The 72,089-nt window shown below is 36.9% G+C and overlaps 7 protein-coding genes across 7 annotated transcripts; 3 read left to right on the plus strand and 4 right to left on the minus strand.

The window, feature by feature from the left end:
- The first annotated feature begins 4,668 nt into the window (after nucleotides 1-4,668).
- Nucleotides 4,669-14,904, plus strand: LOC124505502 (olfactory receptor 52E4-like). The gene is made up of 2 exons (XM_047071467.1): nucleotides 4,669-5,577; nucleotides 14,875-14,904. Exons 1-2 carry the CDS (start codon nucleotides 4,669-4,671, stop codon nucleotides 14,902-14,904), a joined length of 939 nt encoding a protein of 312 aa, XP_046927423.1.
- A 538-nt stretch (nucleotides 14,905-15,442) lies between these two features.
- Nucleotides 15,443-16,384, minus strand: LOC124505534 (olfactory receptor 52E8-like). The gene has a single exon (XM_047071499.1). It carries the CDS (start codon nucleotides 16,382-16,384, stop codon nucleotides 15,443-15,445), a length of 942 nt encoding a protein of 313 aa, XP_046927455.1.
- Nucleotides 16,385-25,115: 8,731 nt separating this feature from the next.
- Nucleotides 25,116-26,084, minus strand: LOC124505540 (olfactory receptor 52E8). Its single transcript, XM_047071505.1, has one exon. The coding sequence runs from the start codon at nucleotides 26,079-26,081 to the stop codon at nucleotides 25,116-25,118; it is 966 nt and encodes a 321-aa protein (XP_046927461.1). The 5' UTR covers nucleotides 26,082-26,084.
- An 11,720-nt stretch (nucleotides 26,085-37,804) lies between these two features.
- Nucleotides 37,805-38,785, minus strand: LOC124505510 (olfactory receptor 52E8-like). Its single transcript, XM_047071476.1, has one exon. The coding sequence runs from the start codon at nucleotides 38,783-38,785 to the stop codon at nucleotides 37,805-37,807; it is 981 nt and encodes a 326-aa protein (XP_046927432.1).
- Nucleotides 38,786-44,935: 6,150 nt separating this feature from the next.
- On the minus strand, nucleotides 44,936-45,898 carry LOC124505444 (olfactory receptor 52E4). The gene has a single exon (XM_047071398.1). It carries the CDS (start codon nucleotides 45,887-45,889, stop codon nucleotides 44,936-44,938), a length of 954 nt encoding a protein of 317 aa, XP_046927354.1. The 5' UTR covers nucleotides 45,890-45,898.
- A 3,945-nt stretch (nucleotides 45,899-49,843) lies between these two features.
- Nucleotides 49,844-50,740, plus strand: LOC124505647 (olfactory receptor 52E8-like). Its single transcript, XM_047071649.1, has one exon. It carries the CDS (start codon nucleotides 49,844-49,846, stop codon nucleotides 50,738-50,740), a length of 897 nt encoding a protein of 298 aa, XP_046927605.1.
- Nucleotides 50,741-61,634: 10,894 nt separating this feature from the next.
- LOC124505449 (olfactory receptor 52E4) lies at nucleotides 61,635-62,597 on the plus strand. Its single transcript, XM_047071402.1, has one exon. The coding sequence runs from the start codon at nucleotides 61,644-61,646 to the stop codon at nucleotides 62,595-62,597; it is 954 nt and encodes a 317-aa protein (XP_046927358.1). The 5' UTR covers nucleotides 61,635-61,643.
- The last annotated feature ends 9,492 nt before the right edge of the window (nucleotides 62,598-72,089 follow it).

Consider the following 72,089-nt stretch of genomic DNA (forward strand, 5'->3'; position numbering starts at 1 on the left):
CACTAAACCAAGGAAACATAAACTAATTAAAAAGAAATCCTCACAGAGGAGTTTATAAAGTAACTTCCTATCACTGATTTCCATTCTCCAGATCTCTTCCCAGAAAAAATATCTGATACCAGTTTCTTGTGATTCCTTCCAGAGCCAATTTATGCATGTCTCCTCATTTCTTTTGAAAGCTACATAGCATCACATTGTATTGATGTACAGTAATTAAATGTAAATCGTTCTTTGTTAGTAATCATCTATATTGTTTCTAATCTTTACAGTAAAAATGAAAAATATGAATACATTAATGTTCAAGAGGTTAGCTTCTTATCAAAAAAACACAGAAAAATAAAAATCTTTTGAGCACAGACACTTTAGCACAGTACAAGAAAGTATAGAAATAACTAAAGAGAAAGAAAATCATGATAATAACATGATTTTGTTCACCAGAACAATTCTTGGAACATATCAAGTGCTAAATAAATATTGGTTGGAACAATGGACAGTTGGATGCACAACTGCTAGTCTATAAAATGGGAGTTCTTTCACCAGCTGGAAAATCAAATAGATATTGAAAGAAGTTCTAGAAGAATTTGTCTGTATCATAGATAATACGGATAGAGTGGGATACTAAGGACGTTTGAGATCTAAAATCAAATGGAGTTACAAGTTAGGTTTAATTGAAGGATTCTCTCCATGGATGCCCTCCAGAAATATAGTTGGCTCCTAAAACGTTCCATGGAAAACAGTCACTGTTCAAGCTTGTTAATATTGGTAGTATCCTAAGCTGCAGATCAGGGCACTTGTCAGCCATGTTATAATCAGTTACCACAAGGCTTGGCTGCAAGCCGTTGGGTGATCCTGAAGGGTTTGATTCTCATCCCCTGATACTGAGTGTCAGAAAGTGGTGAGTGGTCAAGTCTCCCAAGTGACATACTGTTTAATCAGCATTATTTGGACCCATCCCCACCTCCACCCCCTGCAAGCTCCCTAATCACTCTAGTTATTATTTCCCCATTTAATGAATGTGAGCTGGTAGAATAAACATAGAAGCCAATTTTCTAGCCCATCGTATTATCTTGGATCCTGGTATCTGCTTATCCCAGGCAAGGGATTGGTAATTTAATATAATTTAAGAACCCACAGCCTAAGGGTCAGTGTTCTTTTCCTAGAGTCTGACATCTGGCCCCACAAAGTATCTGCATACTACTCCAGAATAAATCAAAGAGCCACTTTAGAGGTAGGAACAGTCAAAGTGACAGTAACAAAGTTAAGGAACGGAATGGGGAGGAAGGTCACCAAATATTTATGGTGACTTGTTTTCCCATATGTGCAATTTCGCAGTGGTGAATATCTCATAAACAGAAGCAATATTCTAAAGTTTTTTTTAATGGCTCAGAAGGGCCTTAACCAAGATGTCATAGATTTATTGAAGGACAAGGTAAGCTAGCGTCTAGATGTGGAGGAAGGAGGAACTCCAGTGTGCAGAAGAAAATACAATTTAGAAATCCAAATGTAGAAGAGACTGGTGATGAAATTCACTTGAATCTATAGGTCATAACAAAATGAAAGAGACAAGTGAATTCCCTGAGTCTCATCCTGAGACTGAGAGCATCACTCAGATAGCACACCATAGCGGGGCTGCTATTTGTCCTCATTAAATGGGAACAAGAAGAGAGGTTTACTGTGTATGGTACATGTATGGTACTATGATTTCCCTTCTTCTTCCCCTCATTGTGTACTTGATAATTTGCAAGGCGAAACCAAGTGAGTTCATTGAGCTAACAAGTGACTTTCCCTGATTAAAGTGACAATTGAGATTTATTATATTCACAACTCTGTTTTATGGCAAAATCACTGGGTTTTAAGGGGTCTCTTCATGATTGTCAAAGCTCATGTACTCAGTGATCACTAAACTCACAGCATCTGGAAGATAAGGGTAATAAGAATTACAAAATTGCACTTCACCCTTAAGAGATTAGAATTGTCAAACAGTTATTCCACAGACGTGACCCTGGGAGAATCACATGCCAAATTTCCTCCTGGGACCCTGGATTTACCTGATGACTTGAATGACAAATCAGAGACACTGACTTCCAACTATAGACTCTACTGCATACTAGTTTAAGCACTGCAAAGATAATTCACTAGCATCAGAATATCAAAACCTTATCTAATTTTTATACCATGCTTTATATCTTCAACAGGTCTGGGAGCAAGAGACCACTGGAAAGGCTGATACAAAGACAAATTGTATTTGCCTAGTGCCTGCTTCTCCTGAAGAATTAAATGAATGTTATTCATCATGACATAAACACATTGAATAAACTCATTCCTTATAAACTGAACCTTGGTGGTGTTCATGAGTATATTTGTCACCATCCACCAGTGTCATCTTCAATGTGTCAGTGAGGAGACTCTCTTGTATTATGGATTTAAATGGCCTGGGTTTCTGATGGAATTGGATAGGACAAATAGAAGCCACTCCTTGGAATAAGTGGTTAGATTTGAACAAAAAGGACATAAAGCTTAGACAGCATGAGAAGGAATGTCTTACTCTGAATTCTGACTTGGCAGAATAGGGCTGTTTCTTTCACATCACAGTGATGTTGGATCCCATGGGAGGGATACTGGATCTCTGTGTATGAATCCAAAATGCAATATGTAACAGAGGACCTAAAAACCCACTACTGCTCCAATTTCTGTCATTGGATTACACAATTCTAAAAGATTTGGCATGGACACTGTCTAGCCACCTTCCTTAATTTAAACCAGAGTAGGAATAACTCAGAAGGCCTTGGGGCCTCCTCCTCACTGCTATTCATTACAACTTTGACGCCATGACATTAGCATTATTTTTATATTTATTATTTCTCCAGGCTGTGTGATACATTTCCAATTATATTACCTTTATTCTGTTATTGTAAGTCAAAGTCAACACCTTTTAAAAGTTTAATTCTATTAGGCCAGAGGTGAAACTGGGGGATAGAGTCTGTGGCGATGGTCAGAGTAGAGACTAATAATGGAAGGTAACAACCATAGATCCCATAGTTCAGAAATAGAGCCACTGGGGGATTACTATCTTTTTTTCAGGAAGAGGAACCTTCCAGACCCTAGGGATTAAGGGCTCTGTGGGAGATGGGCTGGGGTTTGGAAGTCTGTTGCAGCGCAAGTATAAACGTTCTTTTGTAGGCATGACAAATGCAATGAAGTCAGAAAGGGAGATATTGCTGTAGGCTGATCCTAAAAGAACCATAGTCATGGCTAAGACAGGTGGTGCTGCTCAAGGCTGTGTTCTGGGATCCAGACACTGTAAATAAGGGATAGAAGTCTGAGAACTAGTTGCAAACAAGAAACCCCTGAAATAGGGTTAGGGCTGAGGAACAGAAGAGCATAAGGTAGGTATTGTTTAAATATTTTTGGTAGGAGTAAAGTCTCTTACATGGTTCTTCTTAATTTCAGGTGTTTTTTTTTTAAGTATAGGTCAACCAGGGTATTTTTTAAGTGTATTTTGTTTTTGTTTTTGTTTCTGCTATCCAGAATTTTTAGAGTAAATTTCTATAGAAATTGCAATAGAAAACTTGAGAAAGCTCTTGGAAATAAATACTTCCTTGATCTATCTTACCTGAGTTTCACTGAGCTGAGGGGCTTGGGGAAACCTTCCAAGCAGCAGTACCTCACTCCAGCTTACCACACCAACTAAATACCAGAGAAAAAGAAGAAAATAAGAAGGAAGAGTTCAATTTCCTTCTTTACTCTTCACAAACTTGCTACCTGATCCCCTAGAGAGAGTCACCAGCTTTCCTAGAGGCCTTATTACATATACAGCCTTATCAAAGAAAAGCAATTATTATTCCTTCTGATTCATGTACCACAGGCCCAATAGAGTATCCTTTCCAGAATTCAAATCCAAGTGTCATTCCATGTATTAAACATATTTAAGGGAGGAGTGTGGGAGGAGGATGGACAAAATGGGTGAAGGGGAGTGGGAGATACAGGCTTCCAATTACGGAATAAATAAGTCACAGGAATAAAAGACACAACAAAAGGAATTTGGCTAATGATATTGTAGTAGGGGTGAAATGAGGGCAGATGGTAGCTACACTTGTGAATATAGAAGTTGTGCACTTAAAACTAATGTAACATTGTTTGTCAACTATACTCAAAAAACAAAAACTATTTAATGATCATTATTAACTTTACACTAAATTAGCCCCATATTGCATTCATTTATCTGCTTAAAGCGAACTTCTTTCATGATAAATTTAAAGTGACACCAGCTTCATTATTATCCAACCATCATGTTTTGTTTTTCTTTAAGTCACTTATATCTCTTAATATATACCTGATATGTATGTGAATATATACATATATGACACCTATACATATTATGTATACCCACACACACTTATTTTTTGCTTATTTGGATACTGTCTCATTCCCAGAATAATAATATTATAAAATCAGATTTTCTTCGATTTGTTTGCTACACTTAGCAGAATTGTTAGTATTTTTTAATGTCTGAATGAATCTATACTTTCAAGGCTAGCATGAAATCTCTTTCACAATTTCCCGCTGATCACCACTCCAAATTTATTGTATTCTTTTATGGGATATAGTATGACTTTTTAGATGTTTGATAATTTGTTTTCTCTGTGATTCCAAAAGAACGGAGAGAAGATGTCCCCCTCGAATGATACCAAGCTCCACCCCTCCTATTTCCTCCTGCTGGGAGTTCCAGGTCTTGAACAGATGCACATCTGGATTGGGTTTCCTTTTTGTTCTGTGTATTTGATTGCCCTTGTGGGGAACATCACTATCCTGTTTGTGATCAAGACTGAACGCAGCCTTCATCAACCTATGTTTTACTTCTTGGCTATGTTAGCCTCCATTGATCTGGGCCTGTCCACATCCACTATCCCCAAAATGTTAGGCATATTCTGGTTTAATTTAAAGGAGATTAGCTTTGAGGGCTGTGTCGCCCAGATGTTCTTTATTCATATATTCACTGCCATGGAGACTGTCGTGTTGGTGGCCATGGCCTTTGATCGCCATGTTGCTGTCTGCAACCCTCTGCGATACAGCCTGATTCTCACTAACAGAACGATTGGTCTCATCCTTGTTGTTGTATTTGGTGTCAATTTCATTTTGGTTATCCCTCTGGTGTTTCTCATCTTCAGACTCCCCTTTTGTGGACACCATGTAATCCCCCACACATACTGTGAGCACATGGGAATTGCTCGCCTAGCCTGTGCCAATATAAAGGTCAACATGATATTTGGATTAATTCTTATATCACTGGTGTTTGTTGACGTGGTTCTGATCGTCATCTCCTATGTGAGAATACTCCGAGCTGTCTTCTGCCTTCCTTCCCAGGATGCCAGACTCAAAGCACTTAATACATGTGGCTCCCATATCTGTGTTATCCTAGCCTTCTTTACTCCAGCTTTTTTCTCCTTCATGACTCACCGGTTTGGCAGGAACGTTCCCATATACATTCACATTCTCCTTGCCAATCTATATGTGGTTGTTCCACCTGCCCTCAATCCTGTCATCTACGGAGTGAGGACCAAGCAAATTCGAGAAAGGGTTTCAAGCATCTTTTTGAAAAGAGGCTGACATAAACTGTCTCAGATATTCATTTTAATCTAGGTAAAAGAGATTGTGTTTCTCAACTACAGAATCTTGCAACAGAAAAAAAAGACTCTAAACTTAGTATTATTTCATTAATAATATCCCTAAATATCCCATCTAGAGCATATAATGGGATTAATGTCCAAACAATCACTGTGAAAATTTATGGAATACCTAAAGCTTTGGACAACTTAGTTACAAAATTTTATTACTTTCCTGTATAACCTCTACAGAGCAGATCTTATGGACATGACTATGTGGAATAAAATGCTTCTTTTTATTTGCAAACAGTTAACTCTGTTGGCCACATTACCAAATATATATATATATATATATATATATATATATATATATATATATAAATCAAGGACTATAGGCATTAAGTAGTTGTGACAGATTCTTTCCTTACTTTCTTAATTGCTTATTTGTTTTTATCCATAGTTTTATTGATACTTTATTATATGCCAGAAACTTATAAGTCATAGAAGTATAAAAATAAAAATATAAATGGTGTTTCAAGTTCTCATAGGAAAAAGAATTAGGAGAAATTTTCCCCATGATTGACTCTGTGTGGAATCTTCCCAGATTCATCATATCTATGCAGATCTCCCATAAGTGTCTTACTGTTCAAAGTGAACTAGTCTGTCTGTAGATGCGTGTATATGCAATACTGCAAAACTTATAGAAATATAAATGTATTTATATTTCTATCAATCTCTATCAGTGAAGGGGGACTTCACAGAAGTATCAGTATGGTAAGGAATTTAAGATGCTCACGAATAATACCTCTAAATGGGTGAATTCCTATACATCTCAATTATATTCTCAAAGATCGAATCTAATGCCATAGATAGTAATTATTCTCAGATTCACGAACTTTAGATATTCATTCATTCATTATTAAGCACTTTGGCACTTTTTAATTTTCACTTATTCCTCATGGCTTATCAGGTAAGCCTCAGTATCCTATGCTCATTTTATAGTTTTTGATCAATGATATGTATTTGGCCAATGTTTACTTCATGGTATCTTGCTGCTCACATCTTAGGTGCTTAACAATTTTTTTCTTTAAAAAATTCATCTTCCAAAGAAGACAGAGAGATGGCCAACAGGTGCATGAAAGGTGCTTAGCATTACTAATAATCACATAAATGCACATCAAAACTACAGTGAGATATCACTTCATACCTGTTAGAATGACTATTCTCAAAAGACAAGAAATAACAAATGTTAGTGAAGATGTGGAGGAAAGGGAACCTTTTTGCTCTGTTCGTAGGCATGTAAATTGGTGCAGCCATCATGGAAAACACTACGGTGGTTCCTTAAGAAATTAAAAATAAAAATTATTCATCATGATCAAGTGGGATTCATTCCTGAGCTGCAGGGCTGGTTCAACATTCACAAATCAGTCAATCAATGTGATACGTCACATTAATAAAAGAAAAGATAAGAAGCATATGATCCTGTCAATCAATGCAGAAAAAGCATTTGACAAAATACAACATCCTTTCTTAATAAAAACCCTCAAGAAAGTCAGTATAGAAGGAATATACTTAAACATCATAAAAGCTATATGAAAAGCCCACAGAATATCATCCTCAATGGGGAAAAACTGAGAGCTCTCCTCCTGAGATTAGGAACACGGCAGGGATGTCCACTCTCACCACTGTTGTTTAACATAGTGTTAGAAGTCCTAGCCTCAGCATCAGACAACAAAATAAAATAAAAGCCATAAAAATTGGCAAAGAAGAACCCAAACTTTCACTTTTTGCAGACATGATACTCTACCTGGAAAACCCGAAAGAGTCCACCAAAAGACTCCTAGAACTGTTAAATGAATTCAGCAAAGTTGCAGGGTACAAAATCAATGTAAAGAAATCAGTTGCATTTTTATACACCAATAATGAAGCAACATAAAGAGAAATCAAGAAACTGGTCCAATTTATAATTTCACCAAGAACCACAAAATACCTAGGAATAAATCTAACCAAAGACGTAAAAGACCTGTATGCTGAAAACTATAGAAAGCTTATGAGGGAAATTGAAGAAGACACAAATAAATGGAAAAACATTCCATGCTCATGGATTGGAAGAATAAATATTGTTAAAATGTCAATACTGCCCCCCAAAGCAATTTACACATTCAATGCAATCTCAGTTAAAATTGCACTGGCATTCTTCTCAAAGCTAGAACAAACAATCATAAAATTTGTATGGAACCACTAAAGACCCCGAATAGCCAAAGTAATATTGAAGAAGAAAACCAAAGTGGGAGGCATCACAACCCTAGACTTTAGCCTCTACTACAAAGCTATAATCATCAAAACAGTATGGTATTGGCACAAAAACAGACACATAGACCAATGGAATAGAATAGAGACTCCAGAATTAGACCCACAAATGTTTGGCTAACTAATCTTTGACAAAGCAGGAAAGAATATCCAATGGAAAAAAGATAGTCTCTTTAACAAATGGTGCTGGGAGAACTGGACAGCAACATGCAGAATAATGAAACTAGACCACTTTCTTACACCATTCACAAAGATAAACTTAAAATGGATTAAAGACCTAATTTTGATACAGGAAACCATCAAAACCCTAGAGGAGAAAGCAGGCAACAACCTCTTTGTGTCAGTTATATCGCAATAAAAATATTAGAAGATATTAACAAAAAATTTTCAAGTACAACATACACATAGTAAAATTAAAGAATCTTACACATACAACTTGATGGACTTTTTATGAACATATAAAATATATAGGGTCCTGAACTTTGGAATACCATTCTTTAAAGTGTCTAAGTCCCTTTCCGGTGGCTGGGACTAGTTACTCTTTCCCAAGCTCAAAGTATCCCTCTCAGGCTCCTTCCCTGTTTCTCCACTTTAGGACACTCCTTTTTGGGACACCCCTAACCCAATAATCTGCATTCATTGAACTCTGCATTCATTCATTTGAACAGATGTCCAGAGAGTTCCAGGGGAAATGCCTATAGAGTTTCCCAAGGCTTTTTGAATAGTCCCAACTCTAGGGTGGTATCCTGGAAAGCAGATTGCTCCACTGGGTGGTGCAATATTTATTTCACGGGATTGCTAAAGGCTGATCTACCAGAATGGTACTGGCATGCTGATTTAGAGTGATTCAAATTGTATATGTGGTCAGAGTCCCTACAAAAATGTTTTCTGAGTGCCTACACACCTTGTAGGTAACCCAGAACATATGTCACCACTGCCTAGAATAAAATATGTGGCACTACTAACAACCCAGAATACTTCATGCCCTTTATCAGTCGATTACTTCCAGAGTTCATCATTTTTTGTATCTACGACTATAGATTGTATACTTTATGATTTTAATAGTAATTAAATCATATAGGTCTTTTGTGATGGCTTATTTCACTAAAAATTATGTTTGTGAGATTAATTCATGTGATTGCATTTAACTGTAGCTTGTTACTTTTAATTGTTGTATAGTATTCCATTTTATAAATGTACCAAATTTACTTAATAATTCTGGATGGACGTTTGAGTTTTATCTCATTTTTTACTATTTTGAATATGGTTCTTATTAATATTTCTCTACATGTTGTTTGACAGACATTTGCAATCAGTAATAATTCCTGTGTATGATTGCTAAGTGATTGGGAGGGTATGTTTTTATCTTTATTAGAAAGCTCCAACAGTTTTTCATATTTATATATATATATATGATATTACACTTTCACCTGTTACATATAAGCCAATTGCTGCACATCCTTATCAGCACTCTTGGTTTTGTATATGTGTTTATGCGGGGGTAGGTATGTATGTTTATTTGCTTCCATTATTTGTTAGCATCATGTAATGCTATTGGATGTGGTTTTAATATACATTTCCTTACCACTAATAATGTTGTAAAAACTATAGCTATTGTCTACTTGGATGTCCTCTGTAGTGGAACATCATTTTATTTAAAGTCTGTGTCCATTTCTTTAGAAATGTGTTATATTTTTCTTAGGAAGCTGTAAAAGTCTATGTATGAATCCTTTCTTAGATATATCCCCTGAAAATATCTGCTTCCACTATATGAATTGACTTTCTACTCTTCATATGGAAATTTTGAGGAATACAAGTTTTCATGTTCAATGAAGTTGAATTCATTAATATTTTCAGTTAAAGTTTTTGTTCTTTGTGTCCTGTTGAAGAAATCTTTGTTGAACTCAATAACATGATAATATTCTTTCAAGTTAGTGTCAATATCATTTTTAAAATTTTTAAAAAATTCTAGTTAATATACAGTGTAACATTATTTTCAGGTGTACAATATAGTGATTCGACACTTCTATACAATACCTGATGCTTATCATGACAAGTGTACTCCTTAATCCCCAACACCTATTTAACCCATCTCCCTGCTCACCTCTCTTCTGGTAACCATCAATTTGTTCTCTGTAATCGAGAGCCTATTTCTTGGTTTTCCTCTCTCCCCCTCTCTCGACCTTTGCTCATTTGTATGTTTCTTAAATTTCATATATGGGTGACATCATATTATACTTGTATTTTGATGACTAATTTATTTTGCTTAGTATTGTACTTTCTAGCTCTATCCATGTTGTTGCAGATGGCAAGATTTCGTTCTTTTTTATGGCTAATATTCCATTGTATAGATATACCATAACTTCTTTATTTTTACATTTATGTCTATGATCTATCTAGAATTGATTTTTGTGTTTGATGTGAAATAAGTATTAAATTTTCTATATGAATATCCCAGTTGATCCAGAACAATTTATTGAAATGTCCTTCTTTTCCATATTGTACTTCATGACACTTTTGTTGTAAATCAGATATTAGCATATAGATAGGTCTTTTTCTTGGCTCACTCATCTACTTTTCTATCCATGTGCCAATCATTTACTGTCCAAATTACCATAATTCCATAATAACAAATATTGGTATCTGGTAGGATCTATACATCATATCCAGGAGTTTGGATAAAAATAAATGAGGATTCCAGATCCTAGGCCACATCAAAGTTAAGTAGGTCCATCAAAGCAGCAACACAAAGTGATCAGTGGGAAAAAGTTGGCAATCATTCCAGATTTTTATTGACATGGGTTATCATATTTGCTGAAGGTGACTAGAGGGGAATGAAAAAAAAGAGACTAGGAAAAGAGGAAGAACAGACAGAAGTTTAAATTCCTTACTGCCCCAACTGGGGTCTAATTCTAATTCTTTTAGTAGTCCTGCAAGGCAGAGAGTTGGTCCCCAATTCTGTTCCACAGTTTCAGCATTGAAGGAACTTCATCTGGTCCTGCTCTAAGGTCCAAACACTGCTTGAAATTTATCTGATATAGCATGTTAGAGGCTTGGTTCACCACTTCATCATTTTACCAAAACCAGTTGCCTTCATCTGTTTGCATTTAGCTGTATCCAATTTTTATGGAACTGTGCAAGAGGCCAACCCCATCCCTAAGTTACCAGACTGCAGGGAATCAGTCAAATGGTCCCTGCCCTCCTACCCATAATATATTTGAGATTTCTCAAGCTTCCCTTGGAACTTACTTTAGATTTCATAATGCAGCCAAATTTTCCTTTATAATAATCTGTACCACATATTTTTTATACTACCATTCAACACTTTATCCACCTATCCATCCATTTAAATGCCAGTGTTAAATATGTCAAGAAGTGTCCAGGAACTGAGCATTTAATTGCTGTACCCTTGTGGAGTGCATTTTATAGAGCAGATTCTGTGCTAGGTCCTGAAATTCTTATACCAGTGACTCTTAAATATCCACTTAATGATATAAAATTAACCTCTTTGACCATGAATTATTTTTTTATTCTATAATTTTTATTAGCAAAGGCTAGACATAACTTAGAAGACTGAATACTGAGAAAATTTTAACAGTATGTCATATGTCAATAACATGTAATTATAAATAGTTGTGGAGGACAAAGAAACATGCTTGAATAGCTATAAATAAAATAAAACTAGCATGAAAGCTGGTCTCTGGGAGGAGGAACAAGAGAAACAAAAGTCTTTGAGGTATTTATACGATTTGGTGAGTATTTGTAAAAATGATTCTTCCACATGCAAACTCCTCATCATCATATACACACAGACCTTACACATCCTACGAAAATTAACTCAAAATGGATCACAGACTTAAATGTAAAACACAAAACTATAAAACTCCTAGATGATAATATAGGAGAAAACCTAGCTGACCATGGGTTTGGTGATGACTTTTTAGAATCAACATCAAATGGAGAATCAATAAGGCTGGAGTTTGTTAAAATTAAAAACTTTTGTTTTGCAAAAGACAATGTGAAGAGAATGAGAAGGCAAGCAACAGACTGGGACAAATATTTTCAAAAGAAACATCTGATAAAGGACTGTTATCTGAAATATACAAAAACTCTTAACACTCAACAATAAGAAAAGAAACAACCCAATCAAAAACTGGGCAAAAGACCTGAACAGGCACTTGACCAAAAAAGACATGAGGATGGCAAATAAGCCTATGTAGTATATTCCACATCACATGTCATCAGGGAAATACAAATTAAAAGGACAATGAAATACCTGTCAGAATGTCAAAATCCAGAATATGAACAAAACCAAATACTGGCAAGGATGTGGAGCAACAAGAACTCTCATACACTGTTGGTAGGAATATAAAATGATACACTCAGTTTGGAAGAATTTGGAAGTTTCTTACAAAACTAAACAGATTCACCATGTGATCCAGCAATTTCACTTCTTAATATTTACCCAAAGAGTTAAAAACTTATGTCCACATAAAAACTTGCATACGGATGTTTATAGCAGCTTTACTCATAATTGCCAAAACTTGGAAGCAACCAGGATATCCTTCAATGGATGAATGGATAAATAAACTGTGGCACATCTAGACAATGGAATATTATTCAGTGATAAAAAGAAATGAGTTGTTAGGCCATTAAAAGACATGGAAGAAAATTAAATGCATATTACTAAGTGAGAGAAGCCAACCTGAAAAGCCTACATATTATGATTCCAAATGTATAACATCCTGGAAAAGGCAAAACTATGGAGACAGCAAAAAGATCAGTGATTGTCATGAGCTGGGGGTGGGGAAGAGGGGAATAGCACAGGAACACAGAAGATTTTTAGGACATGAAACTATTCTGTGTGATTTTGCAATGATAGGTGCATGCCATTATACATATGTCCAAACCCATAAAGAGTACAGCACTGTGAGTGAACCCTAATGTAAACTATGGACTCTAGGTGATAATGATGAGTCAGTACAGGTTCATCAATGATAACAAATGAGTGATGTTGACAATGCGGGAGGCTAAGCATGTGTGTAGGCAGAGGGTATAAGAAACATATTCATACCTTCTACTCAATTTTTCCATGAATCTAAAACTTCTCTAAAAATAAATTATATTGAAAATATGGTACTTGTATTATCATTTTAAAAATTTACAAGATATAATACACACTTAAAAATATTAATAATGGCTTCTCTTTCTTCTAATTGAGTAGGAAAAGTTCTAATTTTACTTCTTCAGGTTTTTAAAAAAATTTTTTTAGATAGTACTACACAAAGGTAACCACCAAGCAAATAAGCATGGTAAAAGTCCAGTTTCCAGGCACAACTAGTAAGCATATAAAGATTATATTAATGACCTAGACTAGGGCATTGCAGCAGAGCTCTCCAAATACCTACCAGAGTACATATTCACACAGTAAATGTAAACCCTCTATGCATGTTCAGTGAATAAATTTATATTTAAATATTTTTAGCTTATATATTCAACATTCAGTATTGGAATATTTTATGAATTATATCCAATAGTCTAGAAATATTTATAATGGCTATATTTACTTAAATGGAATTAGTAAAAATTTGTTTTAGTTAGTGCTCACTAATTTTGCACCATTTTGTGTTCCTATTTTTGGTTTATTTCTTGCTTAACTGAAATATGTTTGACTAGTTGTCTCAGGTACACAAGTAGTATAATGTATGAGGTATAAATCAAAAGTTTTTATTTCCTTTATGTGATTGTGTTAAAAAATTAAGATCATGTAGATTCATCAGGTTGTTTTCAGTTTAGAGCTATTAAAATAAAGCTGCTATGACTATCCATGTACAAGTCTTTGTATGAACAAGTAAGGGATAAATACTTAGGCGTATACTTGTTGGTTCATAGGATAAGTGTATGTTAAATGTTATTTTTAAAACTATAAAACTGTTTCCAAAGTCTTTCTTCCATTTTGTACCCACCTAGATAGAAGTGTATGAGAGTTCCAGTTATAGCACATTGGGTATGGACAGTCTTTTGAACTTCAGCAGTTTTATTATAATGGTATCCCATGCGGTTTCAATTTGTATTTACCTAATGACCAGTAAGATTAGCGTATTTCACGTGCTTACCGACCATTCACATATTTTTTTTGTGTGTGAAATATCCATTATAATTTTACTTTCCTTTTTTTTTAATTGGGTTTTAACCTTTTTATTATTGACTGTAAAAGTTCTTCATATAGTCTACATACAAACCATTGTCTATGTGTTGCAAGTATTTTCTCTCCATCTGGACTTGCATTTTGCACCTTCTCAGTAGTGTATTTTGTCTTTTTTTAAAGTTTTTATTTAAATTCCAGTTAGTTAACATACAGTGTAATATTAGTGTCAGGTATATAATATAGTGATTCAACTCTTCCATACAACACCCAGTGCTCATCACAATAAGTATACTCCTTTTGAAAACAAATATACATATTTCTTATTTTTATGGAGTCCTTACAGTCATAGTAAGGACTTTGTAGGTCAGGTGATCAATGGGTCTCCAAAACCACTATTGTGGTTCTTTCTCTAGTTCCAGAATGCATAATATGAATAGATATACTCAGCAACTGGCAGAATCTCTCTTGCTCTATGAAGGTCAGTCTTTGTTCTATGCAAGCCTTTAACTGATTGGGTAAGGCCAACATATATGCAACTAGTAAGATTTAAAAAATTCTCATTAAACTTGTGAGTTGGCTTAGGTGAAGCAAAAGTGTTTTTCCATATTTTTAATCATTCACAACAAAGATGAAGTTCATTCTGTACAACCTAGGAAAGGCCCTAGGAGTTGTGCCTCATTTTTTTTTATCTGTCTACATTTACCTGTTCTGTTTCTTTTTCCTGCTATATTTTACCTTGACCTTACTTAAAGCCTAAAATGAGTATACCCTGTGAAGTCCCACGAGTCCTTTCAAATATTTGACTCTATGTAGTTGCTGCAGTTGCTATTTCAAAACTTATAAAAATGGAGTATTACATTGATGTCTATGGTGTTTTGTTGATTATTTTCTTCCCTGCGGTTACATGATTAAGGAAGCCAACTGTACCATGGGAGAAATAAAATCAGTATTTGATTTCTTTGATTGTTATTCCAGGAGCCCATACCCTATAGCATGTTTAGTCAGTCCCATTACAACCATGACTGTGCTTGGCAGCTCAACATTCCTCCACCATAACCAGTGAATTCTGTAAAGAGACTAAACAATATTACGTGAAAAAAAAAATAGTACTTGAGTTGCGCTAAGACTTTATCCCCAAATCCTGATGTTAATGAGTTACAGAAATAAGTGACCCCTATTTATTTAACAATAATGTTTATAGTTAGTCTAGGAACAACTATCTGCTATGTAAACTCATCTTTAATTTGATATTGCACATAAGTGAGGAAACATTATGTTTAACATCATATTCTGTAAAGCATTTGCTCTATAGAAGCTTAACAACCCTTCCCTCTTTTAAGGAAAACATTTTGAAGACTCTTTCCAAGACAAGAGTTTAGAGTCAAACTTCCTTAAAAAGGAAGATCATCACCACCCGTTCTCGGATCTGCTTAGTTCTCACCCCATAAATAATGGGGTTAAGAGCAGGTGGGATTATCACATATAAATTTGCCAGGAGGATGTGGATATAACGTGGAATATTGTGGCCAAATCGATGAGTCATAAAAGAGAAAAATGCTGGAGTGAAAAAAGCTAAGATGACACATACATGGGAACCACAGGTATTAAGAGCTTTGAGCCTGGCCTCCCAGGATGGGAGTCTGAAGACAGTACATAGAATCTTCACATAGGAGATAGCAATCAAAATAACATCCAGAAGTATCATAGAGATAAGAATTAATCCAAATAATATATTGACCTTTATGCTGACACAGGCCAGACGGGCAATGCCCATGTGCTCACAGTAGGTATGGGGTATAATATTATGTCCACAGAATGAAAGCCTTAGAAGGAGAAACACAAGTGGAAACACCAAAACAAAATTTTTCAACATTCCTACTCCAGCAATAATACAAATAGTTCTGTTGGTAAGGATTGTGTTGTATCGAAGAGGGTGGCAAATGGCAACGTAGCGATCAAAAGCCATGGCAACAAGCATGAATGTTTCGAAACCTGTAAACAGGTGTATGAAGAACATTTGAGCTAAGCATCCCCCAAAGTCAATCTCATTGAGACCAAACCAGAATATGCTCAGCATTTTGGGAATAGTTGCGGTGGAGAGGCCCAGGTCAGTGAGAGCCAACATGGCCAATAAGTAGAACATGGGATGGTGAAGGCTGTGCTCAGTCTGGATCACAAAAAGGATGATGCCATTCCCCAGGAGGGCAATCAGATAGACTGTACCAAATGGGACACCAAGCCAGAGCTGCATATTTTCCAGTCCTGGGATTCCCAACAGCAGGAAAGATGAGGGGTGAAAACATGAAGTATTGGCTAGAGACATACTGGCAAAGGCTTCTGATAGTCACACTCTCTTCATCTTATATACGGCTCCTCAACTCATCAAAACTGCTAATATTGAATAAGAACAAACGAGACGTCAATACTATATTTTCTCTAGGAATACAGAAGAAACATCATGTTTTCCCTATCTTTTCCTCTCTTTTACTTTCATTGATACATACATATTACAAATGAAGGAGAATATTCCTTAAGAAATGAATGGATATTTAGATACTGGATGTGATTATCTAAATTAATTTTAGTGAGAACATTGACTAAGCTAGTTGATATGAGTCTATATTAGCCTCTAACTACTAAAAATATTTAATTATACATTGGGAGAAGATCTGTATACACTGATATCCCACAGATAAATGATCACAGTCCGTGAGCACTGACAATACTGTAGATTTCAGAAGCATCCTTTAAGATCATTTGTTTAAAAACAAACAAAAACCAGAAACAGACCCATAAGTACAGAGAACAAACTGATGGTTGCCAGAGGACAGGATTATGGGAGGATGGACAAGATAGGTGAAGGGAAGGGGGAGATACAGTCTTCTAGGGGATAAAAGGTATAGCATAGGGAATATAATTGTGGGTATATAACTGTGGTGGCAGATGGTAGCTATAGCTTTGGTGAACATAGCATAATGTATAAACTTGTCAAATCACTATGTTGTACACATGAAACTAATGTAACATTGTATATCAACTATAGTTCAGTAAAATAATAACAGGAAGAATAAAGTTATAGATCACATGTTTAACTAGAACAATATACTCCTCTGTGCATTTCCACTTACAACCATTGAACTTTTTTTAAATACCTTTTAATGTTTATTTATTTTTGAGTGAGAAGGAGACAGAGCACGAGCGGGGGTAGAGAGAGCGGGAGACTCAGAATCTGAAGCAGCCTCCAGGCTCTGAACTGTCAGCACAGAGCCTGATGCGGGCTCGAACCCATGAACTGTGAGATCATGACCTGAACCGAAGTCGTACGCTTAACTGACTGAGCCACCCAGGCGGCCCTACAGCCAATGAACTTTTATTTCTGCTACTTAATGTGGCCTATGTTTCTTCCTCAACTTGTTTATGAATAACTTTCATCACAATATAAGCATATTTTTTTTCTAAATTTGTGTTACTTTTGTTATCAATGGATGAGGACATTTTCTTTAGTTTTTGAAATAAAGACCTTGCTTTAGGAAGCCATCGAGTTCACACAATTCAGTGTAAATTGATTAATCTTATATATAAAACCACCGTTTATAGAAAGATTGGCTGAAGCTTAAAGCATTGACTGAACCATTCAGGCTCCCCATTTATTTCCCTTATTCCTCATAGCAGACAAGTTGGATTCACTTTATTTGTAAAGAATCCATACTATTTCCAACTTTGTCCCTAAATGGGAATTCATTATTATTATTATTATTATTGTTATTATTATTATTGCTATTAGAAGGGAGAGAACAATTTCAGAAATAATAGTATTATATAAGCATTCAATATTATTTATTTCAGTTTCACAAAGAAATTTCACACAAATTACACCACTTGTTACTCACATCAGCCACACAGAAAAAACAGGACAGATTCTAGCTCCTGAATCAATGAATGTCTTTTATGTCTGGATCACAGAAGCATGTCTCCATCCTCAAAATGACTGCTTGGTTGCAGTCACCAGCTCTTAGATCTGGTATTCATAGGTTTCTGCCCAAATGCATGTATTTATGGAATTTTCATATAGTCTCAAGGGTTTAGCCCTTTATTCAGTTTCTTGAGCTACTTTGCCCTCATAATCAGCACCCCTAGGTTTGTTCCTAATTTCCTCTTCTTCATTCTCTACATCTCTTGCATATTTTACTAATATAATTGCTATAAATTACAACTCTAAAGAACTGGGAACCAAAGATGAGTGTCTCTCAATTATAATCCATAAAGAATAACCCTTTGAAGAGGATGAAATAGTGTTTATATGAGAAAGGACCTCTTCTTACAAGCCAAGGAAGTTAGGATGTTGCACAATATACTATGTACTTGGGATTACAGACAATCAAAGTAGATTTTTGAGAATAAAAGAGAAATGATTCTGTGAGAGAAAAGAGAGGAACATGAAATCTGTAAAGGTGGAAATATGCTGTAGGAGAGATCCTCAAGACAGCTGTGAGGAAAAGGGAGGAGGAACCTGCATCATCCTCTTATCAGTTCTCTACATCTTACCTTAGTTACCCACTTTCAAAAAGGCCTTCACTGAATTCAGTGGACTGGCTTATAATACTCTCTCCTAAGACCTTAGTCTACTACACAGCTCTCTGTGTCTGCCTAAGCAATGTCTGAGTCCCCATTTAATTGTAAGCTTCATGAAGAGTTGCAGAAGAGGCCAGGAAGTTTTGTTCATCATTATGTTTCTAGCGCAACATCTGGCAGATAGCTGCCACTCAAAACATTTGTGAATGAAAGACTGGGTAGGTGGGTAATTGTTAATTTTAACTCTTGGTCAAAAGTCCTTAGGTTAGAAGGATGGGAACAGAAATCAAATAGTGTATCCAGCAGTTAAGGATAGAGAAATGAGAAGCAAAACCACGATCCTCATAAGAGGATACTCTGAATATATGTAAGAAAGATAACTCTTTGATCAGAGGCTTTCCTGACTAGGGGTCAATTAATGGGTCTCTGGCGTAACAAAGGAAGAATACAAAGCAGAGGCTACAGGGAAAGCTTGGCAGGGGATGACAATCAGAAATAGGCAATAGAATTTTATTTGTATCTTATTCTTCTCATGGAAACTTTTGACTATTGTACTCTTCTATGGCATTAACAAAATATCAAGAAAATAGTTTCATAGTGGTACATTTTCCAAAATCTGAGTTATTTGGTCTTTTACAATGTCAACTTGTTTTCACATAAAAGCGCCATTTATACTAGAGTGCCTAAACAACTAGAATGTTCCAAGTCCAAAAGGATGAGGTCAGAGACTTGTAAAATCTGTAATCAGTGCCTTAGACTTGCAAGGGAACTCAGGAAGGCTCATATAAGACAAATAGATTAGGACAGGAGGTAGAAAAGTAATTGCTGAAAAAGAGCCTCATTCTGCATGTCACCTCCAGGAGATGCTTATGCTTTCTATCTAGATTTTTATCCGTGCATAGAATGAACAACAAAAGTTCAAAAACTGTATTGAAATCAGCAACATGTTCTATCAGGTATTCTGCAGCGCTGGGTAAAGGGGGAGCCTCCTCTGAGATCGGAATTGTTCCTTTGCACACCACTGAGCAGGACTAGTTCAGGAGTCACTGCCAAATGCCAGATTCATATCAACCCCCATGAGATCCACGCTCCCAAGCCATACCAAATATACAGGTGGAGAGCTAAATAAATGCAGACATGTTCATGATGTGGTGGAGGGAAAGAGTATCATCTTACTTTTATCAAACAAGGCCCTAGTATTAGGAAAATAGTAAAAGATAGGCTGGAAAAGTCACTAATGATGACTGAGTGAGTTCTGCCAAGAGGAAAGTGATGTCTCTAAATAAACCTATTGTTTCTTTCAATTGTTCTGCATTTTTTACCTACAGCTTATATATGTAATGCTAAAACTGCTTGATAAAAGGGAAGACTAAAGCAAGAGTGAATATGTCTGTAAACATGTATTGTATAGAATGCATAAATCAGAATAAAAAAATTCATTGCATACTTTTAAGAAGATACATGCTCTTCAGAAGCTGAAGGTATTAAACAATTGGTATTCTTCACCATTAGTGACAATGAAATAAAAATAGAAAATGTATTGATCTGATTTGGGAAAAAATTGAGAGTGTCAAATTTTTTTGATATTAAATACAAAAGAAATTATGAAATAAGCAATCACATGATAAAATTAAGTAGAATTGGGCTAAAAGAGAGTTAGAAATGGGAGGAAGAGGAAGACAGACAAAGAGAGGAGGAAAGAGAACAGAGCAAGGGGGAGAGGGAGAGGGAAATGAAGCAAGACAGAACAGAGAGTGAGAAAGAGAAAATAGAAGAGAAGTGCAATAACACCTCAACAAAATAAGTTATTTGACTGCTTAGTTTCCTATTTTCCTTATTATTAAAGTGGGTATGCTTGTTATGAAAAAATGATAAAATACTAAAATATGCAAAAGTACCTGAAATTCTACCAATTAGAAATTTTAGGTGAAATATGTAAAATATGTCCTCCAAATTAAGATTCGTATCATATATAAATATGAATTGCCAATTTAGTGAGGGGATTAAATTAATAGACCTGAGTTCAAACCTTTCCAACCAAATGTTTAAGTACATATAGCAGCCAAACCTGTACCCAACTCACCAGCCTCAGGGACAGCCAGTATTGGAAGAAGCTACAATCTTGACCAATAATTGTTCCAAGTGTGTCTCAGCATCACAACTGTAGTTCAAGGAGAAAAGTTTATACTGAGATTGAAAATCCTCTTCCTGATGGGGAGTAGCTGCTCTTCTGGGCCCACATGGGATGAGAATATGAAAGATAATGAATTCACAAGTTCTCATCACAGGTTTATGGGTAGAAAAAAAGCACAGGGCACAGGAATCCCTTGGGACATTCAAGTTTCTCCCTTTAACTTCCCAGCTTGAAAACATTTCTCATTTACTACCAACCCACTCTTTCTAATCTTTCACCATCAATCCCCCAAGAGTCAGTCTGTAATTTCTCCCTTTCATTACCCACAGCTGTTCTACCCTCTAATGATTGTGTCACTCTTTTCCAGCAAATATCATTTACTTGATCAAGAAGTCAGGTTAGCCATTAAGCAAGCACTCATTTAAAATTAAGTATGTAGTCAGTAATGTTTTGTATATGTAGATCTTTCCCCCAAGAAACTTATACTCTGGTTGCATAGTTAATACTAACTATGTATAAATATGCAAATAACTAAGTTTTTTTAAGTTTATTTATTTATTTTTAGATAGAGAGAGACAGAGCATGAGTGAGGGAGGGGCAGAGAGAGCAGGAGAGAGAGACAATCCTAAAAAGGCTCTGCACTGTCAGCACAGAGCCCAATGTGGGGCCTGAACCCATGAACCATGAGATCATGACCTGACCTGAAATCAAGAGTCAAACGTTTAACTGACTGAATCACCCATGGGCCCCACAAATAACTAATTTTTTAAGATGTATGGAGCCAACTTTCAGCAGGGAACTAATGAGTTTTCTAGACTTTCTAACTCAATTTCCTTTAGACGAGGCTTAGAAGGTGGCACAATAAAAACTGCAAAGTAAAATAGAAACAAATTATTTGAGGACATCATAGAAAGATTATGTACTGTGTTTAGCCTGGATAAGTATAGAATCATGAGATACTGGCTTTCTTCTGAGAAAGAAAATAGCAGCTCTAATATCTGTCAACTGATAGCTGACCTGATAATAATATCTTGACCGTAAAGATGTCCACTTAATATAAACAGTTTCACTAAGTATAAACATCAGGCAAAGTCACTTTGTGTTTGTGTTGATGGAGTGAAACATAAACCCTTCTATAAGCATGTCTGAGTGGAGACATGCTCCACTCAGTGGAGCTCCACTGAGTGGAGACATGCTCCACTTTATATAGAAAAGTTTCTATATAAAAGTTATTGATATCCAGTAATAGAATTAGTTCTTTCCCTGAAAGCATCTGCTTCAGAAAAATATCCCCTAATCAAGTCCAAATCCAATATCAAATCTTTCCTTAAACACTTTTACTGAGACCCCTAACATTGCACCACTGCATGTGGTATCTCTTGTTGTAACAGCTAATAAACCTTCCTTTTTTAAAAAGTATAAATATACTCCTGGTGGCTGTTGGCTAGAGAGCATTGATACTCCATATGTATAAGAGTGTTGGATGGCCCACGTGCTCACCAGTAATTGGCATTCTGAACATTTTTTAAACCACCAAAATGGGTTCTAATGCTGCCTCATAGTGTTTTATCGTGCATTTCCCTGCAGTCCAGTGATGCTGAGCATCTTTTAATGGGTTTATTTGCCATACATATAATTTTCTTTGGTGAAATGCCTCTTCAGATTATTTGTCCAGTTTTTAAACTGAGTTGTTTTATTATTATTGAGTTTTAAGAGTTCTTTATATATTCTAGATACAAGCCTTTCATGACATATATGTTTTGTACATATTTTCTACTACTCTGTAATTTATTTTCTCCTTCCCTAAAGAGTGTCTTTTAAAGAGCAATTTTTTTTTATGTTTTAAGGTTTTATTCATTTTAATGTCTATTTATTTTGAGAGAGAGAGAGAGAGAGAGAGAGAGAGTATGTGTGCACAGCACACAAGCAGGAGAGGGGCAGAGAGAGAGAAAATCCCAAGCAGACTCTGCACCATCAGTGCAGAGACCGAAGCAGCGCTGAAACTCATGAACTGTGAGATCATGACCTGAGCTGAAGTTGGACACTTAATGGACTGAACCACCCAGGCTCCCCTAGTTTCATATTCTTTATCCCTTAAAATAATGAGGTACCAAATACCCCCTTGATTTAGACATTTTATGCTGGATGTGAGTCGTAAAATATGTGATGGGGATTAAAGAGTACACTTGTGATGAGCACAGGGTGATGTATGGAAGTGTTGTATCACTACATTGTACACCTGAAACTAATATAACACTGTAGCTATACTGAAATTAAAATAAAACCTTAATAGGGGCAGCTGGATGGCTCAGTCAGTTAATCGTCTGACTCTTGACTCTGGCTCAGGTCAGGATCTCACAGTTCATGGGAAAGCTGGAAATATCACCAAACACCATTAATGTCTAACTTAGATGGGCCAAGCAGATATTTTTAATTTTTATCTTGTGTTACTAAAACCCATATTTGCAAGTGATATATTCTTCCTCAAAAATCTTCAGGAACATTTTTTTTTCTTACTGAGATTATTTCATCCAAAGGTCCAAGTTGCTGTAAATAATGTTACTAATTTTTACATTTACTTATGTCTGAATGTGATATTATTTTTGTTTGTTAAAGTACCAACAGATAAGCTCCTCTATTATGAATTTGGATGACTAAAGCTTTGTTACCTTATTTAGAGTCAGAGGCTTTGAATATACTGATCAGCTTGACAATTAGTTTGTCTGATGTCTCCTTATTCAATTGCCCTGGTGTGCTCTCTTAGCCTCTTAGATTTTCTAAATACAAAACATTTAACTGTAGTATATGAATATTGCTAACAAATATTATATTTGAATATCTATGTTGTCCTATTTACAGTATTTTTGCTAGAATTAACTACAGGATTTAAAATATTTTTTTAACGTTTATTTATTTTTGAGACAGAAAGAGAGCATGAACGGGGGAGGATCATAGAGACAGGGAGACACAGAATCTGAAACACTCTCCAGGCTCTGAGCTGTCAGCACAGAGCCCGACGCAGGGCTCGAAATCACGGACCGCGAGATCATGACCTGGGCCGAAGTCAGACGCTCAACCGACTGAGCCACCCAGGCGCCCCATAGAATTAACTACAAGATTTAGAAGGCCGTATCTAAATTTTTTTTATTTCTCTATGACACTTTCTGGTCATGCAGTAGAATTTCCATGCTCATAAACTGAGGAAGAATCAGAGGTCTCAAATGAAGTAAAAGAGAACACAACTCAGGCAGACTCTCTTGAATGTAGTTTCAAATAACCTCTTCTTAAAAAGCAAAACAAAACAAACAAACAAAAAAAACTAGGTTTTTTTTTACTAGGTCAATAATTTTCCATGTCATTTTTTTAGAAATTCAAAAAAGGTCAAATACATTTCTAGTTTTGTGTGGCTAACTTTAATATGTTGGCCCAGCATTTGGGATATTTATTGAATACTATTACAAAGTTTCTAAAAATAGCCTTCCAAATATAAGTTAATATGTAATCTTATAGCATAATGTTTTTTGCCTTAATAGCCTAACTCCCATCATTGTTTTCTCAGGACATAGGATTCTGTCTTTCCATTTGTCTATCACCAAACAGTGACATATAATTGAGCACATGTAGAAGTTAATGAATATTCATTTAATAAATATATCTTTCATTGTTATGCACCATTATCCCTGCTCTCTTTATTTCATTTCTAAATGCATGGCTACCATTTCTCTAGATATCTGGAGCCAAAATCTCAATCATAATTTTTTATGGAGAGTTTTTTAATCCATAGTTTACTTACATGAAAATGCAAATATTAACAGTAGCCACATCATAGAATTCACACAAGAAATAGGTGTGTTAATGTAAGTAGATTATTTAGAACAGTATATCCTAATGAGTTAAATAATGTCATTGTTATTATTTCAAGAATTCTGTCACCAAAATTATCTAAAATCCCTGAACAAATTCCACTCTGTTGCCTTCATATTTCTTCTGGTGATTCTAAAACTACCTGAGTTAATAATCTACTTCTCACAAATAGTTGATGATGAATCTTTTAGCAATCCTAAGCATCAAACTTTCATTTGAAAATTTGTGAATATGGCAACTACTTTATAGAACTACCTTGATTATCAAATAGTATAAATATAAGCACTTTGTAAGAGATGTAATAATTACAAATTGTAAGATTATCACCAATAAATTTATTATCTTTAAACTCAAAGGATTATAGAGAAAGAAATGTTATTACTGTTCATATTCACCTTTGCTATGTCTCTTCTTTTTAGACAATAACCCCCTTTTAATGAGCAAAGGTAGCAAATATGAACTGTAATTCTAAGACTACCAATGGTTAACTGTCTTTTAAAAAGATCCTCAAAACCTGCTCCTTAATCTGCTTGGTCCTGACCCCATAGATTACAGGATTGAGAGCTGGCGGAACAACCACATATAGGTTGGCTAAGAGGATGTGGATATATTGGGGGATGTTGTGGCCAAAACGGTGTGTCAAGAAAGAGAAAAATGCTGGTGTGAAAAAGGCTAAGATAACACCAATGTGAGAGCCACAGGTGTTGAGAGCTTTGAACCGGGCCTCCCAGGAAGGCAGGCAGAAGACAGCATAGAGGATCCTGACATAGGAGAGAATTATAAGGAGCACATCCAATAATAAAATAGACATATCCCCAAGACCAAATATTATGTTGACTTTGATGCTGGCACAGGCCAGGCGAGCAATGCCCATGTGTTCACAGTAGGTATGAGGGATGATATAGTGCCCACAGAAGGGCAGCCTCAGGAGGAGAAATACCAGAGGGGCCACCATGCACAGGCTCCTCAGAATAGCCATGCCTGCAATGAGGCTGATGATTTTGCTGGTGAGGATCATGGTGTACCGAAGGGGTTTACAAATGGCAACATAGCGGTCAAAGGCCATGGCCACCAACACAATGCTCTCCATGGCAGTGAAGAAGTGGATGAAGAACATCTGGGAAACGCAGCTTTCAAAAGATATATCCCTGAGGCTGAACCAGAAGATGCCCAGCATTTTGGGGATGGTGGCTGTGGACAAGCCCAGGTCGATGGAGTCCAACATGGCTAGGAAGTAGTACATGGGCTCATGGAGACTATGCTCAGTCTGGATCACAAACAGGACAGCAGCGTTCCCCAAGAGTGCAACAAGATACACAAAGAAAAAGGGAAATCCAATCCAGACATGCACATCTTCTAGCCCTGGGATACCCAGGAGGAGGAACGAAGAAGGATGGAACTGGGTGTCATTAAGAATGGACATTCTCTCTGCCACTGTTGGTGAGTGCATATAACAGAGTGAGATGTCAACTTCTCATTAGTGATTCTTGCTCCACTTCCATCTCTTTCCTGACTCCTGGTTAAATGCAAAATAAATTTGTAATATTCATTTTCTCCCATTTCTCCCAATGTTATCAAAATTTTTATGCCACCCTTACCTGAAGATCAGATAGCTCCAGGAATAGAGCCAATCTCTCTATTCCCCATATCATTCCCATTCATCAAAGGTTTAATAAGAAAGAGGAGAAGAATATCCATCTATTAGGTAGATCAAAGTGAGGAGTAGGAATAATACAGGTTTTTGTTCTTTGTATCTCATGGTGTTACACACACTGCATTAATTTATATGAAAAATGCTTTTTCATATGTAATTCAACCCATTATCTTTTAGGGAATTTGAGGACCAGTAATGTGTGTGTGTGTGTGTGTGTGTGTGTGTGTATTATGTATATGTATATACATATATATATGTAAATTTGCATGTCTATATGTGTATATTTATTTGACGGTGCATATAACTCTATTTGATTCTGAAACCGAAGCCAAAAATTTACTTCTTTTTTACTCGTGCACCTAAAACTACTTCACACATACAAATTCTCAGAAAAAGATAATAACATTTATTAAATGAGTAAGTCACAGGAAAGTCATAACAACAATCAGCATGCCCCAGATTATTAGTAACATAATTTCCATCTTAACTAACTCTTCCAAAAATCATCTTCATTCAGAATATTTTAGGGGCGCCTAGGTGGCGCAGTCGGTTAAGCGTCCGACATCAGCCAGGTCACGATCTCGCGGTCCGTGAGTTCGAGCCCCGCGTCAGGCTCTGGGCTGATGGCTCGGAGCCTGGAGCCTGTTTCCGATTCTGTGTCTCCCTCCCTCTCTGCCCCTCCCCCGTTCATGCTCTGTCTCTCTCTGTCCCAAAAATAAATAAAAAACGTTGAAAAAAAAAAGAATATTTTGGATCATGTATAAAAACAATAAAATAGAGACATTTGCATAGGAACTTTAAATGTGATAGTGAAACTTGGATTTATAAAATATTTTAAATTGAAATTATCTCATTATACACTGAATCCATAAATTTCCAAATTAATTTCAGAAGCTGTTTTGGGAAGTCTAATCAGGGATACCTAAAGAGCTTCTAGTGTTTTGAGCACTATCCTATTCAAATCCTATCTATTCCTATTTATACAAGGAAAAGGGAGTATTACTTTGGACATCCTTGAAATTAGAGTCCAACAAAGCGGTCCTCTATTCCTTCAGGTCTTCCTGGATATCTCCTTTTAAGGACTAAATAATAAGTAATTTATTAAGGGATTCGTTATATAGAACTAGCTTGAGCAGCAGAATGTCGGAGCTACTTATCCTGAACTAATATTTTAGGAAAATCAGGAAAAGATAAGTTCTTTATTGACTAACTTCTTGAGATAAAATGATTTTGAAAACAGTGTGTAAATGATAGATGGTTGGGATAGATGGTTGGAAACTGGCAGAGTTCATACTTGAGTGGGACTAATCAGAGATAGATGCACAGAAAAAGCATCACAGCCTGTAGTGAAGAAAGTGGTCTATGTGAGGCCTGTTTGAACTGGCAGAAAGATGGATAAATTGAGATAGCAATTTAGATAGAAAAATTGAATAAGACCTGACTGATGCCATCACGGTGTAGTGAGAGAAATACAAGTGAAAAGATGAAATCTGAATAAAATGTTGCATTGTGGTAGAAAAATACAGCAAATGCTGTGGGTATGAATAAGGCAAAAGAAATTCCATGAAAGAAGTAAAATGGATCAAGGACAACTTTGTGTTTCACAGACAAGCATAGGAAGTTTATTCTAGGTAAAGAGAAACACATGTATGATTTTTAGAACAGGAATCAAAATTTTTCTACCTTGTAGAAAATTTTAGAACAGGAATCAAAACAGGAATCTAAAACAGGAATCCTGTTTTAGAACAGGAATCAAAATTTTTCTACCTTGTAGGGTGAGTACTCTGGTTTGCCATCTAAGTCTTGGGCTCTGTGGCCCTTTTTGCAATCTCTTCCAGATTCCGGATTAATGGTTCTATCTTTAAATGAAAACTGTCTGGGTTACTCAAGTGAACTACAGCATGAGGTTGTAGAATTATTATGGTTTTACATCCAAAGAAGGAAGCCCATCTTATTCTCACCCCTGATTTTCCAGGAGCATTAACCTCCTAAGAATTGGTTCCCTTCTAAGTGCTTAAACAGCTGCATTTCCAAACCAGTTAACCAACCAGTTACTTAATTCATTCCATAAGTATATGCTGATCTGTCCTATCAATATATGTTCACATATCCTCAAACCTTTGCCAGGTTCAGTGATGAGACTGGGCCCCAGCTTCTCCCCTTGAGGACCATGATTTCTAATGTCCTGAAATGAATTATATCAGACAGTCATTTTCTCAGTTCTGTATCATGTTACTCATTACTTTACCATATTCCACAACCTCTACCTACCATACACATAAACACTATTTCATGTCCTATAACTGATAAAGAACGGAAGAAACATTCTTTATTCCAGTGTTTTGTAACCAGTGGTCATTTTCTCCCTAGGGTATACTTGGCAATGTCTGGAAACACTTTGACTGTCAAAATTTGGGTGAAGTGTTACCACTGTCTAATGCGTAGGTGCCAGGAGTGCTGCTAAATATCCCACAGTGCACAGAACTGCATAAATTTAAAGAGATATATGAACACATAGGAATGTCTGTAGCCATGATAGTTTATGGGTATACAATTTGTAATGGCCAAAGCTTATCTGTGTATTCTCCTTATCCCTTCCCTGTATTTATGTATTTCCTGTATTTATCTTCATTATGTACTTACTTTCCTTCCTTCTCCCTATTCTAGGTTAGCATGAACTCATTCCCCATTTCCCATGCTATTTCTCACAGCCCTAACCAAAGACTACACAGCCTCACCTTGCTTTCCAAGTGTATTTGAGAGGGTGGACTTTGGAAACATCATCTGACATCTCTCTGGGTCCACACTTTCCTAGGCAAAGAATGGGCATTTATATTGATGCAGCTACCCTGCTTCCAGTAGGATGGGACTGTAGTCTCCCCGGGTTCTTGGCATAGACTGTGATATTCACTGGAGAGTTCTCTTAAAAGACCTCCCTGCCTTCACTAGAACTATGGTGCAAAAGTCATTTACTTTTTCTTTCCAATGAAACTCTGTATCTTTTCTGCTTTCCAAATTAAAAGTCTAAGCTCCTGATTAACACCTGAGCTGTTAAGATTATTATCAGCTATCTTCTTCAATGACACATTCCATTAGTCTGCCCTTGCTCTTTTGGTTCTACATTACCTGTGTTACAACTTAAGTCTGATGTGTCTGTAATTCCTTTGCCCTACTCCTCATGAACTATTTTGGTGAAAGACAGATAAAGCAACAAAGATATGAGAAGCCAAGATCCTGCAAAGAAGGAAGTTCAATAAGGTGAGCCCAACTTCTTACTCATCATTACCCCACTGGTTGTTTAATGATTATAGGAGCAGGGAAAGAGGCTGATGACCAAGGCAGAGGAAAGACACTCAGACACAAGGAAACTTACAGAGCTTAGATCCATACACTCTTGTATGGTTAACTGAGCCCATCCATCCACTTTCCTAGCCTGGGTCCCAGATATCAACGTGAAGAAACTAGCTTAGGGTCACCTACTCCATCTGTTGCAGTTCTTTAAAGCAATCTTATCCATTTCAGCTACCCCAGCTAAGACTATACATTTCACAGAGAAAACTAGTATGCTTTTTCTGAATTGCTGACCTATAAAATCTGTGAACATAATAAAATATATGATCTGTTGACTTTATACTATGAAGTTTTAGAGTGATTTATACATAAGAATAGAAAACCAAAAGAAAATCTGCCACCTTTAATCAGGTTCCATCTTTTTTAAAATTTTTATTTATTTAGTTTGAGAGAGAGAGAGAGACAGAGGAGGATAGGGACAGAGAGAGAGAGGGGAGAGAGAATCCCAAGCAGGCTTCACACTGTCAGCGCAGAGCCTGACACAGGGCTCAAACCCGCAAACCGTGAGATAATGACCTGAGCCAAAACCAAGAGTTGGATACTTAACCAACTGAGCCACCCAGTAATCAGGTTCCATTTTATTAAAACCCAAAATATGTGTCATTAGTTTGACAACTGTGATAGACAGGAGATTGATAGGTCTTAAGAAGACTGTAGGTGAGGGCAGAAGAAAAGTGAGGAAGACAGAATTGAAAGCTTAGGTAAAAAGGATATTTTCTATGTGGAAATCTAAATTTGACCAAACTGTTACATTCAGTAACATGGAAAATAAAAAAAGGTTTATAACAAACTGATAGATTTGGCCAAAGAGATTTCCAGGCAGAATGCCAAAAGTGCCAGGTGGTTTCTTTTAGCTATGTATAATAAAATTTAGACAGAGAGAGACAAGTTAAAATATGAAGGAGCCAGAACTTAGTGGCTTTTAAAACCAAGTCTATTTCCATTCTCACCCTCTCCTCACTGCAAAACATTCTCAAAATAAGAAACAGCTCCAAGGCAAAGATCATAAGAGTGTGACTGTAAAACCTTTAAGATCTCAGTGGCTTAAATTAGTTTCTCATACAGAATTTCTGACAGATTAAAAGGTTTTACAGGATGTTAGGGGCATGCCTCACAGACTCTCTTTATCAATTGTCAAGCTACTAAAAATCTTAATGGCAGTACCCCTAAAGAAGCCTCACAAAAGGTCCAGATGTATCTTGAAGGGAATTCTAATTGTGGCTTTTGTTTAATGGACCAGATTTTTAAATTGACACATAAGAAACCCGCAAAATTTTAAAGAACTTATATGAGCTTGGGATGAAAAAGACAAAAACAGTAAAAAGGAAAAGAAGACTTTGGACCACCAAATTTTGAAAGACAAGAAGGAAGTGGAGAACAATTACCAAGGTTTCAGCATGAGCTGTTTTATTTAAAAAGAAGGATGACTCAGACGGTGGAATCAAGAGCCCAGAGGGCAAAACCAAGAGCAATAAGGAATCACTTCCAGAGCGATCATCAGCAAACAGGTTCTCCAGGGCCATGGGCTAGTGATTACTGTGTCTCTCTCATTTTCCCTTTATTAAATCAGAGTGTCTTATGTGCTTGTGCTCTGCCTATTGTATGTTGGATATGTGTAGGGCAGGATACTTTCTGTATGAATTCACAGGTCTCTATATAAAGGTAAATAATACTCAGTGAACCAAACACAGAGTCTCATCTGCACCTGAAACTGATTTGGAAAGTGAGATCATGTACCTTGAGACTAAGTATGATAGTATAATGGGATAGGAACTTCTTTATGTTTGTTTGTTTGTTTGTTTACATGAAGGAGGAACATAAATAATTATGGCCTTCTGGTAGACTATGATTTTATTTCTAATGTTTTTTAATTGTGAGAAAATACATATAAACTCTATCATTAGTGACATTTAGAACATATACAATGTTTTGTTACCATCACCACAACCCAGTTCCAGAGCATTTCAATCACTTCAAAAGGAAAGTGTACTCATGAAGCAGCCACTGTACATTTCCTCCTTTTTCTCCAGATCCTGGAAACCCATTTGCTTTCTGTCACTGTGGCTTTTCCTATTCTGGATATCATACAATCTGTGGCCTTTGCATCTGGCTTCGTTTACTTTCCATAATGTTTTAAGGCTCATGCATGTAGTAGCATGTGCCAGTACTTCATTATTTTTTTATGGCTGAATATTATTCAATTGTATGGTTCTACTACATGTTGTTTACCCATTCTTTAGTTGATGAACACTTGAGTTGCTTCCACCTTTTAGCAAGTACCATTAAAAACATTAGTATAGAAGTTTTTGTTCAGACACCTGTTTTCAGTTCTTCTAAGCATATATCTAAGAATAGAATTGTTGGGTCATAGGTCAGTCTAGGTTTGAATTTTAGATAAACAACCAAGTTGTTCTCCACAACACCTGCACTATTTTACATTCCAGACAAAAATATATGAGAGATATCACTTCTCCCCATCTTCATCAATACTTATTTTGTCTTTAAAAAAATTATTATTATAGCTTTCATTGTGTGTCTTGTGATATCTCATGCCTTTCATCTGCATTTCACTAATGACTAATGTTATCGAGCACCTTTTCAAGGGTATGTTGGCCATTTACATATCTTATGTAAAGAAATGTCTATTCAGCTTCTTTGCCCATTTTCTGATTGTGTTGCTTGTGTTTTTGTCATTGAGTTGCAAGAGTTGTTTAAATATTCTAGGTACTAGACCCTTTTCAGTTATATGGCTTGCAAACATTATTTTACCATTTTACAGGTTCTCTTTTCACTCTCTTGATAGTGTCATTTGATGCATTTTTAAAATTTTGATGAAGTCCAAATTTCAATTTTTCTCTTATTTCTTGTATTTGGGTATTATATCTAAGTAACTATTGCCAAATTCAAGGTCTCAAAGATTTACTCCTTTGTATCCTTCTAACATTTTCATATTTACAGTTCTTGTATTTAGTTCTTTGATTCATTTTCATTTTATGTGTGTTTATGTGATGTCAGGTAAAGGTCCAACTTCATTCTTTTGCATGTGGATATCTGGTTGATCTGTTACCATTTTTAAAGAAACTATTTGCTCCTCTTTTGAATTGTCATGACCACAGATATTTGACTGTATATACTTGAGTTTGTTTCTTGAATCTCAGCTCTATTCCATTCATCTATATGTCTATCCTTATGCCAGCATCACATTGTATTAATTACCATAGCTTTGTAGGCTGTGTGAGTGTTTCAAACTAGGCAGGGTTTTTTTTAAGATTATTTTGACTATTTGGCACCCCTTGTAATTCAATATGAATTTTAAGATCTGAGTTTCTAGTTCTGTAAAGAAGGTTGTTGAAATTTTAATAGCTTTTGCATTGAATCTATAGAGTGTTGTGGAGACTATTACCATCTTAACAATATCGTCTTCAACCTATGGCCGAAGGATGCATTTCCATTTAATTAGTTCTTTCATTTCTTTCGTCAATGTTTTGCAATTTGCACTGTGCAAACTTTGTTTAAATGTGTTTTTAAGTATGTTATTCTTTTAATGTTACTATAAAGGGAATTGTTTTAATTTACTTTTTGTATTTTTTTATGAATAGTGTATAGAAATATATTGGTTTTGTGTGTTTCTTTCTTTTCCCTCCAACTATGCTGAATTTTTATTATTATATGACTATGAATATGTTAATATGGTCATTCTCTCTAATAAGTTTTTTATATGTATTGCTAATTGCTATGGCTAGAAATTTCAGTACTATGTTGAATACCAAGAATGAGAACAGGCATTCTTGTTCTGTTCCTGATCTTAGGGAAAACTGTTCCATCTTTTATCATTAAATATAATGTTAGCTGTGGATTTTTCAGACGAGATCGGGTGCGTTCAGGGTGGTATGGCCGTAGACTAGCTGTGGATTTTTCAAAAATGGCCTTATTGGTGAGAAGTTCTCTTTAATTCCAATTTGCTGAGTGTTTTTTTATGAAAGGGTGGCCTGTGTTCTTTAAAAAATATTGACACTTCACTCATCAAAAACTGTGTTTGACTCCTCTCTCTCTGAATTGGAGGGGGCAAATAGTTGTTTAAATAAATACAGTATGGTGAAGGCAGTGCTATATAATTTCTCAGAATCGGTTTTTTTTTTTTTTTATTTTTTTTTTCAACGTTTATTTATTTTTGGGACAGAGAGAGACAGAGCATGAACGGGGGAGGGGCAGAGAGAGAGGGAGACACAGAATCGGAAACAGGCTCCAGGCTCTGAGCCATCAGCCCAGAGCCCGACGCGGGGCTCGAACTCCCGGACCGCGAGATCGTGACCTGGCTGAAGTCGGACGCTTAACCGACTGCGCCACCCAGGCGCCCCTCAGAATCGGTTTTAATAGATCATGCAACTTCCATCTTGTATTGCTGGGAAGACTACTTGTTGGGGCCTTTGTAAGAAGGTTGATCCTGATTACACCATACTGGAGAAACCACAGGCAGTTTCTCTGGATAAGAGTTCTGGATTGAGCCCTTCAATTATCCTGGCCTAGAAAACAGACATGAGAGTAGAAATTAGTCCAAATCCCACTAGTCCCAGCCACCAGTCATATGGGTCACCCTCAACAATTTGAATGATTACAGCTAACGTCCTAAACATTATGAAGCAGAGAACAGTCCTTACTTAACTTTTCTAAATTCCCAGTCAATAAAATTTATGAGATTAATTTATTTGTTTCATGCCTTCATGCTGCTAAACATAAAGTTGATTAAACAGTAATAGATAACCAAACCACTTACATTTATCTGGAATCACATGAGGCAAGGAGACAGAAAATGACATAGAAGAAATAATTTGAACGATTTCTGCTAACATATGATAACATATACATTATAAAACTACAGAAAGACATAATTCCATACATGGTTTCCTTTGATGTGCAAAAGATTTTGTTTTGATGCTGTCCAATAGTTTATTTTTCTTTTGTTTCCTTTCCCTTAGGAGACGTATCTTGAAAAAGTTGCTATAACTAGTGTCGAAGAAATTACTGCTTATGTTCTAAGAGTTTTATGGTTTCAAGTCACATATTTAGGTGTTTATCCATTTTGATTTTATGTTTGTGTATGGTGGCTGAAAGTGGTCCAGTTTCATTCTTTTGTATTAGCTCTTCAGTTTTCCCAGCACCATTTACTGAAGAGAGCAAAAGAAACGATCAACAAAACAAAAAGACAACGTACTACATAGGAGAAGTTATTTCAAATGACATATGATGAAGAGTTAGTATGCAAAATATATAAAGAACTTACACAACTCATCACCAAAAAAAACCCAAAATCCAATTAAAAATGGGCAGAAGAAGCAAGCAGACATTTCTCCAAGTAATACACACAGATAGCCAACAGACAAGTGAAAAGAAGATCAGAGAAATACAAATCAAAACCACAATGATCTATCACTTTACATCTACCAGAATGGCTAGCCTCCAAAAGACAAGAAATAACAAGTGTTGGAGAGGATGTAAGGAAAAAGAAACCCTCATGCATGGTGGGAATTCCCTCATGTTGGTGGGAATGTAAATTGGTGCAGCCACTGTGGAAAACAGCATAGAGATTCCTTAAAAAAATGAAAAATAGAAATACCATATGATGCAATAATTCCACCACTGGGTATTTACCCAAAGAAAATGAGAACATTAATTTGAAAAGATATATGCATCCCTATGTTTACTGAGCATTATTTGTAATAGCCAAGATATGGAAACAACCTAAGTGACCATTGATACATGAATGGATAAAGAAGATGTAGTACACACACACACACACACACGACAGAATATTACTCAGCCATAAAAAGATGAGATCTTGCCATTTATGACAACATGGATGGACCCAGAGGGCATTATACCATATAATGTACGCCATATATTATACCATATAATTTTACTTATCTGTGGAATGGAAAAAAACAAATAAAAGAACAAAAAAAAACAAAAAGCAGAATCACACTATGAAAACAGAGAACAGAGGGGAGGAGACTATGTGGATATGTACAATGGGTGAAGGGGAGTGGGAGATACAGATTCCAGGTATGGAATGAATAAATCACTGGAAATAAAAGGTACAGCATAGGGAATATAATCAATGTTATTGTAATAGCATTGTATAGTGACAGGTGGTAGCTACATTTGTGGTGGACATAGCACAATGCATAGAGTTGTTGAATCACTAGTTGCACACCTGAAGCTAATGTAACATTGTGTTAACTATATTCAAATAAAACAATTTTTTAAAAACAGCCACAAATCTCAATAATGACATATTTTTAAAAAAATAACAGTATATCAAGTAACATTGTCGAAAACCAAAGACAAAAATAATTAAAAGCTTCAAGCTAAATAAGACACATTGCCTTTGAAAAGTATGAGTGATTTGTCTCTCTCTTTCTCCCCTGTTCTCATTTGTTTTGTTTCTTAAATTCCACATATGAGTGAAATCATATGGTATTTGTCCTTCTCTGACTTATTTCACTTAGAATTATACTCTTTAGCTCTATCCATGTCATTGCAAATGGCTCGAGATTTCATTCATTTTTATGGCTGAGTAATATTCCATTATATATACATATACATATACATATACATATACATATACATATACATATACATACCACATTTTCTTCATCCATTCATCAGTTTATGGACACCAGGGATGTTTCCATAATTTATCTATTGTAGATAATGTTGCTGTAAACATCGAGGTACATGTATCACAGAAACAGACTCTTGACTATAGAGAACAAACTGATGGTTACCAGAAGGGAGATTGGTGGGAAATGGGTTAAATAGGTTATGGGGATTGAGGAGTGCACTTGTAGTGATGAGCACCAGGTGTCTTATGGAATTGTTAAATCACTATATTGTACACCTGAAACTAATATTATACTGTATGTTAGCTAACTGGAATTTAAGTAAAAACTTTAAAAAATAACAAAAAAAATAAGGGTTTATAAACTTATGTGTAGTAGCATGTGGGAGTAGCTATATGCTCAACTCATAAAAACTTCAGTGTATTAAAAAAAAAAAAGTCCAGAAAGAGATAAAAAGAATCTCAAAGTGAAAACATAAACCATGCCCCAAAATGTTGAAAACACATCATAAATAAAGCATACCATCGTCAATTTGGTTCCATAGAAATAACTTCTGAGATGCAGAATTTCATATACAAGATATATTGAAGAGTACTCTCAGGAATTACAGCTTTAAGGGAGCTTGTATTGGACAGAGAGAAGGGCTGACATTTAACACTATATTTTTAATAGTTTTTCTATTGTAATATTTTTAATATTTTTTCTATTTTAATTTTTCCATTTAATATTTTTTCTATTTTAATTGAGTAAACTGAGTAATTATATAATTATTTAAAAATTTTTTTTACATTTTATTTATTTTTGATAGAGACAGAGCATGAGCGGGGGAGGGGCAGAGAGAGAGGGAGACACAGAATCTGAAGCAGGCTCCAGTCTCTGAGTTGTCAGCACAGAGCCTGACAAGGGGCTCAAACTCACAAACCGCGAGACCATGACCTGATGGAAGTTGGACGCTTAACCGACTGAGCCACCCAGGCGCCCCGAGTCATTATATAATTATAATTAAATTACAAGAGTTCTCTCTATATTTTTAGACAACTCCTTTATCTTACACATGATGTATAAATATTTTCTCTCAGATTATGGCTTTCTTTTTCATTTTATTACTAGTATGCTTTGAAGAAAAAATATATATACTTTAATGAAGACCAATCAATCATTTAAAAATATTTATTGCTGCTGTTGTCATATCTATGAAATTTTATGTGAACAATATTACAAATAATTTTATGTTGGTTATTATACTTTAGCTCTTGTCTTTAGGTCTCTGTTCCATTGTAGGTTAATTTTTTCTATGATGTAAAGTAAGGGTCTAAATTAATCTATTTGCATGTGGATATCCAATTATAGCAATCTGGTATCATCAATGCACATATTATTAACTTCAAATATAAAACCTGCCACTCAAACACAATTAATGTTATTGGTCTCAATATTCCCCTCAATTTTTCCTCCTTCCTACTGAGTTAGACATAAGGTAACTAACTCTAATTTTCACAATGCAGGAAACATGAAATCTAAAACAGACCTTCCAAGACCTCTGACTAGTTAGCTATCTGTCTTGAGGAAAACCCTCAGGACTCGCTCCCTAATCTGTTTGGTCCTGACCCCATAGATTACAGGATTGAGAGCTGGCGGAACAACCACATATAGGTTGGCCAAGAAAATATGGATATATTGAGGGATATTGTGGCCAAATCGGTGTGTCAAGAAAGAGAAAAATGCTGGTGTGAAAAAAGCTAAGATAACTCCAGTGTGGGAGCCACAGGTGTTGAGAGCTTTGAGTCGGGCATCCCTGGAGGGTAAGCAGAAGACAGCATAGAGGATCCTGACATAGGAGAGAATTATAAGGAACACATCCAATAATAAGAGAGAAATGTTGCCAAGACCGAACATAATATTCACTTTGATGCTGGCACAGGCCAGGCGAGCAATGCCCATGTGTTCACAGTAGGTATGAGGGATGATATAGTGCCCACAGAAGGGCAGCCTCAGGAGGAGAAATACCAGAGGGGCCACCATGCACAGGCTCCTCAGAATAGCCATGCCTACAATGAGGCTGATGATTTTGCTGGTGAGGATCATGGTGTACTGAAGGGGTTTACAAATGGCAACATAGCGGTCAAAGGCCATGGCCACCAACACAATGCTCTCCATGACAGTGAAGAAGTGGATGAAGAACATCTGGGAAACGCAGCTTTCAAAAGATATATCCCTGAGGCTGAACCAGAAGATGCCCAGCATTTTGGGGATGGTGGCTGTGGACAAGCCCAGGTCGATGGAGTCCAACATGGCCAGGAAGTAGTACATGGGCTCATGGAGACTATGCTCAGTCTGGATCACAAACAGGACAGCAGCGTTCCCCAAGAGTGCAACAAGATACACAAAGAAAAAGGGAAATCCAATCCAGACGTGCACATCTTCTAGCCCTGGGATACCCAGGAGGAGGAACGAAGAAGGATGGAACTGGGTGTCATTAGGCATAGCCATTCTTTCTGCTGCAGTGTTTGCACAATTCTTTGTGCACATCAGAGACAATTATTGACTTCTCATTAGTGAATTCTTCTCCTCTTCTCCCTTTGTCTAGATTCCTAGTAAAATGCAAAAAGCACTTTCATCTTCCCTTACTCTTTTTCAGAAAGAAGTTAAATAATTATTTTAGCTAACAATACCATATTATATACTTCAAAATTGCCAAAAGACTGTATCTTAAATGTTCTCACCCCCAACAATAAATTGATAATTATGTGATGGGGTAGGAGTGATAGCTAAAGCTATGGCAGTTACCATATTATAATACATAAATGCATCAAATCAACACACTGTACACTGTGAACTCACACAATGCTTTATGTCAATTATATTTCAATTATTTTAAAAAGGAAAGAAGATTAAACACACTCCTTACTGTGTACTATCCTCTCCTGAACATCATCTGGCACCAGGAACAAAACTAGCCTTAATCTGCTGCCACTCTACCTAATAAAAAGAGAGACATAAAGACAAGAGGAAAGAAGAATATCTCCTGCACAGTTGAAATTCAAACTCTAGAGTGTAGCCAGAAATAAACGAGAAAGGTAAAATTCCATAGTCTATGTATCTGATCCTGTCCCACATATTTTTACTTACTGTGCATAGTGCTTTCTTTGGTATTTGTAATCTCAATTATTCCCTTGTTAGGGAATCTAAAATTCCTAAGGTGTAGTGTGCATAATCCTGTGTGTATGTGTGGAGGGTTGTGGGGGGGGGTGGGCTAAATGTGTAAGGGGCACTAAGGAATCTACTCCTGAAATCATTGTTGCACTATATGCTAACTAATTTGGATGCAAATTTAAAAAAAATAATAAAATTTAAAAAATCCTGTGTGTATGTGTGCATGTGTGCATATGTATGTTTATACATTTTTATAGGTTCTTGCAAATACTAGATATGTGACTCTTAGAGCAGAAGAAATTATTTATCTTTGTTTATTCATATGCATGAACAAACTGCCATATGAAAGTTCTCAATTTAAACATTTGTAAACAGATGAATTAATTAAAAAGAGATGGGACAGAAAACACTTTCAATGTCTTATTTTATAAAATAAATACTCAATTCTATCATAATTTAGTTTTTAAAAAATTTACCTATAAGATTTGAAAAATAGATAATGACTAAGAAGGGGAGATATTTGACAAAGAGTATTTTGCAGTTATGATGAAAGATGAATTGAGAGATTATTTTAATCTAGGTAAATTTATCATCTGGAGAGTACATAAGTAAACATATACAGTAAATAAACTGTCCAGGTATAGGCCAGCTGGGGGAGGGGAGACTAGATATTTGCGGCTAGACAGCTTTCAAATATATCTCTGTCTTGTATCCATGGAGACAGGGCAGGAGCATCTTAGACACCCTAGAATTCAGTTCCTACCAAGATTCTATCCTAGCTCTCAGGTTTTTATGGGTGTCTCCTTTAAAATAATATCAGAAGAAAAAGTATCAAGTGATTTTGTTTTACAGCATTTATCCAGAATATGTGGGAATTCTGAACTTATTTATAGAAATTAAAAATTTAAAACAAATAAGGGAGAAGTCCATTACTGCACAGTTTATTTGAGAAAAGCTAGTCATAAAGAAAATGTGACAGTGATTGTCACATGCAGAAAGCTTAGATTCAACTTTTGAAATACTTGGTTGTTGGAATAAGAGCTGACAGGCATCCATTAAAGATAAATACATATAAAGGTCAGTACCTCCTACTTAAAATCCATAACAAGACAAATGACTTGCTAACTGTGCCCATTTGAAACCTATGAAGGATAGCAAAAAAAAATGAGAGATAATTTTGTAATTGGAGAAATTGTCTCAGGAAATATATGTCTGTGTGTGTGAGCATGTGTAGCTAAACCTGGTCTGCTAGGGCTGGAGAGGAGACAATTGAAGTTCTCAATTTTGCAATGTGAAACTATCAGAGATAGTTTTTGCCTTTCATTAGTGAGAATATGCAAGGTAAGTGGAGAGGTTCTCTTCACAATTTATTCCATCAAATATTTATGAGGTCCTCTGTGCACCAGCATTGATTAGGAAATTTGAATACAAGTTCAAAGAAAACTTGTCACATACTCTCAAGGAGGCCATTAAATGGAAAGGGAGATAAAATTCCAAAAATGAAATTAAAAAATTGTATTGCAAGTGCTATGTTAGAAATATATAGAGAATGTTGTAGGTATGGAGGTAGATCAAGAAAAATGCCATGAAGGAGGTTCAACAGATGCTAAGATTCACAGAACAATTCTTCAGCCAAAGAAGGAAAAAAAATTTAATCTATATAGAATGAAGAGAAAGAACAAATTGAAAATAAAAGTATGGTGGCCAGTCAGGGCATGAAAAAGGAATCTGTTACCGTCTTGATGATTTTATCTAGAAATTCAGTAGATTGACAAACAGACTGTTAATAGTTTCATGTCTTGGTCACTCTTGGGGCTCCATATAGCAGAAACTTAGAATATAAAATAGGGCTACATCCCTAGAAAATCAACGTGTCCCACTTAGTTCTGTAGATTTTCTAGGAAGGCTTGCAAATTGGTGCTTCTGAGAAAAACTCATTTTCAGTCTGTAAACACTGATCAAAGCAACCAATTACTTAATCATTCTGTAATTATTTCATCATCTATTCACATATCCTCCAATATGTTGGGTTTAGAAATAAGACTGGGTCGTAGCCCGTCATTTGACCTGTTACTTCTAAGGTGATACATGGGATTACATCTGTCTAACCAACAATCATTTCCTCCATGTGCCATCCTCTTAGTCTACTTTACTCCACTAACCTCCACCACACCCCAATATCCACATTCCCATTTCTGGAACTGCCAGCAGAAGGAGAAGAAATGATGGACACCTCCTCATGCTTGCCTAATCTTGCAGTATCATGACTTTTTCACTTTTATGCAACCTTATTCCCTTCTTCAGACGCTTCATCACCATAGGTCTTATTTTAAAAAAAAAATCTACATTTCATGGCCATGCTTCATGATTCATTTACTCCCAAATTGATTAATTAAAAAGAATTTATTAGTCACGTTTACAATACCTGACACAGTTCTAGAAATAGAGAAAGCAAGTCCTTGCCCTCCTGATACTCACATTCATGCACCTGTATAAATAGTCAGAAGAGTCAGAAACAATCGGTAAACTGACACCAGATACATTTGTGCATCTCCTTCCACATCTCACTCTTTAGTTTTGTGTGTGAGATTTTGCATGGTCATAAGTACAAGTGCATGCAGTAAAAGTGTACCCTCAAGAGGTTAGGAGTATGAGCGTGCATTCTCTCTTGATCTTGTTTTCATGTTCATCTGTCCTCCATCTCTCCATACTACCTTGCCTGCCATCAACTCTTTCCCCATCCCTTTTGGTATTTTTCACAATTTAATCATGATATGACTTACATTGGTCTCTAAATCTCTACAAAATGTTCCTTGGCATCTTCTTGGGACATGTCACTTATTATGGAAATACCCATGAATGGAAAGTATTTATATTTTTCTTACAACCCCACACCCCCTGGGATGGGGACATAGAGTGTCTTGGAGATCCATTCCCAGAGGATTCTAATTATTTGACCTGTCTGGCAGGTACCAGAAAATAACCCCTCACAGGATGCTTCTTTTTTTGTCCTGACTCAAAACTCACTTACTGTGAACAGCCTCTTCCCTGACTATTAGTCAAAAACAAGTAATAGAAATTGTCTAAGATTGCAGCTTCCTGAAGCAATAATATTATTAGAGCTAATAAAAGGCTGACCAAAAAAGTTAAAAGAAAAAATTGGAAAATGAATTGACCATACAGAGTTTTTCAAAGTTCTGAAATATTTCTTAACTATAAAGACACATACATGTACATGACTACACACATCCCCAGGAAAGACCTGAGAAATCCCTAATCTGTCATCTTTGGTGAATATTGAGGAAATAATATCAAAATTCAGAATGTGGGGTGTCGGGGTGGCTCAGTCAGTTGGGCATCTGGCTCTTGATCTCTGCTCAGGTCATGATCTCACAGTTTTGTGAGTTCAAGCCCTGCATCTGGCTCTGCCCTGGGAGCAAGGAGCCTACTTGGGATTCTCTCTCCCCCTCTCTTTCTGCCCCTCTGCTGCTCACACTCTTTCTTTAAAAAACAAAAATCTTAAAGAAAATACAGAATGCAGTTAATTCTATTAGAAAATATCTGGTGTACTCCAGAAGTCATTTATCTCTCTCTGTCTTTCTGTCACACACACACACACACACACACACACACACGGGGTGGGGTTGCTACATTGCAGAATGCACATATTTTTAATTTAAAAAACTACAGAAAAATATCTCACTGAGTACAGATAAAAAAAGTCTTCAACAATCTATGAACAAATCAAATCCAACAGCATAGTAAAAAAAATTATATAGCATGACCAAGTGTAGTTTATCCCAGAAATGCAAGGTGGTTCAAGATAAGAGAAACAATCAAAATATCACATATCATTAATGAAATCAAGGGGAAAAACCACATAGCCCTCTTAATTAATGCAGAAAGAACATTTGACAAAACCTAAAAAGCTTTTATAACAAAAACATTTTACAAACTTAGAGTATAAGAAAACTTCCTCGACATTATAAAGGGCATTCATGGGAAAAACAAACAAACAAACAAACAAAAACTGCAGTTCATATCATAGTCAATGGTGAAAGATTGAAAATAATCTCTCTAAGATCATACACATGAAAAGAATGCCTGCTTTCAACACTGCTATCTAAAAATTTACTGGAAGTTCTAACTAGAGCAATTTGGCAAGACAAAGTCATTCAAATATGAAAAGAAGGAGGGAATCTCTCTCTCTCTCTCTCTTTCAAATAAATAAATAAACTTTAAAAAAAGAAAAGGAGTAAACTATATATGTTTGTAAATGATATAATCTTATATAAAGAAAATTATAAAGAATATACAAAATATCCATTAGAACTAATAAATGAATTCAGCAAAGTCACACAATACAATGTCAACATACAGAAATTAGATATATTTAAATTCCACCAGTGAATAATCAAAAAGAGAGTTGAGAAAAATTCCATTTACAATAGCCTTGAAAAATAAGAACATACATATTTAGGAATAAATTTAACCAAGAAAGTGCAAGATTTATATATTAAAAGCTATAAAACCCTGATAAAGGAAAGTACAATATATTCTCTAGATATATCTGGAGTTTGAAAATGGGACTACATATTGGAAATCTACAGGATTAATAAATTATATTCAGATTATTCTGGACTTGATATCAAGATTGGCTTTGTGCTTAAACCATAGATTATTCTAATTTCCTTTTCAAAATTTTCTAAATTTGAAGGGAAACAGTATATATAGCAAACAAGGGAAATTTTAGGTACAATTCAATTGGAACTAGAAACAGAACACATATAATTATTCACATCTAAAATGACTTTGCTGTAAGTGAGGAAATAATGTCATGTATACCTAATCCTAAACTGTAGTCTCTTACATTAGCCAATTCACAGAGACTGAATTTATTAGGTAAATAGTAAGAAGGAGAAAGAGAGAAACAGAGAGGTAGAGAAAGACAGAAAGAGAAAGAGAAAAATTGAAGGAATCGGGTTAAAAAGAAGAAAAGGAACAAAAATGACAGTAAGAACAAGGCAGGGGAACCAGTAAAATGAAAATGAGTAATGACTCTAGAGAAGGAAGACAAAACTTGAGGATTAATATACAGAATATAAATCTGTGGAACAGATGCACTAATTTAGACACTGTCACCAAGCCATGGCTTATACCTTATTTTCCTCATCTACAAAGTGAGATTGTTGGATCAGTGTTCTTTCAGGGTCTAAACGTACCTAAAGAGAAGACACATGGAAAAATGGGGAGTGTTCTCATCTTTTCGCACCAGCCATTCTACTCCCAAACCACTGCTGCCTCCAGGACATCTTCCTTTTCCATCAGTGCTTTCCCTTCGTCCAGGTACATGGGGTGGGTGGGTAGAGCAGACAGCAAAGTTACCTGTCAACTCTAAATGAATTCCAATAAAAAATAAAAATCTGGCTACTGCTACCTACTCTAATAGGAAATTTGAAGCAGAGCTCAGATTATTAAAATGTGGGTGGTGTGTGGATATATTTTCCCAATGTTGACACTGAACTATTATTTCTGTACAAATATCTTCACAACTCTCTCTCGGATGTGTTTGGTCCTGACTCCATAGATGACCGGATTAAGGGCCGGTGGGACAACCACATAAAGATTAGCCAGAAGAATGTGGATATAGCGGGGAATGTTTCTGCCAAAACGGTGTGTCATAAAAGAAAAAAAAGCTGGCGTGTAAAAGCACAGCATGACACAGACATGAGAACCACAGGTATTGAGAGCCTTTAGCCGGGCATCCTGAGAAGGAAGGCGGAAAACAGCTCGAAGGATAAGCACATAGGAGGAGGCAATCAGGATCACATCCACAATGATATTAGAAATCACCATGAGCCCATAGATAATGTTGACCTTGATGGGTGCACAGGCCAACCGGGCAAGACCCATGTGCTCACAGTACGTATGAGGGATGATGTGATGCCCACAGAAGGGCAACCTCAGAATGAGAAACACGAATGGAGTCACAAGAATTAAATTTCTTCCAACAACAAGAGAAGCTAGGATGCTGATGGTTTTATTGGTGAGGATCATGGTGTACTGGAGAGGGTTGCAGATGGCAACAAAGCGGTCATAAGCCATGGCCACCAGGAGAACAGTCTCCATTCCTGTGAACATGTGGATAAAGAACATCTGGGCAAGGCAGCCCCCAAAGCTGATCTCTTGTTGGTTGAACCAGAAGATGCCCAGCATTTTGGGGATGGTGGACGTGGACAGACCCAGATCGATCATAGACAACATGCCCAGGAAGTAGAACATGGGCTGGTGGAGACTGTGTTCAGTCTTGATCACAAAGAGAATGGTGATGTTCCCCACAAGGGCAATCAGGTACACAATGCAGAATGGGAAAGCAATCCAGATATGTACAGTTTCCAGTCCTGGGATTCCTAGCAGGTGAAACAAGGGGGGATGGAAGTGGGTGTCATTGATGGAAGTCATTCTCCCAGCAAGTGTCATTGAATTCCTGCTGAGGCGTAGGTATCTCACTCTCGTTATGACCTTTTCTTTATCAAGGTCCTGGAAAGATGTAAGAACTCTGTGTGTGTTAGAGTGCTATGGGTGGTGTGCTACAGGTCTTAGTATGAGTAGTTGGTTACAAACATTAGAGATTCTGCTCTTTGCAAAGGGTAATTGGGTAACTCTCTTTTTTTAAAATAATTTTTATTTTTTAATATTTATTTATTTTGACAGAGAGAGATAGTGTGAGTGACGGGGGGGGGGGGGCGGGCAGAGAGAGAGTGATAGAGAGAATCCCATGCAAGCTCTGCACTGTCAGCACAGAGCTTGACACAGGGCTTGAACTCACAAACCATGAGATCATGACCTGAGCTGAAAGCAAGAGTCAGACACTAAACCAACTGAGCCACCCAAGCACCCCCTTTTTAAAAAATGTTTATTTACATAGTTTGAGAAAGAGAGAGAGCCAGAGAAAGAATGTGAGCCAGGGAGAGGCAGAGAGAGGAAGACAGAGGATCCCAAGTGGGCTCTGCGCTGACAGCGGAGAGCCCAATGAGGGACTCAAACTCAGAAACCATGAGATCATGACCTGAGTTGAAATCAGACACTTAACCCACTGAGCCACCCAGGCTCCATTCTGATTTCTTTTTAATCTCCCCTTTTTACTGATGCCCCAGGCCCTAGTAACCACCCTTCTACTTTATGTTACTGTGAGTTTGGCTTTTTTTTTCAAGATTCCATAATAACTGAGATCGTGTAATATTTGTCTTTATGTGACTGGCTTATTTCACTTTGGTATGATGTCCACAGATTCATCCATGTTGTTGCAATGACAGGATATCCGTCTTTTTAAAGAATGTATAATATTCCAATGCATATATAGACCACCTTTTAAAGTTTCTTTCCCCACGTAGAAATTTAAGATAAATTGGCAAAAGTGAATGTTAATCAGTGAAGTTTCTTTCCCATATGAAGTTTCTTTTTCAATAGCTGTTGACTTTTGTAACTGTTGAGAAAAATTTGAGATCAGATCTAATAATCTACTGCCTAGAGCTGGAAGAATGGGAAGTGATTGATTAATGGGCATAGGATTTCCTTTTGAATTGATGAAATTTTATAGAACTAGATAGTGTTAACAGTTGTACAATGTTGTGAGTGTACTAAGTGCCACTGAATTGTAAAGTTTGAAATGGTTAAAATGGCACTTTCATGTATATTTTATAATTTAAAAAAATTGCTGGTTATATAGATACCCCAAAAAGCCCAAAGACTTAGTCCAAGCATTTCAAAGACTGAAAACAGAGAATAAGGAAAAAGGAAGGAGAAAAATAAAGTAAAATACTACCTGTTGTATATTTTATGTGAAATAACAAGAACTGACAATTGACCAAATAGCAGACAGCAAGGTTCATGGGGATTTCCCTAGAGCTTCTCTTCAGCAAGTTTAATGACAAAAGGGAATTCCTATTCATTTTAATTCCAATGTCTGAGACTCTCTGGCACCTGGAGACTTCATTATAAATCCCCTCAACACACACACACAAGGACAATTTATAAACATCTCTTAGGGCATATTGAAGGTGTATAAATACATAATTTCAGTAATTAAATTCACAGTTGCCAAATGACTTCCTAAGATGGAACATAGGGAACGTGGTAAGTGTTTGTGATCAATGCGTCTGCAATGTGTGCTTAAGATTGGAATTTGGCTTCACAGAAATTGAGTTAAGACCTAGAGTATTGGGACGGGGAATGGTAAAGATCACTGGTCTGGGGAAAGGTAGGAGGAAGACTAAGATTGGAGAGGAAATATCTACACCTGTAATATTTCAGGCATATATAACCTCATCTACTCAACCCAATAATAATCTGAGAGAGATAGTACTATGTTTATTTCTGGATGAAACTGAAATACAGAATATGTGTGACTTACATAAGGTCAGAAGGCCAGCAAGAATAGAATCAGGACTCTATCCCATGCCACAATGCAAGTGATATTACATGGTGTCTACTTCTGCTTCTTTTCCCATACTGCTTTGATAGTGAGTGAGACACAAAGTTTAAAAAAAAAAAAGTCATAGTAGGCAAAAAAGGAGAGAGTAATGAGTTTGAATTCCTTTATAATTGAACTGATTCTACACATTCTATACCCTTGATATAAAAAAGGACACAATATGGTAATCAGTTGTTGGTCTCTCTCCATGCTTTATATTTCAAAAGGATTAAACTGAATTCAAACTTGATTATTGGGTGACCCAAATTCATGATTGATGCCATGAGCCAAGATAAGCCAAGAGGTGAAAAGCATAGCTTGTTACAATAACAAAAAATATCTTTGGAACTAAATGAATAGATGTATAGTGAGGAATTTTGCCTTACCCAAAAAGAGGTCTGGCCTTTGTTTTTGGCTTCTAGGAAGTTATCTGTCATATCTGATAGGAGCTTAGGATGAGGAGTGGTCAAACTCTATCTCAGTGTAAGGGCTGACCACACTATAAATACCAACAATATAACTTAGGGTGAGAACTTTGGGTCATGTGGCACCAACCAATCTGGAGATTGAGTTCAACCATGTGTGCAATCAATCAATCATATATACATAAATCTGGGCACCAAAGCTCAGGTGAGCCTCTGTGGTTGGCAATATAACTATGCATATTGTCACACATTAATTCAAGGAGGGTAACTCATTCTGACTCCATGAGGGAGGACAATGGATGCTTCACATTTGCAAACCTCACATTCTACCATCAGCATCTCTTCCTTTGTCTGATTTATGATTTTAGTCTTTCCCTATAGTAAACTGTAACCATGAGTATAATAGCTTTCAGTGAGTTCTGTGAGTCGTTCTAGTAGATTAGTGAACCTGGAGGTAGTATGGGAAACTTCCTGAACTTGCAGTTGATGTCAGAAGTGAGAACAGTATCAAGAACTGTGCCCTCAAATTTGTGTTTTGGCCAGCTCCAGGAAGCAGATCAGATCTGATGTCACATTTCCCTCTCACCAGTTACAGAAGTCAACAGGTTCTTCAGAAAGATCTTTATATGGGGAAGAAACTTCACAGATTATCATTGCCCCTTGCCAACATACCTTAAAATTGCTACTTGGGCATACCCTAAGAATTATGTGGATCTCCTTCTAGATTCTCAGTTCTGTTCCATTGTCTCTTTTTCTTTCTTTTTTTTTAAATAGCAACACTGCCATAATCATCATAGTTTTATAGAAAATCTCAACATTTGGTAATGAAAATCTTTCAGATTTATTCTTCTTTGAGGTAGTTTGGTTATTCTAGGTCCTTTATTTCTCCACCCCTTATCTTTCTCTCTCTCGCCTTTCACTACTTTCACTAACAAGTTTGCAAACACAGGTCCATATCAGTGTCACAAAGCTTAGTTTCTCTTAATTTCACATCTTGATTCTGCTGCTTATTAGCAACGGGAAGTTAATGAGCTTACCAAAACCTCTCTCTTCCATAAACGAGAACTTGTGTCACAGAATTGTGGGGGGAGAACTAAATGAGATAGTGTATGCAAATAATGACAACAACAGTGTCTGAAAAATTGTAGGTACTCAATTAATGATAACCATGATTATTGTGCCGGCTATTATTATGATCAATTTTATTATCTCCTAATAGTATTTATTTCTTCAGGAAGAGGAAAATTAATGCATTGAATTCCTCTGAACCCATCATTTTAGGAAAGACACAATGTTAGCTTCTACATTCTTTACCACTTATGCTGCAGGTCAGGAGTGATACTGGGATTATTTATGGAGAGCTGAAAAGGGGTAAAGAATCAAAGGCCTTTAGAAAAATTTGTTCCCATTATGAATCCTTTATTAAGGAATGTTTTTATTTTTAACTTTTGTAGATCTCAGTTAACTGTGGATGAATTGTCCAGTGGGAACCACCAACAACTTTTAAAAATCACACCATCGTCAGCCTGCTGGAGAATGTCTTCTCCCAATGTCACTGAATCCCATCCTTCTTCATTCCTATTGCTGGGGATTCCAGGGTTGGAAGTTGCACAAATCTGGCTTGTATTTCTCTTCTGTGCTGTGTATCTGATTGCTCTTGTTGGAAATGTTATCATTCTGTTTGTTATCTGGGTTGATCATAGCCTTCACCAACCTATGTTCTACTTTCTGGCCATGCTGTCAGTGATTGGCCTAAGTCTCTCTACTACTACCATCTCCAAGATGCTGGGGATCTTCTGGTTCAGCCTTCAGGAGCTGTGCTTTGGGTGCTGTGTTGCTCAAGTGTTTTTTATCCACTTTTTTACAGTCATGGAGAGCATTGTACTTCTTGCCATGGGTTTTGATCATTATGTGGCTATTTGCAACCCCCTCAGGTACAGCATGATTCTTACCAACAGAGTGATTGGTGTAATTGCTGTGATAGTGGTACTAAGAAGCTTATGCATGATTGTTCCCATCATTTTTCTCCTCCTGAGGCTGCCTTACTGTGGACACAGAATCATCCCTCATACCTATTGTGAGCACATGGGAGTGGCACGTCTAGCTTGTGCCAGCATTAATGCCAATGTCTACTATGGTCTTGGAAATATTTCTATCTTGTTTCTGGATGTGCTTCTTATCATTGTCTCGTATATTAGGATCTTATATGCTGTCTTCCACCTCCCTTCCCAAGATGCCCGCCTGAAAGCTCTGAATACCTGTAGCTCCCATATTTGTGTTATCTTGGGCTTCTTTGGTCCAGCTCTCTTCTCTTTCCTCACTCACCGCTTTGGTCATGACATCCCCGAGTATATCCATATCCTCCTGGCTAACCTCTATGTAGTCATACCCCCTGCCCTCAACCCAGTCATTTATGGCATCAGGACCAAGTAGATCCAGGAATGGGTAGAGGACCAAGTAGATCCAGGAATGGGTAGAGAGTCTCTTTGTTAAAACAAGATTGATGAGAGGTAATTCATTCAAGTCATGAAATTATAGGGTCTGAAAGGACTAAAATTTATGATAAAATTAATAAATTTCTTTCACCAAAATTAATTTTCTCTCTATATAGATATCTATAGCTATAACTATAGCTATAACTATAGATGATATATATAGATATAAGATGATATAGATATAGAGATAGAGATAGAGATGATATAGATATAGATATAGACATAGATATAGATATAGATATATATATAGATATATATATAGATATAGATATAGATATCAGAAAAAAGACTGCCTGTAATTGTTGGAGGTATGTACACTTCTATGTGTCTGAATGTGTACTTGCAATGATACTCTCTGTTGACCTCTGGCATAGAATATTACATACAAGAATAAATTTTTTTTAAATTTTTTTTAATGTTTATTTAGAGACAGAGAGAGACAAAGCATGAACGGGGGAGGGTCAGAGAGAGACGGAGACACAGAATCTGAAGCAGGCTCCAGGCTCTGAGCTGTCAGCACAGAGCCCGACGCGGGGCTCGAACTCAGGGACCGCGAGATCATGACCTGGGCCGAAGTCGGCGGCTTAACCGACTGAGCCACCCAGGCGCCCCTACATACAAGAATAATTTAAAGGAGGAAAACTTTGATTCACTGAAATAACTTTGTGTTAAAACTGGTGTTCTAGATCTCTTTCAGGCAATAATAAGATTTCTTTGACAGAAGTGTTCAATTAGAGATCACATAACCAATTATAGGTATTAAGTAAACTGCAACAAGTTTCTATAATTAATAAAGTACTGCTTAAAAATAAATAGTACAGTTTTTACTAAAGCATATGCAAGCAAAATATGGGAATTAGACTAGATTTTTTGGTGTTTTATTTTTTCCTTTTCTGTTCTCTCAAATTCCTGATTCTATAAAGTTCCTTATAAGCCTAACCTTCAATATAATACACCCTCATTCTTTTTTTAAAAGATTGTTTTTTAATGTTTATTTTTTCAGAGAGAAACAGAGTGCAAGCGGGGGAGAGGCAGAGAGAGAGGGAGACACAGAATGTGAAGCAAGTTCCAGACTCTGAGCTGTCAGCACAGACCTGATGCAGGGCTCAAACTCATGAACTGTGAGATCATGACCTGAGCAGAAGTGAGGCACTTAACTGACTGAGCCACCCAGGTGCCTCGATACACCCTCATTCTTGAACTGACAAATTTAATACTATGTCATCTGGCTAGCCCATCCTGGAGTTAAAAAAAATGCTGTGGAACAAATGAAAATTGCAAGAGGGAATATTTTCAACAAAGAAATTAGTTAAAAAAAACACAGACAATAAAAAGAAATAATGTTATTTAACAATTGAAATCATAATTTAGAAAGATTAAAAGATGCATTCAGTGGCCTGAAGTTTATTGAATAGAAAATTGAGTAGTACTAAAGTATATGAAGTGGTGAGTAAAATGAGTGTGTGGATTTTTAGAAAGTATTATCTCACACTAGCATTTAGAAAGGATAAGAGATAGGGGTATCCTGGTGTCTCAGTCAGTTAAGCGCCCAACTTCGGCTCAGGTCATGATCTCATGGTTGGTGAGTTTGAATCCATTGGTAGCACAGAGCCTGCTTCAGATCCTCTGTCCCCCTCTCTGCCTCTCCGCTGCTTGCTCTCTCTCTCTCTCTCTCTCTCTCTCTCTCTCTATCAAAAAGAAATAAACACACAAAAAAATAGAAAGGATCAGAGGTAGAAAATTAGTGAAGCACAAAGTTAATCTTCAGGTATCTATGATTCAAGAAGAACTGGAATTTGGATAGAGGTAATGCAAATAAAGAGAGGGTATCTGCTCTGAAATAAGAAAGAGCCATAAGGTATGATTTAGCCACAAAGTGGCAAGAGACATCATGGATGACTACTTATTTATTTATCTGTTTTTAACTGGGTGGCTTTGCGTAGACATTCAAATATGTAAGAAGAAAAAAGAAAATTATTCATGAACATGAAAAATGCAAATATAAGAAAGGGGATGGGAAAAGAAATTGGACTGTAAAGAATCTTAGAAAATTTAGAATGTGAAAAAAATGTAACAGGATTTTCTGAAGTGGATGAACTCAGTACAAACAACGCACTATGGCTTTCAAAAACAACAACAGAAAAGAAAGAATGATAATTTAAAGGAAATTTTATGCGACACCTGTGTGGCTTAGTCCATTGAACATCCAACTTTGTCTCAGGTCATGATCTCCAGTTCGTGGATTCAAGCCCCGCATCGGGCTCTGTGCTGACAGTTCAGGGCCTGGAGCCTGCTTCAGATTCTGTGTCTCCCTGTCTCTCTCTGCCCCTCCCCTGCTTGTGTTCTCTCTCAGTCTCTCTCAAAAATAAATAAATAAACGTTAACAAAAAAGGAAAGTAAATTTTAAAGACATAACTGACCTAAGTAAAATATTTTTCAGCTTAAATAAAGTCAAATTTAACTTTGGATGTTACAATACTGATCACTTCATCTAATTCTATGATTTTCCTAGTCATTTGTATTCATTTATTATACAAAACAAATGTTTTTAAAGTATATTATTAATCATGATCATTCAATCTCAGTGAGAAGAGTTAATATTGAGGTAACGGTAGACAAGAAACAATAGAGCTAACATGTACACAAGTTTTTATAATCACCCATTTAATTTCACATATATTATTTACTTTCTATTATTTTTAAAATTTTTAAATTTATTTTGAGAGAGAGAGCAGGGAAGGAACAGAGAGAGAGGGAGAGAGAGAGAATCCCAAGCAGACTCTGTACCATCAGTGCAGAGCCTGAAGCAGGGCTCAAACTCATGAACTGTGAGATCATGACCTGAGCTGAAGTTGGACACTTAATGGGCTGAACCACCCAGGCTCCCCTAGCTTAATATTCTTTATCCCTTGAACTAATGAGGTACCAAATACTCCCTTGATTTAAACACTTTATTCTGGACATGTGTTGTAAAAGTCTTCCTAAATTTCTATGTCAAGATATATTTTTTGAGTCCAAGTATTTACTTCTGATCTCCTTCAAAAGCACATTGAATAAATAATAAGCTAGAAATAATAAAAATATAGCATTTTTGGTGATTACAATATAGGTCATCAACAGACTGGATATTTTTTTTAAAACTTCAAGGAAAGAGAAGGAAAGTGAATGGAAATATTGGATAATATAAACAACATAATAAAACAAATGAAATATAGTGCTTCCAGGATAATGAAGGTCACTTTTTTTTCCAAATAGCACAAATTGTTTCCAAATTCAGAGCCAAACAATACAGTAAGTAGAGCAGACCATGAAGCAATCACCAGGATACTAAACAGATGCCTATATTCATGGAATAAATGGGCCAATAATCTTTCCTCATATTTTATACACAGAGATGTACAGTGAACTGATTGCTACTTCTATCCTCCAGAAAAAACATAATCTGATTGGTATCAAAATTCTCAAATGCAAAAGTGGATGTTAAAAAAAAGTCTACATGACTTGAGGAAAATTATTTTGTATTAGAATTCAGTGTTCATTCAGTCCATTATTCATGTCCAAGAGAAAAATGGAGACATTTTGAAAAATTGACAGAATATTTAAAACATGTTTTAAAGCATTAGATCGATAACAAAGTAGCAAAGATAAATGGGACAAGATGCCAGAAAATAACAGAAAGTAAACAAAAATGAATACTGCCTTTGGTGGTGTTTTTCCTCAACATGTACTATGCATTTTCTGATTTAGAAGAGCTCTCAGAAAGTCTGGTAATATCAGGAGAGCTTTAACAGTATCACAGCATTGGGTAGGATTAAGCCTTGGAGTTCAGAGTTTGACAAGGATTAGGGGAAATAGATCACCAAAGGAGTGCCCAGAGAGTGAGGGTAAATCAGAAATACAGCAGTCATCACAAAGTATGTAACCTGTCAGCATTAGCTCAGTGCTAATTAGAATGGCATGATGTGCTTTTACCCTAACTGCTTATCAGAACTGAAGTGAAACCTTTTTTGGTGATGATAACAATACAGATGACATAAAAGTATTCTGACAAGTTGTCCTTCATAAACTCAGCATTTAATAATAAAAAAACATATAACAAACACAAAAATTAACAGAACCAAAAAGCAAACAAAAAAGGAGAAAAATATTCAAAAGGGAACCAGATACTTAGATTACCAAATAACTATGATTATTATACAAAGCAAATTGGATGGCAAGATGAAAAATTTCAGCCATGAACCAGAAACTAATAAAAATCAATTGAAGAGGGGTGACACAAGCAAGATGGTGGAATAATAGGTCTTCAGCTCATGTCTCCTTATAGAAACAAATATTTGACAGTCATCCATGAACCAAAATGCCTTTGTGGGAGCTTTGGGATCCAAGAAGAAGGTTGTAAGACCCAGGTAGAGCCCATGACTGAAAAAGGGTAGCTTTGAGAAGGCAAGCCCATACACTAATGGCAGGCCTCCTGACCATAGTCCTGGCTGCATACTGGAGGCAGCCATGTCTTCTGTGAACTTGGCTCCAGTCCCACCTGTATGTAATCCTGATACTAGCCACTTTTGCCAAGGACTCAGTAGAATCTATGCCCATCTCTGCCCTCTGTAACAGGTATGCCAACCTCAGACCTGATTGTGATCCCTGAAGCAGTCACCATGGCTTGATTCCAGCCCCACTCTACCACAGACCAGGGGCAATTTTGCCTGAATAGAGACAAGCCTAGTGGCCCAATGGGAACCAGTGGGGGCTACACCCATCTGCAACCCTGCTAACAGATCTGCCAACCACGGAGCCGACTGTAGGCCAGATGATAGCCACAGACCTGGTTCCAGCGCTACTCAACCATGATCTCAGAGGTAGTCCCATCAGTCCAGTGACCCAGCAGAAGGACTTTACCTGCCAAAATCAGTCTAAAAATTGGAAGGGGTATCTGTTCTTTCAAACACACATACCAACTTAAGTTACATATATCACAAAGAATCAGATAAACATGACACCAACAAACGTAACTAATGAACTCCAATAGCTGGTCCTAAAGAAATGAAGATCTATAAACTACTTAATACATAATTCAAAATAATCATCTTAAAGAAGCTCAGTGCACTACAGGAGAAGATAGACAACTAAATGCAATCAGGAAAACAATACATGAACAAAATGAGAAGTCTAACAAAGGAGTAGGTACTATAAAAACGAACCAAACATAAATTATACAGCTTAAAATATAAATACTAAACTGAAAAATTCAATAAAGATAAAATGCAGTCAATATATACATCAGAATATTATTTAACCTTTAAAAAGAAAAACATCCTGCCATTGAAGGAACATGGATGAAACTGAGGACATGACTCTAAAATGAAATAAGCCAGTCACATGAAGACAAATATTGCATTATCTCAGTTTTATATGGAAAAGAAAGAAAGGAGGAAAGGAAGAAAGGAGGGAGGGGGGGAGGGAGAGAGGGAAGGAGGGAGGGAGGAAAGAAGGAAGGAAGGAAGGAAGAAAAAAGGGAAAGAAAGGAAGAAAAGAAAGAAAGAAAGAAAGAAAGAAAGAAAGAAAGAAAGAAAGAAAGAAAGAAGAAACAAAGCCAAACCAACAGTGACAGAGAGTAGAATGGTGGTTACAAGAGGCTGGGGCATGGGGGAAAAGGGAAGATTAAAAAAAAATTAGAAATAGAATGGTAGTTGCCAGAGGAAGGGGTGAAGTGTCTATGGGGAGTTATTGTTGAGTGGATAGAGAGTTTTCAGTTTTTGCAAAATGAAAAAGTTCTGGAGATAAATGGTGGTGATGGTTATAACAATAATATAAATGTATTTAACACTACTGAACTGTACACTTAAAAATGGTTGAGATAGGGGCGCCTGGGTGGCTCAGTTGGTTGAACGTCCATCTTCCGCTCAGGTCATGATCTCGCGGTCTGTGAGTTCAAGCCCTGTGTCGGGCTCCGTGCTGACAGCTCAGAGCCTGGAGCCTGCTTCGGGTTCTGTGTTTCCCTTTCTCTTTGCCCCTCCCCCACTCATGCTCTGTCTCTCTCTGTCTCAGAAATAAATAAACATTAAAAAAATTTTTAAATGGTTGAGATAGTAAATTTTATGTTATGTGTATGCTACTACAATAAAACAAGGGGGAAAATGTGTATGTTATAATAGCAGTACACATTGATATAAAAATAAGAGACTTGGAGATTGTGTTTTTCATCTTGTCATCCAATTTACTTTGTATAATAATCATAGTTATTTAGGAGTCCATGTATCTGGTTCCTTTTTGAATGGTTTATACAGAAGACCATCATGGAGGACATGAGAATTGGTGGAAAGTTGAAGGAAAGTGAAAATGAGCAGTAGTTATTTTCTAAGTAGGACTCTTGATCACCTAAGACAGAGTAATGTTTTGGAGAGTCATGAAATAGAATTAAAGTTTACAGTTTGGTTGGGCATTTGCTGAAGTACTTTGCCAACAGTGGTGTATATACTTTATCATATAAAGCCCAATGTATATAATGGAGAAGCAGAGGGAATAAAAAGAAATCTTAAGTAGAGATTAGATAGAGTCAGGCTTGATTTGTAAAGGTAAATGTTGAAACAATGGGGAAAATGGATACCATGAGGGAGTGACCAGAGAGAGGCCAGGAATGTAAGCTTTTCATTCATCAAAAAGAGAAGCAACAAAAAGGAGAACATATCAGATCTAACCAAAATCTCTTTTGGAACACAGATATTATCTTCTCTCTCTTAACCACTCAAAATTATCTGAACTTAGAAGCCAAAAAAAAAAAAAAAAAAGATTTTCTAATGTATTCAACTGTCCTTCAGTCTTTTCCTGTCTGTACTCAGGAAAATCCTGACCTAAGGCATGCCCTGGTACTTGAAGGTCTACCTCATCATCATCCAGGGAGGGAGACAAAGAAAGCTAAACTTTGAGCTCTAGCTAGATTCTGTTTTCTCAGGAGAATGTGGAGTTTCCTTCACCCTCTGTCAAAAGAGTTAAAACACATGAAAGCCCCTCTCCAAAGACTGTATCTGTTTAAAATTAGTTATAGGTTGTAAGGAGAATCTTTCTGAGTTGGAAAAAAGTTGATACTATTATCTACAGGGATGAACACTGTCAAAAAATAGACTGTTGGTACAGGGTCTAATGTGTCTATTTTAGGGGTCTCATCTTTTGAAATCATGGTCATAACACCAGACTGCATCAGGATTCACACATTTATATTAAACAAAGCAGAAGAGTCACTAATAGCTGTTTCCTAAGAAGTCACACTCCGAAGACTTAATGACTTAAACTTAATTATTTTCATGACATCATCCCCCAGAAAGACTCCCCCCACCCCTTCAGGATATTTCGTTTCCTAACAGCTCATGAGACATAATCTCCCCTGACCTAGAAGTTACATCTGATCTGGTGATTTGTTTCTGCAGATGGTAGAGAGGAACAAATAGTTAGATGGGCTTAATGACCCATCAGCCCAAGTTTATGTGCCCAGAGGACTCTGAAGGCTAAGCTCAGGGATCCTGGGACATGCTTAGACTTAGGGATGTTTTCATTCATTATAAAGATTTTCTCCATGTGACAGGATGGACTTAGGACCTGGAGGCTTGAAGGGGCTCCAATCACCATGTGTAAGCACCTAGGCTTATGCTGTGGTATTGCTTCAAGTGAGGGCTGACAGAGGAAATATTAGAAAGGTAAGGCTACATAGGGGAGATGAGACACGATAGTGAGGAAGAGAAGAGGTAAATGAGGATAGAAGGGGACAGTAGTCTCTTCTCTGCTCAGGAGTTATCCAAACCCCATCATCCATTCTCTTCACAAAAGAACACAACAGAGCACATGGGACTGGAACAGGCATTCAGCAGGTGAGCACAGAGATATGCCAACAGGTAATATGCAGAAATTCTCTCTCCTCTCTGTCTCCCTCTCTCTCTTTTCCACACATACGTGCATGCGTGCACACACACACACACACACACCTCACATAGTATACTCCTCACCGCTAGAAAGCCACAAATAGTTTTCAGTAGCATAACCACATATATTGTCTCTAAAGAAGATTGCTTTGACTAGCAAATTGTTGGCAGGGAAGCAGACCCAGCAACTAGGCTTGCTGTGATTCATCTGAGGCAGAAGAAGGCTACTGCAGGCCACTGTCATATGTTTGAGGCTAGATGTAGAAGTGTGACTGATGTCATATCCAAATAAAATGATGTAGGTATTATACATTTGGTCTGCCCTATAATCTTATTTGTTTTCTCCTGCATAATCCTGGTTTAGAGGTTCTCAATTCTACATTGCCCCCCTTCCCCCACCATGCACCTACTACTTTATGGAAATATATCCAAGCCTTTTTAATGGAGCCCAGTACATCTGCTAGTTTAGTCATATCCAATGTCCCCCTCTAGTTTTCTGTGTCATAGCCTATTCATGACAGTGCCTGAAAGAAGTTACTCTCACCAATTGGTTGATCCCACCCAGCTTGAGAAATCTGTAGAATGATACAGAACACAGTTTACTTTCCAACTGAACTGTATTAGTTTATGTGTGAATCCATAGAATCCTAGAAATAAATCTAAATGTGAAGCTCTACACTTCTCATTCACTTTGCAATATTCTGGGTCATCCCTCTTTCCCTGCCTCCTTCATCTTACCCTATAGTCACCATGAATTATTTGTAAGTAATAAAATCTTTATAATCAAGTAAGTTATTTGTGCTATTAGGTGACATTCTTAGCTATTTAGAATTAAAATAAAAATAAAATTTGGGGAAGGACTAATAGTTTAAATAAGTACCACTTATTGAATATATCCTAAGAGCTAGTCCTTTACATGCATCGGTCATATTTGTGCTTAAAACAAGTCACATGGATAGAATTTATTAACTCAATTTTACAGAAAAAAAACTGATGTAGAAAGTAAAGGAATTTGTTCAAGGATTCCCATTAGTATGGCATAGCAAGATTTCAAGGCATGTTTGAATGAATTCAAAGTCTGTATAAATCATCTATAATATTCTACTATAACAGTCAAAGGAAAAAGAGCCAGTGGGGTAAAAAAAAAAACACAACTTCAATAAATTGAGAGTTGGTGGGCACTAAAAGGGAAAGATATCTAACTATTATCAATTAAGCTTTTAAAATGGACTCTGGGCTTTTTGTCCATGTGCACATCTAGAAAAAGATGAAATTACTACCTTGCCTTCCAGGAATAATCCTTGAGCTTATTGGCCCACACTATCTGCCACTATTTGTGGCACACAACTGCAGCAGAAATAAGGCAACTTTCTGACCAAAATTGTGAGAGGGTGGGTGTCCTCCTGAATTTGAGGTATATTATCAAAAAGAGCTCCCTCTGCTTCTCCCCTGGAAAGCTCCCCCCTCAGCCAGTAAAGTATCATTGAAAAACAGCAGCCCTGAAGATGGGGCTGACTCTGGACTGTGAATCTCATGATGTGTCATCCTACTTACTTCCTCAGACTCTCCTAAGTCCCACCAGCCATTGCCCTCTGATTTCTCAGCCTTGCATACTCCCATGGCAAACATTGTTTTCTCCATATATATGAATAATTTTCTCTCTAGCTTCTTTGGAGACAAGAGATGTTCCTCTTTCTCAAGCATAGCAAGTGACTATCAATTCCCTTGCCTGGGTATTACTACTCAGCAATAACTAGCTGGCAAAGTTACATGCAATCACATACATAATAAGAATCAGCTTAATAACTAACTCTCTTTTTCTCTATCTCTCACACATACACACACATAAGCACACACTTACACAAATCCTGATTCTATTCAACAGCTAAATTCTGAAAAAGTTGGAACCATACACTCCTGTGGCAGTGTTGGGAATGTTAAAATGAATATCCCCCAGTTTTTGCCCACAGGCAGCAGCATTTCTATTGGTAACAAATAGATAAATACATAAAAGAAGTCATGTTATATTAGATGCAGCATAATTGTACAATATACTAGTGGCACAAAGTGTTAAAACAATTTCCTTTATTCATTTCAGGGATCAGGAAAGATTCATTAACAACACTTCAATTTTGGTGTCACTGAAATTTGTTACTTGTTTTATCTATTCATACCTGAAGCCAGGAACAACTTAAGGACAAGGTGTAATTTTCTATGTTCATTATATGTTGTAAGAAAGATGAACGTAGTTTAATTGATAAGCAAAAGGTAATTTATTGTAAGAACATTAGGGAATGGCAGAATAAACAGAGTCTGGAGGTGTGGGATAGGAAACTAAGGCATTGCATAAGATCAGGAATCATCAAAAACAATAACGGGCTCATAGGAGAGATAGATTGAGGGAAATTTAAAGAAAGACCATCTGATTGACCACCCTTAAGTCATGTGACTATATGAGATCCATTAGGTAAATCCCTACATTTATATTATATCAAAAGACAGCCAATGGTATAATTCGGTCTTTTTCATTTGGACTTTGGATTCTCTAACACCAGATCGCACTTTGAGAAGTACCGGGTAGAGCAGTTTCCCAAAAATAAAAAAAGGAGCTATTTGAAAAGAAAATGGAAGAAAATATCAAGCAGATAAGCATACACTACTAGGTGAAAGACTATAAGTTCCTTCAAAGAACTCACATTATTACAAAAGTTAAAGGTACACATATCACCCACAATTTATCTCAGAACAATAACATGTATTGAGAGTTACTCAATTACCCTCTGGAAAGAGCAGAATCTCTAAAGTTTGCAATCAACCACTCCTGCTATTACCTCCAGCACACCAGTTAAGGTTCTCTTCATTTCCTACGAACTTGATAAAGAAAAGATCATAAAGAGAGTGAGTTACCTACGCCTCAGCAGGAATTCAATGACACTTGCTGGGAGAATGACTTCCATCAATGACACCCACTTCCATCCCCCCTTGTTTCACCTGCTAGGAATCCCAGGACTGGAAACTGTACATATCTGGATTGCTTTCCCATTCTGCATTGTGTACCTGATTGCCCTTGTGGGGAACATCACCATTCTCTTTGTGATCAAGACTGAACACAGTCTCCACCAGCCCATGTTCTACTTCCTGGGCATGTTGTCTATGATCGATCTGGGTCTGTCCACGTCCACCATCCCCAAAATGCTGGGCATCTTCTGGTTCAACCAACAAGAGATCAGCTTTGGGGGCTGCCTTGCCCAGATGTTCTTTATCCACATGTTCACAGGAATGGAGACTGTTCTCCTGGTGGCCATGGCTTATGACCGCTTTGTTGCCATCTGCAACCCTCTCCAGTACACCATGATCCTCACCAATAAAACCATCAGCATCCTAGCTTCTCTTGTTGTTGGAAGAAATTTAATTCTTGTGACTCCATTCGTGTTTCTCATTCTGAGGTTGCCCTTCTGTGGGCATCACATCATCCCTCATACGTACTGTGAGCACATGGGTCTTGCCCGGTTGGCCTGTGCACCCATCAAGGTCAACATTATCTATGGGCTCATGGTGATTTCTAATATCATTGTGGATGTGATCCTGATTGCCTCCTCCTATGTGCTTATCCTTCGAGCTGTTTTCCGCCTTCCTTCTCAGGATGCCCGGCTAAAGGCTCTCAATACCTGTGGTTCTCATGTCTGTGTCATGCTGTGCTTTTACACGCCAGCTTTTTTTTCTTTTATGACACACCGTTTTGGCAGAAACATTCCCCGCTATATCCACATTCTTCTGGCTAATCTTTATGTGGTTGTCCCACCGGCCCTTAATCCGGTCATCTATGGAGTCAGGACCAAACACATCCGAGAGAGAGTTGTGAAGATATTTGTACAGAAATAATAGTTCAGTGTCAACATTGGGAAAATATATCCACACACCACCCACATTTTAATAATCTGAGCTCTGCTTCAAATTTCCTATTAGAGTAGGTAGCAGTAGCCAGATTTTTATTTTTTATTGGAATTCATTTAGAGTTGACAGGTAACTTTGCTGTCTGCTCTACCCACCCACCCCATGTACCTGGACGAAGGGAAAGCACTGATGGAAAAGGAAGATGTCCTGGAGGCAGCAGTGGTTTGGGAGTAGAATGGCTGGTGCGAAAATATGAGAACACTCCCCATTTTTCCATGTGTCTTCTCTTTAGGTACGTTTAGACCCTGAAAGAACACTGATCCAACAATCTCACTTTGTAGATGAGGAAAATAAGGTATAAGCCATGGCTTGGTGACAGTGTCTAAATTAGTGCATCTGTTCCACAGATTTATATTCTGTATATTAATCCTCAAGTTTTGTCTTCCTTCTCTAGAGTCATTACTCATTTTCATTTTACTGGTTCCCCTGCCTTGTTCTTACTGTCATTTTTGTTCCCTTTCTTCTTTCTAATCTAATTCTTCCCATTTCCCTCTCTTCCTCCTTCTCTCCCTCTCTTCCCCCCCCCTCCTCCCTTCTCTCCTTCTCTTTTTATCTCTCTCTCTCTCTATCTCTTCTTCACTGTTTCTCCCATAAACCAAGTATCTGTAAATTGAAGAATATGGGAGAATACAGTTTAGACATTAAAGATATATGACATTATTTCCTCACTTACAGCAAAGTCATTTTAGATGTGAATAATTGTATGTGTTCTATGTCTAGTTCTAGCTGAATTCTACCTAAAATTTTCCTTCTTTGCTACACCATTTACCTTCATATATACAAGATTCCAGAAAATTTGGAAAAGGAAATCAGCATCCTCCTATGGTTTAAGCACAAAATCAGTCTTGATAGCGAATTCAGAATAATCTCAGTATAATTTATTAATAATGCAGATTTCCAATATGTAGTACCATTTTCCAAACTCCAGGTATAGGTGGAGAATGTAGTTTGCTATAAACTAGATGAAAGGATCACTGAACTTTAATTTGTGACTGACTAGGGCTCTTTTTGAAAAAAATCAGAAATCTTCATCATATCTTCTGTTTCAGAACCACATTCTCGTTTTGCATGATGGTAAGCAAAATACTCAAAAGCACACCAGAGTGGAATATCAGAAAATGAGGATATATATAGCTAAGAGTACAAGCAAAGCAACAATACCTGTTGCAATTTCTGTAAATCTGGGCAATTTAGGTGAATCTGAGCAGCTCTTGGTCTGAAGTTTGATACTGGCAAAGCAAAATTCTTGGGTCCTATAGCACCTTGTGAAATACCCTTACTCCTGTGAACATGAAAAAGTTTGTTTGTTTGTTTTTTTCAGCTTCTGTCTCTTAGTCCTAAAATCTAATGGACAAAATATTTTGAAGTTTGGAAGACATTAAAATTCACCTGATCTTTCCCATTTATTTTATATTTCTCCTTTATTTTACAAGTAAGAAAACCAAGGTCCAAATAAAGGCAGGAACTTGTGTGCATAAAATGTATGCATAATGGGGCGCCTGGGTGGCGCAGTCGGTTAAGCGTCCGACTTCAGCCAGGTCACGATCTTGCGGTCCGTGAGTTCGAGCCCCGCGTCAGGCTCTGGGCTGATGGCTCGGAGCCTGGAGCCTGTTTCCGATTCTGTGTCTCCCTCTCTCTCTGCCCCTCCCCCGTTCATGCTCTGTCTCTCTCTGTCCCAAAAATAAATAAAAAAAAACGTTGAAAAAAAAATTTAAAATGTATGCATATTTAGCAGCATTTTGATTATAACAAGAGTAGATAACTCATATAAATCATATAGATCACTCATACAAATCATATAAATCCACAAACTCTTAGCTCTTGTAAAACATTTAGGTTGAAAATATTTTATGTATGTACATGAGGCTCAACCATTGGTCCCATATGGAGATATCTAGGAAAGTGGGAGAGAGAGCGAGTATCCTAGGATTGGTGTTGGTGATGACAGAAAGGAGACTACAGAAAGCCTAAGTACAGGAACAAGCAGAAGAGTAACAGAGTGAAACTGGTACAGTTCTCACCAGTGTGGTCCATCAGTGGTGAGTGGTAAAGATTGGCCAGCTCCCTGGTCATCCATATCTATACCACATATAAACAGACTAAAGACAGGGTTTATTCTGCAGTCAATGATATGAAGCAGTCTATGGCATGTATACAGACCGCTGGTTAAATCTATATATGATATTGGTAAAATTCAATATTAAAGTAATAGTGTACATAATGTGGGATGGGATTCATTATAATGCTGGTCCTGAGATGGACCATGAGCAAACTGCTTAGACCTGGTTCAGTCCCTGTCCTAGGCTCCCTTCCCAGGGTACCTCTGTGCTTTGGAGTAGCTTCCTCAAAATTTTCTAAGTTTGTTTCTGGTACATGGGACTGGTTGGGGACGGCACTGCTGTCTGACAGGGTGCCCTGAGCCTAGATCCGGCTGAGCACATCAGCCCAGTCCTCAATTCTCCTCTTTAGAGAACTCTGTGACTCTTTTTCTTGTACCCACCAGCTTGGAAAATCAGCCATTTGACTGAAGACGCTTTGTGACCCGTATCTATGGGGTTGTCCTGAGATCTCATGGCTAGGACCTGGGTTCAGTAGAGCGGCTTGGTGAGCAGACAAGATTTTCTGGACAGCGAAGTTTCTCTTTCATGGAATTCCAGAAGATGAAGCCATCACAATAGTGCTGACATGCTGATTGGAGGTGACCCTCACTCATCACTTCCTGCAGACATAGGAGGAGTTCAGGGCTCTGATTTAACCATTGGTCCTCTTCTGAACCTTGGGCTTGAGTTATGTGTTAGAGCTGTTCACTGACTCCCACCCATCTATGTTCAAACTTAGTGCTGCCTCCTAGCTACAACACCCAAGGGTGGCAGTGGGAGCAGCATATATCCTCTATCTCACTGCCTTCTCTACCATAGCATTGGTACCCAGAATGATTATCCCAACCCTTCCATAGGCTCCATACTACTCACTGGGTGTTCCTCCAGAAATGGTTGCATTTACCACTCCAGAGTCTTTTGAGAACACTGTTCTGCAATGTCATTAGGTACTTTCAATCTATGTCCTATTTTATCTCCAATTGATATGATGACATGCTTTCTTGAGCCAATGTTAAGTAATGTCAGATGAGGTAGGGGCATTCCTTGTATGAATGGGAAGGTTCTCACTCTACCCACATGCCTCACCTATACTCTAAGCTGGTGACACTGCATAAAAGGGAGCAATGTAATCAGAACTGAAAAAGATCACTTTCTAGATATACAGTGATTAGGGACTAAATATTTCAGGTGGCTAAAAGATGTGTTTTTCTAAATTAATGTTATAAAATTCAAAAAAATAAATTTAACATGAACAGAAAAAAACTATCATGCACATTTTCCTGAATGATCTGGTTAAGCCTGACATTTATGGTCATCACCAATGAAGGACAAGACAAACCTTTGAGAGATCATTAGAAGCTGCTATTCATAAGTAGTACAGTGAGTGATGCAGCATCTTTCTTTACGTTTTTTTTTTTTTTTTTTTTTTTTTTTTTTTTTTTTTTTTTGGGACAGAGAGAGACAGAGCATGAACGGGGGAGGGGCAGAGAGAGAGGGAGACACAGAATCGGAAACAGGCTCCAGGCTCCGAGCCATCAGCCCAGAGCCTGACGCGGGGCTCGAACTCACGGACCGCGAGATCGTGACCTGGCTGAAGTCGGACGCTTAACCGACTGCGCCACCCAGGCGCCCCAAGTGATGCAGCATCTTAAGTAATGGTGCAATTAGTATTAAATAATTAGAATTGGAAATGCCAGAAGCAAGACAATCTATATTGTTTTGAAGAGCCATGGCATTGTAAGTAATAACAGTGTTAGTACCTTACCTTTGTGGCAGGAGAAATTAAATGGTCAGAATTGGTCTGTTTGACAGTTTAAAAAACATGAATAGAAAGTTAATGTAAGGGAATAGAAAGAAGAAATTATCTGGAAACTATAAAGGATCTCCATGTGCAGTGATTGAACAACCAAGAATATATATATTTTCTACCCATTATCCTAAATCTTCATCAATAAATTATTATATATCACATATGTACATGAATTTTATAATAAATTTATAGTCAAATCGTTAATATATTCAGGAGCCTTACAAAAATATTTGTCCAGGCACTGCACACAGTGCAGGGCAAGTCCTGCACACATTTTTATATCTAGTCTTGGTTTGCCCAATTTCTAACTTCCTTTTGCACTCTTGTGATGGGTGTCAAAATAATAATGCGCTGGACCTGGAGCATGATCCCAATGTCTTGGGAATAATCTGTGTGCAGTTTGACTATTGGTTTGTGGATGAAACTATATGTATGTGTATGAATGTACACATGCTTATGTTTGTGTTAAATGTGGCATAAATTTACTAGTGTCTGTGATTATTAAATGCATTTCCACATAGGCTTAATATTAAATATTTATGACATAAGAAGAAAAAAATATACAAAAAATAAAAATAATTGAGGAAATGATGAAAAAATACAATAACTTCCATGTTTAATGATATTTTATCAGATTAAATGTTTCAAGACAAAGCTGTTTTCTATAAACCTCCTCTGCCCTCCCATTCACTCCTTCTTCTTGGGAATCCTTTATGCAACACCCAGTACTTTACAGAATATAGAAGCCAGTCTAGCTCATTGAATATCAGTACTGTTTATCTTCAATACTGTTATCCACCAAGACCTTAGAAGCAGACATAACTCAATCTCACATAAAGAAGTAAACGTTCATGAAATTTAAACCAGATACAATATCTTCTCAAATCTGTTTCAAAATTGACCTACTAAGTGGTTTTTCGATCCATAGATCATGATAATTTGGTCAGAGCCTTGATATTATCCTGCTTCAAAACAAAACAAAACAAAACCAAAAACACAAAAAACACAAAAAAGCTCAACCAATCAAACAAACAAACAAAAAAACCTTGTAAAAAATCCAGATGCCTGCAGACCCTTCCATTTTCCACATGCCAAGTTTTAAGAAAATTTCCAACAGTTTTCCCAAGTGGTTTCATGATTTTTACACATGTACCAACAAATATGAGGGTTCCAAGCACTACATTCTCACCATTTGGTCTTTTTGGTCTTTTGAATTTTAGCTACTCTAGTGAGCGAAAATCAGTATATCATTATAGCTTCAATTTCCATTTTTCCCATGGCAAATAATGTTGTGCATATGTTAGCAGAAACCATTTTTTCAATCTTTTGTGAAATGTGTTAGTCTTTTCCAAGAACTACAAAATAAACTACTTTGAGACATATTTCAGTGTAGTTCAAAAGTCTTTGAGAAAGTGGTGTTCAAATGAAAAATTGCTTATGTTAAAAGTAAAATAAGACTAGTAAAATTATATATAGCATATGTAATATGAAATATCATATATTACATATGGTATATTATATAAAATAAAATTAAGTTTAAATAGAGGAATCTTCAGGAAAAGATAGGGCTGCCTGTTGGCTATATTAATCAGAGTTTTGGAAAAAGCGGTTGGCAAACACAAGCCGGGCCCCTTATATTACAACAAACTATTGGCACAAGGAATTATAAGGATAGTACAGGTGAGGATATGTACTTCTTGGCCTGAAGACAAGAAGTTGTTCTTGGAACTCAAAGACTCAGAGAGCATTATGAAAAAGGCTGCCTGATAGGAGCTGAGATTTGTTTTGAAGGACTCACCCAACCCATGATGACCTTCATGTCACCTGCAAGGAGAGAGCAGGTTGAAACCAGAATATCCTGACTTTACTTCTGTCCTATCCTCTGATGGCACTTTCTATTTTTTGAACCCAACCAGATGCCAAAGGACAAGGGAGGATATGGATGCGGTGCATACTTGTGAGTACTCTAGGATACAGAATATGGAGTGCTCCTGGAGCAGCAAAGAGAAGATATCCAGCACATTGGCCCACATAAATGAAAAGCTGGAGGAAAATTCTGAACAAAATCTTCAAAGCCTGCATTCATATATATTTCCCTTTCAATTACTACTCTATATTCGTTTTTCAGGATTATATGTGTGTTATCAGATATTGTCTCTTTCTACTTCTTTTCAAATTTTTATTTAAAATATAGTGCACATACAGTGCACTACTGGTTTCAGAAATAGAATTCAGTGATTCATCATTTACATACAACATCCGGTGTTCATCATAACAAGTGTCCTCCCAAATACCTGTCACACCACCCATCTAGACACCCCCACCCACCTCCCTCCATCAACCCTCAGTTTGTCCTCCATCATTAAGAGTCTCTCATGGTTTGTTTCCCCTCTCTTTTTCCCCCCTACCCTATGTTCATCTGTTTTGTTTCTTAAATTCCATATATGAGTGAAATCATAGGTATTTTTCTTTTTCTGACTTATTTCACATAATACATCTAGCTCCATTCACATCGTTGCAAAAAGCAAGATTTCATTCTTTTGATCACTGAGTAATATTCCATTGTGTGTGTATATACAGAATAGAATACTGTGATTGATGTGTGTGTGTGTATATACCACATCTTCTTTATCCATTTATCAGTTGATAGACATTTGGGCTCTTTCCATAATTTGGCTACTGTTGATAGTGGTGCTATAAACAACAGGGTGCATGTGCCCCTTCAAATCAGCACTTTTATATCTTTTGGATAAATACCTAGTAGTGTAATTGCTGGGTCCTAGGGTAGTTTTATTTTTAACTTTCTGAGGAAACTTCATACTGTTTTACAGAGTGGCTGCCCCAGTTTGCATTCCCACCAACAGTGCAAAAGTGTTCCCCTTTATCCATATCCTTGCCAACATCTTGTTTCCTGAGTTGTTAATGTTAGCCATTCTGACAGGTGCGAGGTGGTGTCTCATTGTGGTTTTGACTTGTATTTTCCTGATGATGAGTGATTTTGAGCATCTTTTCATATGTCTGTTAGCCATCTGAATGCCTTTTATTTTTTTGTTGTCTGATTGTTGAGGCTAAGACTTCTATGCTAAATAGTCATGGTGAGAGTGGACATTCCTGTCTTGTTCCTGGCCATATAGTAAAGGCTCTTAGTTTTTCCTCATTGGGGATGGCATTAGCTGTGAGTCTTTCATATATGGCCTTTACAATGTTGAGGTATGTTCCATCTACCCCTACTTTGTTGAGGGTTTTTATCAAGAATGGATGCTATATTTCATCAAATGCTTTTTTTGCATCTATTTACAAGACCATATGGTACTTATCCTTTCTTTTATTAATGTGGTGTATCACTTTGATTGGTTTGTGAATATTGACTCATCCCCGAAGCCCAGGAATAAATTCCACTTGATCATGGTGAATAATTCTTTTAATATACTGTTGAATTTGATTTGCTGATACTCTCTCTTATTGTTCTCAGGGTTTCCTTAGAAGAGATTTAAATTTCCTTTTATGCTTTTAGCAAGACCAAGAGTTATGCAAAATAATGCTGATTTTTAAAAAAAATCATGTGGCCTAATACACTTTGAAATCAAATATGGTATGTTTACCTTAAGGGTTAAAATTAAAAAAAAAGAAGGAATGAAATAATCATGTAATTGCCACCCATGTTCTATGTTTGTGTTCCTAGGTATTCCCACATAATTTCAGTACCACAGTGAAATTTAAAATGTAGGTAGGAGGTGTTAAGCCTCTGACTGGCTAGTGAGCTGGGACCTGTTTGAGGACAGTACTTGATGGAGGATGCAGATTGCTTATCATCTGTAACTAGAAGGTATTTCTGACCAGGAAACATAGAGCTCTGCCTCAAGGATATGGAAATTTTCCATCCCATACTCCAGGCCCAGGGACATGGCCCATTGTGAGAGGCCCTTCTCAGGGGACTAGGCTCTTATATAACTCCTTGGCCCTGGCTATTGAGACTCAGTCACACGCAGCTTGCAGTCTGTGACATCCAGACTGCAATGACTTCTCAGATGCTGGGCAGAGGTAGGTGAGTCAGCTCCTGTATATGCTGGAAGAGGGTTCACAATGGCAGTAACAAAAGTGTTCGTGTGATGAGGGAGGTCTGCTGGCTCAGCCAGAGTCTCTGTAGCTGGGGCCATCTCCAAGTGGTGCAGCAAGAGAGAGAAGTTGTGGTGAGAACAACATGGATTCTTAGCTACACATCAGTCATTCCCACAGAATGACACTGCAAAACACTCACTAATAAATAATAAACTGGTATCAACAAACCCAGGATACCTATATGTATATACAAACATATAACAAAGAATGTCATATTCAAACATGAAGGAAAATATCAATGGTAACTCTCATTAGCTGGCCCAAATGAAATCTTTCCCTCCCTGCATCCTTCTATATTGTCATCTCGGAAGCGAATCTCTTACACTGGGCACAGCTATCCTAGTGAGAGAAGGCTACAGCATATCTAAGAAAGGGGAACAGATAGGTTGAAAGATGGAAAGCCTGGGAACCTGCTACAGAGGTTATTTAATTCTGCTGCAAAGAATGGAAGCCAGTCTAGTAGAAGTCCAATAGTTTACCAGAAATTTGAATGTCTGAAAGGAAAGAGAGAGGTTCAGAAAAGGAGAAGAAGAGAGAGCCCCAGAGGGTTATGTGAAGATAAACTTAGGAAATATACATGGAAGTGCTTATTACACAGAAAAAAAAAATCAGTAAATGGGGAAGATGACTATGTAAGTAATCATAATGCTTACAATAGAGGCAATGATCTAAACAGACAATAATTTTTGCCAGTTATGAAAAGCATATTGACTGGGGACATTGTGAACCTATAGTATATTTAGAATACCAAAGCACCTTTTGGGAAGTTTCCCTATAAAGACTGGTAAATAATGGAAGGATAACTATGACAGTAGAAAGCAAAATACTGGAATTAGTCGAATTTAAGATCAATGAAATTGGAGACTTCAAATGCATCCCTGCTGCATGCCCACATTTGGAATAATACTTGGCAAAGAGTAAGCACTCTATAAATATTCATCAAATGAATTAAAAGATTCATAACTGAGAACTTCTATAATAGATTAAGGCAGAGGGTGGTAGTAGTGGTAAGTTTGCAGATGATAATAAGTACAGAAGGTGAAAAAGTTATTGGGAGAAGTTATTAGAACATGTAACAATCTATAAGATTTTAGAGCCTTGATACATGAGCTTAATCTTTTATTGCAAGAATAATATAACAAACCCAACCAAGTGAAATAACCTCCACTCCCCTGCTCATCCTAAGTTCCACCATGAGAAGTGAACAGAGGACATCTCGAACTGTTTCTGAGCCCTCAATCCCTCTCCCCTGGTTCTGCACAGAGTCCCTTGCTCCTTTCTCTTAGGATGTGAATCACTGCTTCTCAATCACATTTTATTAACAGGATTATATCGATTAGATATATGTTTTTCAAAAGAAAAAAATATTGAGGGCCATTGGTGTAGAGGGGT

This window comes from Lynx rufus, unplaced genomic scaffold (genome assembly GCF_022079265.1).
Source record: "Lynx rufus isolate CCGP_SWC_20201006 ecotype Redwood Valley unplaced genomic scaffold, mLynRuf1.p SCAF_9, whole genome shotgun sequence".
NCBI lineage: Eukaryota > Metazoa > Chordata > Mammalia > Carnivora > Felidae > Lynx > Lynx rufus.

What these genes read in the sequence shown, in the direction of transcription:
- LOC124505502 (XM_047071467.1), top strand. Translation starts at nt 4,669, where the DNA reads ATGTCCCCCTCGAATGATACCAAGCTCCACCCCTCCTATTTCCTCCTG. An exon ending in CCAAGCAAATTCGAGAAAGG is followed by an intron (nt 5,578 to 14,874) that starts GTTTCAAGCATC and finishes GACTCTATGTAG; the next exon opens with TTGCTGCAGTTGCTATTTCA.
- LOC124505534 (XM_047071499.1), bottom strand. Translation starts at nt 16,384, where the DNA reads ATGTCTCTAGCCAATACTTCATGTTTTCACCCCTCATCTTTCCTGCTG.
- LOC124505540 (XM_047071505.1), bottom strand. Translation starts at nt 26,081, where the DNA reads ATGCACTCACCAACAGTGGCAGAGAGAATGTCCATTCTTAATGACACC.
- LOC124505510 (XM_047071476.1), bottom strand. Translation starts at nt 38,785, where the DNA reads ATGTGCACAAAGAATTGTGCAAACACTGCAGCAGAAAGAATGGCTATG.
- LOC124505444 (XM_047071398.1), bottom strand. Translation starts at nt 45,889, where the DNA reads ATGACACTTGCTGGGAGAATGACTTCCATCAATGACACCCACTTCCAT.
- LOC124505647 (XM_047071649.1), top strand. Translation starts at nt 49,844, where the DNA reads ATGTCTTCTCCCAATGTCACTGAATCCCATCCTTCTTCATTCCTATTG.
- LOC124505449 (XM_047071402.1), top strand. Translation starts at nt 61,644, where the DNA reads ATGACACTTGCTGGGAGAATGACTTCCATCAATGACACCCACTTCCAT.